General features: G+C 34.6%; 2 protein-coding genes and 4 pseudogenes across 2 annotated transcripts; all 6 read right to left on the reverse strand.

Annotated features, from left to right (window-relative positions):
• Window positions 1–1,050: 1,050 nt before the first annotated feature.
• LOC124959113 (olfactory receptor 8K5-like) lies at window positions 1,051–1,995 on the reverse strand (annotated as a pseudogene).
• Window positions 1,996–10,667: 8,672 nt separating this feature from the next.
• Window positions 10,668–11,654, reverse strand: LOC124959114 (olfactory receptor 8K3-like). The gene has a single exon (XM_047517753.1). The coding sequence runs from the start codon at window positions 11,652–11,654 to the stop codon at window positions 10,668–10,670; it is 987 nt and encodes a 328-aa protein (XP_047373709.1).
• A 9,200-nt stretch (window positions 11,655–20,854) lies between these two features.
• Window positions 20,855–21,797, reverse strand: LOC124959115 (olfactory receptor 8K3-like; annotated as a pseudogene).
• Window positions 21,798–42,286: 20,489 nt separating this feature from the next.
• Window positions 42,287–43,218, reverse strand: LOC124960298 (olfactory receptor 8J3-like; annotated as a pseudogene).
• A 9,456-nt stretch (window positions 43,219–52,674) lies between these two features.
• LOC124959116 (olfactory receptor 8K3-like) lies at window positions 52,675–53,615 on the reverse strand (annotated as a pseudogene).
• A 5,758-nt stretch (window positions 53,616–59,373) lies between these two features.
• Window positions 59,374–60,303, reverse strand: LOC124960173 (olfactory receptor 1086-like). The gene has a single exon (XM_047518745.1). The coding sequence runs from the start codon at window positions 60,298–60,300 to the stop codon at window positions 59,374–59,376; it is 927 nt and encodes a 308-aa protein (XP_047374701.1). The 5' UTR covers window positions 60,301–60,303.
• Between the last annotated feature and the right edge of the window lie 6,225 nt (window positions 60,304–66,528).

Raw genomic sequence — 66,528 nt, forward strand, 5'->3', positions numbered from 1 at the left:
AATAATTTCTTTGTGTGTGTATATAAAAATATTTGTAGATTTTTAGTTATAAGATCATGGAATCTGCAAAGAGAGAAACTTTTACTCCTTCCTTCTCTTCAATTCCCTTTTTTCCTTCCTTTTTAGGTACTATACATTCCTTTTTATCACATAATTCCTTTGCCTAAGGTTTCTTATTTCTGACCTGAGAGGAAAAGCTTTCAAATCTTTTCCAAGAGTATGATGTTAGCTATGGGTTTTCCCTAATTAATAAAGGGCAGCATTACCAGAAAAGGTATTTTTTTTTGACTATTCCTTTCCCTTCAACACTTCAAATATATTATTCCACTGTCTCCTTGACAGGCATATTTTTAATGAGAAATGGGACCATAGACTTATTGACCTCCCTGGATTTTTTTTTTTTTTTTTTTTTTTTTTTGCGGTACTGGGGATCGAACTCAGGGCCTTGTGCTTGCAAGGTAAGCACTCTACCAACTGAGCTATCTCCCCAGCCCTCCCTGGATATTTTTAACAATTATTTTTTCTGATACTTTCAGAATTCTTCATCTTCTATGTCTGATTGTTTGATTTTAATTGGTCTTTTTGAACTTCTTCTTGTATTGAATTTAGTTGGAGACTTCTGAGTTCCCTGAACCTGTACTTCAGACCAGACAGGTCTAACAGACATATATAGAATTTTCCATCTGTGAGAAGCACAATGCATATTCTTTCCTAGTGCAGAGAACAGATTCCAGATTAGATCATCTCTGATAGGACACAAAAATCTCTTAACGTGTTTAAATTAAATCAATAGAATTGGGAGTTGAATTTTTAAGGAAATAAACAAAATTGACAAACACTTAAGTAGGCTAAGAAAAAAATGATTCAAATTAGTTGAAGTGGAGATACTATAACTACATGAGATGATGATCATCTTAATGGCCATGAATATATTAATCACTTCATTATGTATAGTTACAAAAATCATGTTATGTATCTTTGATACATTAAAGGAATATTATAAATCGTATTTCCTCATCAGTTTATTTTGACATGAGTCCATAATGAACATTAAACATAATGCTTGTATTGATTTTTAAAGACCCTGTGGAAGGCATTTTTTACCTCTTTGTTCCTAATGCATCAAGGAGTTAAGCATGGGGATTGCTAAAGTGTAAAATACAGATGCCAGTTTATCAGTTTCATAGGAGTGAGCAAATTTAGGCTGCACATACATAAAAAGTAGAGACCCACAGAATAACACCACCCCTGTCAGATGAGACCCACATGTGGAGAAAGCCTTTTCCCTGCTTTCTGCAGAATGCATTTCACATATGGCAAGCAGAATCAGAATATAGGATACCAGAATTACCAGGAGGGAGGAGATCAAATTAAATGCCAAAAATAGTATGATCAACAACTGTATTTCCTGTGCATCTGAGCAAAGCATAAGTAACAAGGGAACAACGTCACAGTAGAAATGACTGATGACCTTAGAGCCACAGAAGTTTGATGTGAAATACTTAATAGGGAACAAGAGAGCCTGAAAGGTACTGTAGAGGTATGGAATACCCACCAGCACATGGCAGAGTCTCTGAGACATGATGACATTGTAGAGCAGAGGGTTGCAGATGGCCACATAGCAGTCATAGGCCATGATAGACAAAATGGAAAGTTCACTGTTGATGAACATAATAAAACAAGTCATCTGGGTGGCACGTGCATAAAAGGAAATGATATTTTGTTCCACAACAAAATTTACCATCATCTTGGGACAAATGACAGTGAAATCTCCAAGGTCAATGAAAGCCAGATGACTGATTAAAAAAATAATAATAATACATAGGTGTGTGCAGGCAGAGCCCAGCTTGGTCAGAATGATCATGCCCAGTTGCCCACCACTATAACTGTGTAGATGATGAGGAAGACCCCAAAGAGGGGAAGCTGCAGCTCAGGCCGCCTTGAGACTCCCATCAGAATGAATTCCGTTGGCACTGTAAGGTTCTGTTTTGCCATTAATTCCAGTTCTGTTTTCTGGAAAAAAAAAGGGGGATGTTGTCATAATGTTTTATATCATGTTGCTGGAAAACTTATATAATATTTGTGAATCAGTGGTAAATTTTCTTCATAATAGTTTATTGAAAAATTACTGTTGCATCTCTTTTTGAAACTAAACTAAAGGGTGGAAGATTCTACGGCTTCAATTTTAACCTATCAGGGATTTTTATGAAAGACATACACTGATATATTGTAAAGTCTAAATAACACCAGCATTATTTTGAACAATATGTATTGATAACAAATCCATGTAGATATTAGTATAGAAATAGTAGATTACTTCAATTACACAAAAAAGTCCAATTTTTCTTTTGTGTACTTCTATTTTTGTCCAAGATTTCTTGTGCAATATTTATTTATTTATTATTAGTATTGGGGATGGAACTCAGTTGTGCTCCCCTCTTTTTAAATTTTATTTTGAGGTAGGGTCTTACCAAGTTTCTGAAACTTTCTCAAATATTTTCAATCCTATTACTATGGCCAGCTTGAGTCACTGAGATTATAGTTGTCCACTGAGATTACAGTTGTGCCACCTGACTAGGATTTTGATACTGTCACAGAGACAGGCAAAGATACAAGAAAATGAATCTGCACTTGTAGTTCATGAGTGAATGCTTAAAAATGCACTCACTAAATCTGATATCTTTGTAAAAGAGGCAAATATAATGTATGTTGGGCATGATTGGTTACGTTCACCTTCTTTTTGTTTGCCAATTTCCACTCCATCACCTTCAACTAATATAGAATTAAATGGGTGGGTCTACAAGCATTTGTGCGGTTCATGTAAGAGTACCTAATTGATAATATATTTTGATGCTTATTACATTTTGATGCTTATTACAATATATAATGTATAATAATAATTATATATTATATGTAATAAATATTAATATACACATATTAGATATAGTTCAAAATCAATGGAATTTATCATTGAATTTCTCTTCTGGCATAACTATGTACCCTGAGAACACTCCTACACTGTAGGCTGAACTTTGTCTGAAATATCATAAATAAAATGTATTTTGCATTAAAAGTTTATAACATTTATAAAATAACTTGAAATTTTAAAAATTCTCTTTTTCATCTCTTATATTCATTCTTGTCTCAATTTACGTATATAATTTTGTTTATTCTTTGTCAAAATACCCCTCCATTGTATAAGGTCTAGACATAAAGATCTGGAACAAATTCAGCCAAAACAAGCCAATATTTCAAATAATCAGACATTTTGATTATTTAAATTTATGTACTTTTTATATAATGTCCACTAAAATACAACAAGGTAGAGATGATTGGATATGTATGAATTTACACAAGATTTATTTGAGCATTCATTTTATTACATCTTACTGTCACTTTATTTCTGTGATACCTACTCCCTTGTCATTTATAAAACTATGCAGGCAGTCAGAACAACAAAGTGGACCTGCACTGATCGAGGGTGGGGAGGTTGCTTTGTCTAAGACACCTTCACACTCACCTTCTCCTCAGTGAACACCTGTATTGCATAAGCATGATTTTTAATTAGAATACTGTTCAGAATCTAAAATACTCAGTCAAAAAACATTTGAGATAGAATTATCATCATATGATAGCCTGAATTATTATCAGTGTTAGTGTGAAGGACTACCAGGTAGAAACTTCTGGAAGACCACCACAAGAGACAGTCCCACAATTTGGAGCCTATGGATCCTGGAAGTACTTCGTGCCAGTGAGTGACAGTTCTAGGAATCTAAGTTCTCTGTGTGCCAGTTCTGCCTTTCTGATACAGGGCAGGGGGCAAAGGAAAGAGCAAAATTGATGATTGACGAGCCAATTCCATCCTTTTTAACTATATGAAGCCACCCAATGCTTCTACATTCATTTAAATTCTCCCTTTCTATTCTATTTCTCTCCCACAAAGTATACACTTTGCAGATTCCTGTGCCTAAATCATCTGAGAGATTCAGAACATTGCCTTGATTTTCTCACTGAAGGTCTGGGACACTCTACCCATTCCCCAATGAGAAATGCAGAGACAACTCAAGGAAAGGAAAAAAACAACATAAATGATCTGTACATTCTCATGGAGATCAAAAACATTTTAAAGATATTTATAACAATGGAAAATATTTTGAAATTGGCTTTCTAACAGTAAAATGAACATGTCCAAAGTCATGATGAAATTTTAGATGACATTCATGCTACAATGTAGGTTTTTTAGTTTAAATCGTTACTCAAAGTATACAGCAGACATGAGGCTAAAAATATATCCCTTAGCTCATACTTGTGCATTGAATGTAACTATTCTCATATTCAAAAGACATCAAGCTCTTTCCTTGCCTGAAGTCATATATTTGATGACTAGACTATTTGGAATTAGAGCCTCATACTACATGAATAACATATATGACTTTTCTCTCAGAAGGCAAACCTGTAATGATCATGATACCATAATGGCATATTGCCAGAGAAAAGGTTTCACTTCTTTTGGATAATGTCCAGTACCAATTTATCAAACATAAAATCTGCTATGACTTTGATTTGTAGAAGAATTGAGAGGAATTTTCATGCAATTGGAAATGAATCTAAATTGCACAAGTTGAAGTCTTTAAAAATGCACTTCATTTGTGCCTGCTGCCTGACACCTAAATCAAGATAAAGAAAATTTTTAATACCAAGGAAAAAGTTCCCTCATATTTTATGCCCTCCATGCCCAACACTGCCTCCAACCCAAGGAAAGTTTCCTAATATCTTAAATCCCTCCAAACATTTTGATCCTTCCCCCAAAATATTTTTTAACTCTTCTCAAATTCATACATGTAAAATCTCACAAAACTTACTACTGATTTGGCATCTTTAATTCAGTATATTGCTTTTGAAATTCATCCACAAGTTTGTTTTGCTACGTGATTTTTTCCATTGCACTAATGTACCATATTTCTGTAACTGTTCTCTTATTGATGAGTGTTTGAGTTTTGGGTTATTAGGGAACTCTCCTACACAAGTATATTTGTTGATATGTGTAATAATGTTTATGTTTAAGAGTCTAAAAGTAGGATCACTGAATTTAGATTATGTTAAAGTCAATTTTAGAAGAAACCCTCAGTTTTGCAAACTGATTATAGAATTTTGCATTACCAACAAATGTGATGAATCAAGTTTTGATTTTCTCAGTGTTCTTGCAAATATTTGATAGATGAAGTGTATTCTTGGTTTTGAAACTTGAAATGGGAGATAATGCAAGGGAATATCTCATTGTGATTTGAATTTTTATTTATCTTATAACTAACAACAAACAATGGTGATAGCCTTCCAGATACTTGTTCATTAATTTGTGGTCTTTTATGAAATTACTAAACTTTTGCCCATTTAACATTGTTTTCTGTTTGTTTTTTTTTTTTTTTTTTTTTTTTTTTTTTTTTGCTCTTTTACATGCACTGTAATTAAAACTAGTTATTTTCTTTTCAGATTTTCTTCTAGAAGTCACATTGTATTGACTTTCATTTTTGTTTCAACTTTCATTTTTGTTTCTTTGACACAGATCTCGCAGGGATGTAAAAGAGAAGCGTGTTTCCACTAAAGGTGGCAGAAAGTTCTCCACCATCCCAAACTTTCACATGTGCAAAATAGATTTTGATGTAGGGCATGAATGGACTACAGGGCCCAGAAAGCTCACATAGCCTCAGCTAAGGGTCTAGGGTCACTGAACACTGCTAGAAGGGAGGAAGAGAATGTAGAGCCAGCTTTTGTTTGCATAGAAAACCTTGTTCTAATTTTCCTGTATGTTTATATCAAAAAATTTTGAATGTTATACTGGACATTATGATATGCTATGGAGATGTGGGTTGCAGTTTGTCTACTGTGCCAGGCTAGCTCAGATGCTGGTAAGGACACGGAGTCAAGACCCAGACTCCGGGAGTTTGGTGGAAGCAGGCTTATGGCGAGCAGCCTACAAACTCGTTTATTGCAGGAACAGCTATATATTTTGTAGGTTTCTTACCCAATAATGGTGTGCCTCGGGGAATCAGACCACCAGGTTCCTATACAGGTTCCCTTGGTAACACTGAGTCAACTTGGGGCAGTTGTTTACTTTCCTAGGTGGAGAAGCAAAAAGTTCCTCCTTGCAAGTTTACATGCTTGAGATGTTCACTGCTGCCAGTCAAGAACTAGGACTTCTCCCAACATTGGGTATTTTTAATCATCCTCTTTAAGAGTGTCAATTTTATTTGATCATTTTATAATTTTTATTTGAGAAGGAAATTAACATGGTGTGCCTGAGATTGCAAACTCTCCTTAAGTAGCTCAGTGGCAGAGAAGTTGCCTTACATGCAAAGACCTGTGTTCAGTCCCCAGTACTGCAAGAGATAAATAAATAACTAACTATGATTGTTAATGCAAATATCACTTGATATTTTCTTCTATTCTAGGCTTCTAGTACCTTCCTCCTATGTGACATATGGTTCAGGGGCATGGAATTGGACAGAACTTATATAATAATATATATTACTTTTTTCTTTCTGTATCCTGTCTGGGATTCATTCTTAATTTCCCTGTGGATGTGATTGTCACACACTTTGTCTTTTGGTTCTTTACAAGATATGAGTGCCATGTGAAATTTCTATCTAATGGTCTTGAGCAATAAGTTCCCTCAAAATAAAAGTTGTAAAACAGAAGTCATTCATTACCTTAGTGTCAAATCTTACTTTATAAGATGTAGAGTTTTGTTTTGGCAGGCAGTTTACTTATTAGCATGTCAGTTTATACATACTTTGAGGATTAATGCTAAGCTCTGTTAACATAGGGTTTAGTGACTGCTTTCCTCTGGGTGAATTCTTCAGTCTGCAGCAGTCTTGGGAATGTCCTAAGTTACTATTAAACTGCATCACTACCAGTTGCCAGAATGTGAATACATTCTAATTCTATGTGACCTGGTAATTTTCATCACAAAGATTCTGGAAATTTCTCTCTTCCTCATAATTCTTCCAAAATTTACTTTATGAAATTACACTATAATGTGTATTTTAGTGATCATCCAAAGTCTCAAAGAGACTCAGTACAGATTTCCTACTTCCTTCTCTGATCCCACTCCATTCTCAGCTCCAGGCACTTCAGTCTGGCTGGTTCTGACTTTGTGTCCTCATCCAAATACAATCGTTGATGTCTCTTTATGTCCTGTCACTAACCCATGTCAGGAACCAGTTAAGTACCCTTTCTCTCACAGATCATTGTCCCATGCACAAAGTGTCAGGTATCTGTGAACAAATGTTATATCTTTTTTCCAGTTTCCTGTTATTTTCCAAAATAATTGTTAAAACCCAAGAATCTAGACACTGACAAAATTTCTTAGGGAAAACATACCACCAATTTCAAAATTTCAGTATAATTTTGAGTATCCTTCTCATTTTTTCCTGTGTGATAATCCGTTTTTCCAGTGATTTATAATGTACATTTTAAAACGTATTTCTTATTTTTATAATTAATGTCTGGATATTTTGATATGTGTTTATTCATTCTCCAGTATTGTTAAAATGAATCTTCATTTACATGTGTTTTAATGAAATTTTTGTTACTATTGTTTTATTGAAAAATTATAATTGCATATTTATGGGGTACAGAAAGGTGAAACAAAGTGATAAAAATGATGACCATTCTTCTACTCTGTATTTCTGTGAGTTCAAGTTCAACTTCTTTAGATAACAAGTTTAAGTAAAATCATGTGTTATTTGTCTTCTTGTGCCTGGCTTATTTCAGTTAGTATATTATCCTTCAGATGTATTCATATTGCCCCAAATGACAGAAATTCCTGCTTTTAAAGCTGTATAGCATTACCTCATGTTTATATACCACATTTTCTTTATTTATTCATGTACTGATAAAGACAGTGGTTTCCATTGTTTGACTATTGTGAATACAGCAGCAGTCACCACAGGAGTAGAATGTACCTTCCACATATTGATTCCAGCTCTTTGGATATATATGAAGTGGGTTACTAGGTCATATGATATTTCAATCACTGATTTTTGGAGGAACCTCCTCACCATTTTTGATAATGGTTGTAATAATTTACATTTCTATCAACAATATATGAATTTCATATTGTCCAAGTCCTTATAACATTTGTTACCTTTCATTTTTTGGGAATAGCCATTCTGATAGGTATGAGGTATTCTCTCATTGCATTTCATAGTAATTACTGATGCTGAGTATTTTTCATATATTATTGGCCATTTATGCCTTATTTGATTTATGCTTGTTCAGTTCCTTTGTCCAACTTTCTAAAATTTATTTTTATTTATTTATATTTATAAATATAATATGTAGTAGTGGGCTCCACTTTCTTACATCAAACTCAAGGAATATCAAATTAACTACACCAATGGTCAATCAATACCCAGAGTAACTAATGGTCTACTGTTTTGTCCTATATTGCTTACACAGATAATAAATCTTTTATTGAAAGTTTTTGAATATCATTTTCTGTATAGAATAGAATGAGTGACTTCTAATGATTGTGACTATGTGTACTATTTTAATTTTTTTGAGTATGTGTGCATATGGTAAGGACACAAACTCTTTTAATTCAAGTAAACAAAAAGTATTGACAACTTATCACCAACCTTGTATAAACTTTGCATATACTCTTGTATATTTAAATCATCCTGGATTACTTGCAATGCCTATTACAATGTACACGTCACACCAATAATTGTATGTATGTTGTACTGTATCATTTTCTATTGGTGTTGTTTTTATTATTGTGCTGTTATTTTTATTATGTTTGTTTCATATTTGGCTGAATCGTAGACTTTGAACTAAATGGGAATGATTATATGATATACTGTAGTCACCAGTGGTACTCATTACTCATTCTTTTGCCTTTTCTTCACCGCAAAAGTCAGATCTTAGTTTCTGTCATCTCCAAGTGACAACAGTGAAGCAAATTAAGAGACAGTGCTGAGTGATGGTTAAGAGAATATAAGGTGGAGAGAGATAAAATGACCTTGAAAGCTGGTTTTAATCCCTAATAGCTTGGTGAACTCTGGCAATTTTCTCACCCTACTCTCAGTCTCTATTTTAACCTCATGAAAAATGGAACTTTTAGTAGGACATACCTACTAATGTGAAGCTAATGTGAAGGCTAAATTAATTAAGACATGATTCATTTCTATTACATGATTGTATTGACCTCCACTTCAGAAATTAATTTTAACTGCATCAACCATTTCAAAATATTATGCTCACATAACCAGGTACTACACACCTGTAAATGTTATTCCAAAGGAATATTTTATCGAATTTTATTGGCTACACAGAAAACTTTTATTTCATTATGGTGATGTAAACAAATATTCAAACTGATAAATTCAATAAAGTCCTAGAACTATTACACAAAATGAAATCAGGAAAAACGTCTCTGGGGAAACATGGGCAATGGTATGGACCAACTCTGGATGGAAAAAACTTTATCATCTCTTATGTACATAACCTTACTTTTATTGGAAGTATCCTCGAGTGCCTTCTATGTATGGGATTATTTTCTTGAGCTTCTTACAAGTGAAATGATAAAATGATGCAGAAAAATTGTGAATGTGCATGAAAATGTAGTGCATGAAGGATACTGATCCCCATAGAGAAATAGCAACCCAATGAAAGGGAAACAATACAATATCATGTAATCATTTTTTCAATTCAAAATCTGATAAAAACTGGAACTTTACATTAAACAATGATAATTACTTTTGCTTTACAAAAATAAGAAAATATTACAATCCATGAAAACAAACAGTCATAAATCAATGAGAAACAATCACTTTAGAAAAAAGTGCCAACACAAGGGCTTCTATGAATGGCTGAAAAATATTTCCTTAATTGGTACATCCACTGATGCCAACCAAGTGGACTGATTGAAACAAATTCAGGTACCTATGAGGACACACAGATTACTGGTAAACAAAATGTATCCAGTTAATAGGTTTATATGTGGAAATGAGAACTTCGATTACAGAATGAAATTGCAACATCCAGAATAGTTGCATTTGAGCAAATTCCTATGAATACTTGAACTCTTCACAACAGGTAAACATCCCGCATCAAGTGCAATTCCAAAATACCCCAGTAAAACTGGCAAAGACTGAAACAAAGAGAAAGGAGTTATATGTATACCAACACACACACACACACAAGTGGAATTGCAACCCTGGATTTTATTAAGATGGGTAAGAAATGCACAGAAACTCTTGCCACTTCTCTCTGCACCTCCTACTGTCCAGTATGCCCACTCAGCCTTCACTTCCCTTGCATGCTTTCTTCACAAGGAACATTCCATTGTGCTATAATGTTGACTTACATACTGACATATTATATATATTATGTATTCATTGACCTCTCTCAGGGAAGGTAAATATATGTTACCATTTTATTTATTTATTCATTCATTCATTCATTTTTGAAGTACTGGGGATTGAATCAGGACTTCATGCATGATAGGAGAGTGCTCTACCACTGAGGTATATCCTCAGTCCTTTTACTGCTGTTTTTTAAAAGCATTCATTTTAGAGTAGGTAAAAGAATCTAGAATATATGACCACACATGGATACATGGTTGAATGCATTTGTTCTTGCCACTGACTCTGGATGCACACAGACTAAAATTTTATGTCCATAATCAAATTGATAAGAATCATATTGAGAATATTAGAAACAATATTACATAAATTTTTCCACATCCTTTCTAGGGCACACTTTACATCTTTGTTCCTCAAGCTGTAGATCAAGGGATTCAACATGGGGATGATCAGAGTGTAAAATATGGAAGCCACTTTATCACTGTCAAAGGAGTGACTGGACTTGGGCTGTACATACATAAATATCAAAGTCCCGTAGAACACTATGACCACTGTCAGGTGGGATCCACAGGTGGATAAAGCTTTGTGCTTTCCTTCAGCAGAGTTCATCCTGAAAATAGCTACAATGATGAGTAGGTAAGAAAACAGGAGTATCACAAGAGATGAAACCAGATTAAACCCTGCTGAAATCAAAATGATTAACTCAATTTCATGTGTATTTGAGCACAGCAAAGATAACAAGGGGAGACTGTCACAGAAATGACTTATAATCTTGTTGCCACAAAAAGGTAAATTAAAAATTTTTATGGTGATTAGAAGAGAAACAAATATACTGTAGAGGTAAGGAATTGCAACCAACACTTGACATAGTCTTTGAGACATGATGACTGTGTAGAGCAGAGGGTTGCAGATGGTCACGTAGCGATCATAGGCCATTGCAGACAAAATAAAAAGTTCACAAATGATGAACACAAGAAAGAATGTTAGCTGCATGGCACACAAAAAATAGGATGTTGTATTCTTATCCACAACAAAATTTACTAACATTTTGGGGCCCACAACTGTAGAATAACCAAGATCTGTAACAGACAAGTGTCTCAGAAAAAAGTACATGGGTGTTTGCAGGCTCTGTTCTACCTTGGTGAGGATGATCATGCCCAAGTTGCCCAGCACAGTGACCACAAAGATGATGAGGAAGAGCCCAAACAGTGGAGCCTGCAGCTCAGGGCACGATGTGATACCCATCAGAATGAATTCACTCACCACCGTGAGATTTTGCTTTTCCATCAAAGATTATCACAGAACCTATTTGGATACAGACATCAGCACAGTCAATAGCTCCTCTGAATTATGACTTGGGAGATTTTTGGTATGTAAGCTTGTGTAAATAAGACATACCCTAACTCCCCAATTTATGATATTTGAAAATAAGCACATTTATAAATTGAAAATGTATCTAAATGGTACTATAGATACACTCAGACAAATTGGTGGTTCAGTTTGACCTGCTTTTATTTCCAATATCTAGGAATATATTCTAGGAATATTTCTTGTTCCACCTTTGTAGTGGTCTGCAATTGGTACCCAAAGGTTAGAGGGCATTTGAACTGTTAAACATTTTACTATATCCAATATTTAGCCCAAAACCTCATTAGGACTACTGTTGAGAAACCCCAATAATACAGATAGGTAGAAGAATGTAAAAGGAGACATATGTATATATTTTAAAAGGTGACATAAAATTAAATTTTGAGTTTATTATATTATCCTCTCACTACTTTATTGGTGTAATGATTCCTTTTACTCCATGCTTAATACATCAAATACACATATTTCAATAAATATTTGGAAAAAAATCTTTGTGGCAATTTAGTTATTGACTATAAATTGGATTAAATTCCTTCAAATAATTTAAAGTGCAATTAGTAATTCTTTTGGATTGTTAATTGCTTTTCAAATTAGTGCATTATGGATATGCATAAAGGTATACTATTTATTGTGCTGTATTTGTCAATTATATAATTTCTATCTCAGTGACATTTATGCATTATCTATGATAATATGAGATATTCAATTTGATGATATAAAATATTATCAAGCATGTATTGCAAAAATGCATAGAAACCTCTCCTCCAAGAGAGGCCTGTGAAAGCCTTTAGGCCCACAAGTTTTTCAGCTTCAATCTGCTTGATAGATATCACATAGGTGTCTTAATAAGAAGACATCACAGTGTGGATTATTTGACTTTACATGGAAAAACATGTCAGAATATATACAAGTATGCAGATAGCATTGATGCTATATTTTATTTATATACCAATTAATAATTGGGCAAGTAACATAAGTTACCTAGAACTTATTATTCATTCACACATATATATTGGCACATATAAATATATCTATACAAATACATGTGTAAATACTTGTGCATATACATATGTATGTGCTTATATGTATATATGTATGTATATAGGTATACACACACACACACACACACACATATAATTTTTGAGAGGAAGGAATGTAAATTAAATGAGTCAATGTATAAATAATTCCAAGAAGACAAAAGAAGGTAGAGAAAGAAATAGAAATTATACTGATTATAATGAAAGTTGCAGTTAACAGAAATCTTGTAGTTTACTATAAGCAAAAATAATTCACAACTTTATCACCTTAAATATAGAACTCATTAAATGTTAATTGAACTAAATCAATTAAAATATTGCCCAAGACCTCTTGCTATCCTATCCATCCTTAATGAATACACCTTTCCTATATCAGAAATCTGGGGGGCTGGGGACAAGGCCCAGAGAGAGAGTGCCTAGCATGCATGTGGCCCTGGGTTTGATTGCCAGCACCACCACCTCCCCCTGCCAAAATAAATAAATAAATAAATAAATAAATAAATAAATAAATAAATCTGGGAATGTGTGTCAGATTATATTATTAGAGAAATCTGCAGTATGTACAACAAAATAACATATAAATCTAAGTTTTGTTTGCTTTGTTTTTGTTTTGCAAGCAAGAAAAGTAAAAGAATAGTAGATTGCACAAAGTGCTATTTCTTACTGATTATGGAGTTCAATGAAATGAAAGAAACTACTTTTCCATATATTATTATCTCCCATGATTACTGATCACTGCTATTTTTAAAATTATACTCTAAAATATTCTATTTCCTTTTTGTCACATCGCTGTGCAAATTTCAGAGCATTCTGAGTATTGTCCCATTAAACTATAATTGAATACTTAAAAGACTCCTCCCAGTTGTGTTTCACAGCTGAATGAGAGATAGACACTCCCTCTGTACTATTCAAGATGTGAAGATAGAAGCAGATCCACATATCTACTTAAATAATCATTAAATGTGACAATATTCTAAAAGTCTCACAAAAAAATCATAGAGTAATTGATAACTATTGGAAAGGATATCCAAATGAATCCCTTCAGATTTATAAGCCTGACCTTAAAAAAATAAAGTAAAATAAAACACCCTAGCTGTGTTTCATTTGGTCTCAGTTTTGGTCTCTGTTAGAGATAAAATTATTCAAATAAAACTTAAAGAGTTTTAAGTAATACCATGATGATTTTTCAAGGATGCTTATGAGCATTTAGCTCATCACCTTCATGAAAACATGAACATATTAATATAATAGAAAAGGAAAGGACTTATTTCTACTAAAGTACTACTCAATTGTGGAAATCACAGAGTTAAAAGTGAACAATAATATTTTGCTACGGTTTTGACATCAAATTAAAGTTAAAATTTGCAAATGTTATTGAAAACTTGTGAATATCTCCAAAACATGGCATCAGGTGAAACATTTTGTGTTTTACCTGTAATGAAATCTCTATCTTGGCTCTGTCAAATGTTTCTCACATGGTCCAGTGAGAAAATTTTATAGATATTTTTTAAACTCTTGAGACTTGAGAAGCCCTAAATAAATGACAAGCAATTTTCTGATTATCCCTAAATGAACTTACCGGAATTTCTAGAACTTGTTCCCTAATTGTCATAGACAATTTTATCCACAGGTGTATCAATGAGGATGTTTTGGAGAAACAGAACCCATGTGCATTGAGAGAGAAGTCTTAATGAGGAAATGGCTCACACAATTATAGAGGATAAGAATTCCCATGAGTCACTGCCTGCAAGTTAGAGATACAGAAAAGCCTGTCTTGTTCCAGTGAAACCTGAAGTTTGGAAATAAGGAAGCCAATGCTAGTAGGTTCAGTCTCAGACTAAAGTCATGAAAAACTCTTGAGGTGGGAGGAAGGATAGCTGAGGGTAAGAGAAAATGGATGACCCAGCTCAAGCAGAGAGCAAGACGTTCCTTCCTCTGCCTGTTTGCTATACTCAGGGTCTCAGTGAGTTGAATTGATATCATTCCCTTTAGAGAGGGCTATCTACTTCAACAGTCTAACAATTCAAATGTTTATATCTTCTAGAAACAATCCCTCGCAGACACGTCCAAACACAATTTTGTTCGCAACCTGGGCATTCATTAGCCAAGTTAACTCAATACATAAAATTAGCCCTCACATCAACTTGATTCCCATATGCAACTTCTTAAAACATACTCTATCTCCAATTAAAGGCAATACCAATATCCTAATTCTGCCTAAGATGGTTTAACAATCTCACTTACAACTCAAAACACATGAATTCCTTTCCCAGAAGATGAGGTAACATCCTTCCATTATGCTTGCTTTTCCACCTATAACCCACACCTAATGTACTATGATGCAAAGCTAACATCACTTAAATATGGATGGATATAAGGTAATTCACCTTTTATTGAATGATAATGGGATACAAAATTAATGAAAACAGATACTTTCCTCAAAATATGTGTATGTGTGTTTGTAAACACACATATTCACAAGAAAAGTGGGAAATACTCCTGGAAATCACAACCCTTATTACTATAACTGATAAATTATAGTATATGGTATTTTTAATTACCTCCTGTTAACCATTCAATATTCCCTTTGTCTTTCACTAGTGCCTCAACTGGTGGTGATTCCCTCCCTATTGGGGTTATACGAACCTTCACTTATGAAAGGTCTGGAACATTAGGAGTTCTTCATATTAAAGTGTTGGAATTTTCTTTTGACTTTAATATGTGCCCATATTACCACAGGCATTATAATATGAACAGAAGCCTTTGGGTATGTCTTCCATTTTGCAATTTTTTTACCCCCATTATGGATTAGGAATCCATTTCCTCCTTAGAAGTCAGGAATAATCACCATGGCATCATTGTAACTTATTCCTTTGCCTGTGCATTCAAAGGTATGAGCAGCCCAAAGTGGTCAAATGAGTCTTAAGATCCAGTTCATTGGAATAATTGCCTTATCTCCTAGGGGAAGAATTCCTTCCTCCCTATCTAAGACCTCTTGATCACTAAAGCATAAAAGCATAGGAATATGATCCAAACATTTTGCTACTGTTCACAAGGGATAATAATGAATGTTACTATCTCTTGAATCCTGGACCACTGCTTTCTGTCTATTCAAAAGAAGCACCATATGTTGGGGCTGATTCAGATCATATTTATTCTCCTGGAGAACATTGCCTCAGCCCTTCAAGGTGTTCCCACCTACTTACTACTATGGCTGAGTCTTTACGATATTGAGATTTAAAATACTACTGTGTTCATGAACCCTCTTTCCTGAGGATAGAGGTTAACTGACATCCATAGAGAAGATCATGCCAAAGACTTATCAAAATCCTCTCTGCTTAGTTCACCTTTTGTTGTGTATTTACAGGAGACACCAATATCTTCCTATTTTTACTATTTTGGAGAGTTAAATCCCTGTATTTCTTGTCCACATTATGTTGTCTATAATTTACAAGTGAAATTATTTCTGTCTTTTATCTATCATCCAGGCTATCATCTGTGCTACCATACTTGATTTGATATACACTTATATATCTGTCAATTTCCCCTTCCAAGAAAAAGTGCACTATCCAATGTTCCTCATGCTGAGAAGATTCTACTTTATGACTGTCCTTTAGAGATGTTCCAGTAAGTTGATGCAACACTGTAGCTGCCCACTATCAGGTGGGTAGAAGAATCACTAACCCACACCTGATTCATCTCTTCTACTAACCTTTCAGAGGGGCTTCCCTATGAGGTCAAAGGTGCAGCTTAGGAAGCAAGATAATGCACCAGGAGTGGAATCAAAGTGTTTGGAACACTACAGCTTTTTTCCTTTATTTTAACTGGTACATAAACCATAAAATGTTGCACATTATTAATGGGTTACCATATAATATGTACATTGAATAATGTTTTAAATCATTTATCAGTTCTATGTGGTTAAAACTTTCAAAATGCTTTTGTCAAACTTTGAAATGTACAGTACATAATTGTTATTTACAGTGACTTAAGAATGTGAGCACAAATGAATTCTTATGTGATAAAGGAACAAAAAGAGTATCCATCTTGGTACAAAAGGAAGCAGTGCTTTCAAAAGTCTCTGAGTGAGCTATAAGAATGCCAGTATTTCCACTTTGAGTTGACTTTTGTTCAGGGTAAAAGACAGGAATCTATTTACATAAGACTTCCAATTTTCCCAAAACCACCTGTTAAGTATGTTATCTTTTCTCCAAAGTATAGTTTGTGCACCTGTATAGAGTATAAGATGATTGCATCTGTGTGGATTTCTTTCTGTGTCTTCTTTCTATGTCATTGTTCATGTTTGCTTTGGTGCCAATATCATGCTGCTGTTGTTACTATGGTTCTGTATCCTAACTTGAGATCAGGAATTGTAAAACCTTTGCCTCACTTCTTGCTCAGAATTGTCTTGGTTATTCTGGGTCTTTTATGCTTCTAAATTAGTTTTGAATTCCATTTTGCAGTTCTGTGAAGGATGTCTTCAGTATTTTCATGAAGACTGCATTGAATCTGTATAGTGCTTTTGGTAGTAAGGCTCTTTTGAGCAGCATTATTTCTGTCTATCCAAGAACATCGGAGATCTCTCCATCTTCTAAGTTCTACCTCAATTTCTTTAGTGTTCTATAGTTTTCATTGTAGAAGTCATTCATTCCTTGATCGGATTTATTACAAAGATTTTTTGTTTTCTCCTTTGAGGTTATTATGAATGGGATAGTTTTCCTGTCTCCTTTCTTGGCATGTTGATTATTGCACCATAGGAAAGCAGTTCAACTATTGATGTTGGTCTTGCATCTTTTTACTTTTCTGAATTTGTGTACCAGCTCTAGAAGGCTTCTGATGGAGTTTTTGGGTCTTCTTTGCATAGGATCATGTCATCAGTATACAGAGAACTTTGACTTTGACTTTTCTGGCTTTCAGCCTTTCTCCATTCAGTGTGCTATAGGCATTGAATTTGTCCTATAGCTTTTATAATGCTGAGGTAAGCTCCCTGTATCCCTAGTTTCTCCAGCTTTTTCAATATTTTTAATATGATGGATTTTGTCAAATTCATTTGATGAAATCCTAATTCTGAGATGATAGTATTGAGAAGTGTGAAAATTTCAAGCCAAAATTAATCAGAAGAGAAAATGTTCACTTTATATTAAGAAAGCCATCCAAATATATATATATATAATGACTGCAGATGTGTATGGCCCAAATATTGGTGTACCAATATACATATAAATATAAAGAGTCAAATAGATCCTGAAATAATAATACTGGGTTCCCTTTAACATATTCATATATGTATAGAATGTAATATATGCCATTTAAGTCAGCAGTACTTCCCCCTTGCCTCCTCTTTGCCCTCTCCCAATTACCTTCCTCAACTCTATTGGTCTTCTTTCTGTTTACTTATTTTTTTTTAATTGGTATATTATATATTTTTATACATATGTATATAAGTGAAATACACACATATATATGTATGTGTGTGCATATAAATATATACATATATACACATATATATGTATGTGTATGCATATATATATATATAAATGAGTGGAATTCATTGTGATATGATCATACATTCACATTTTTAACATTTATGAAACTGTCACCTATAATTATGTTAAATCATTTTAGTCTTCTCAGGAAAGTAAATTAAAAGTGTGCTCAGCTGCTTGAAGTTGTCAACCAGCATATATAGTTTCTCCCCTCTCTCTTTCTTCACATACCTTTAGCTCCCTGGGCTTCATTTTGACATTTTCATTTTTGTATTGACAGGCTAGGCTTGCTTATGTTTCTTCTACAGCATTTAATCTGCTGCAAATACACCAATATACACTTTTCTTCTTGTGCATTCTACATTTATTCCTCACAGTTCAATTTCTATTGTTAATATCCTTTGTGTCTCTACCTAGCAATATTGGAAGTATAAATGTCATACAAATTAAATACTTTTGTTTGGTAGTAGTAATATGTGTCAGTTCTTGGTCATGTGTGTGTTTATGTGTGTGTGTGTGTATGTGTGTGTGTGTGTGTGTGTGTGTGTGTGTGTGTGTGTTAGGTGAGGTCTTCATATAAGCTAGGCAAGTGCTGTACATTGAGCTGCATCACAAACTCCCTTGGTCAGTTCTGTTTCATTATTTGGCTCAGCATGCTTTATATTTTCCAGATTCTTTATATGCTTGAAAATAATAAAATATGTCCAACACTTTGTGGTTATTAATTGTGTATGTTGAATAATTCTATATTTTATAAATATAATTGAGCTTTGTTCAGGGATACAGTCAGTTGGAAACAAGTTAATCCTTTTGGATATTGCTTTCATGATTTCTTAAATGAGTCTAGAGCAGTGATTATTCTAGGGCAAATTATACTGCTCTAATGGAGTAAATCTTTTTCAGTGCTATATGTAATTCCCCGTTTCATATTGCCTATGAGTGTTGGACACTGCTTTCTTCAATGTTTAGATTAGTTCTCTTCAATCTTGGGTGGTTGCCGTGTGCATGTGATAATCAGTCACCTCATGAATAATTGAAGATGATTATCCCAAAATGGGATGCCCTTTTCCTCTCTCTCTGATGCATTATGTATTATTATTATTAATAATAATAATATTATTATTATTATTACGATTTTGTGAACTCTGACTGGCTTGTTCTTATCAGGCTCTCCACTTTGTATCTTCAGCTCAGTATTTTTCTAGTCATCCCTCAGACATTCTTAAGCCAAGAAATAACAATACTCATTTCATTTGTTTTTTATCATTTGAAGAAACTGCCTTTAATTGCCTGGTGTCAGTTTTTAAAAATAAATGTACCATATATGTTGTTCATTTGTTTTGTTCTGCTTTGTTTTTGTTTTTCTTGTTTTGTTGGGAGGCTAAACTAAGTTTCCATTTCTCCATATTGATTGGTAGCAGAAAGAAATACTCAACATATATCAAGGTGCACCATGAAAATATTCTTTTAAAAATAGCCTTCTTTGCATCATGAAAATATTCTTTTAAAAATAGTCTTCTTTGCCAATACTCTCACACCCACATCAAGGTGTGCGAATGTTACTGAGTTTTTTTTTTTTTTTTTTTATAATGTCAAGATTCTCATCCCTTTTCATTCCTGTTCCAAACTTGGCCTAAGACTGTATCTACTTCTGAAACTGTTATAAATAAATTCCAACAGGATTTTCTATTTTCAGTCCTCAGTATTCCCTGGTCTGTTATTTAACAGTAGTCCAGCTATCCGTTATCCAAAGGTAGATTGCATCTCAAAGCTAAAATTTATACATAGTGTATTTTATCCACCAGAAAAAAGGACAAATTTTACAATAGCCTAGATGGTATCACTTGGTCAGTTCTACATCATATATCTATCATTGCTTCCCATTTCTTAATCATATTTTATACTCCAGCCACCTTTTTGCTGATGTTCCTGAATGAAACAATCATCTCAGTGTTAAGGAATTCTGCCTTAATGGAGCTCTCACCCTGCAGCAGTCTGCCCTTGGCTATGAATACATCCCACTCACTCAACTCTGCCTTTGAAAGTCAACTGATCAACCGGCTTCCCTAACAAACTTAAGTAAAAATGTAAGTGTCATCCTGCTACTTCTCAATTCTATTTCCATTTTGTTCAGTACCATCTAAAACACTGTATCAGTCACTTCCCATTAAATTTCCTTTAAACTTTATAAAATGAGTTAGTAATGCATGCTTCCTGAACACATCAATCTTTGTGTATAAGGTATTTGGTTTGTAGTAGATCAAACTACAAATAGTGAACAAAGAAAGTCTTTGACTTTAAAATAAAATTTACCCAAAGAGAGGAGGAGAATTTAGGCTATCTTGAGAATTTCTGGGAACGGCATCTAAGTTAGATTTTAAAATAAATACAAATTAATATCTGAAGTATAAGTGGCAATTAGTCATTTACTACAGAAAACTTTTGGTTTGAAAATTATTATTAATGCTTCTTTGTTCTGTGACAACTGCACATTGATTCTTGCTGTCCCATAGAGGCAGCAGTACAAGGTTAAAGCAATTCAAGTTACAGTGTATATTGGCAATTACATAATTTATTGTCATCATATCCTATAATATTAAGTTTTAAAGAGAATATGTGTACACATTTTCCAGGTTCTATGTAGGGCATTTTTCACTTCTTTATTCCTGAAGCTGTAGATCATGGGATTCAGCATGGGTATCACCAGAGTGTAAAATACAGAAGCCATTTTATCAGTGTCAAAGGAATGGCTAGACTTAGGCTGCACATACATAAAGAAGAGAGTCCCATAAAACTATCACTGTCAGGTGAGACCCACACGTGGAGAAGGCCTTGTACCTGCCTTCTGCAGAGTTCGTCCTGAGGATGGTGGCAAGGATCAGAATGTAGGAGACAAGGACTATCAGAAGAGATGAGACCAAATTGAAAGTTGAAAATATTAGAATTATCAGTCTAATTTCATGTGTGTCTGAGCACAGCAACGATATCAAAGGCAGACTATCACAGTAAAAATGCCTGATGACTTTATGTCCACAAAATGAAGAAACAAAAATTTTTATGACGGTCAGTAAAGATAAAAAGACACCGTAGAGATAAGGTATTGCCACCAGCACATGACACAATGCCTGTGACATGATGACTGTGTAGAGCAAGGGATCACAGATGGCCACGTAGCGGTCACAGGCCATTGCTGACAGGATAAAAACTTCACTACTGATGAACACGCTGAAGAAGGTGAGTTGGGTAGCACACCAAGAGTAGGAGATGGTGGGTCGCTTGGCAACAAGATTTACTAACATTTTGGGTCCCACAGCCGTTGAATAACCAAAATCTGTGAAAGACAAGTGTCTGAGGAAGAAGTACATGGGTGTGTGCAGCTGGGCATCTATTTTGGTGAGGAAAATCAAGCCCAAGTTACCAACCACTGAGATCATGTATATAATGAGGAAAATCACAAATAATGGCACCTGCAGTTCAGGGAGGTCTGTGATTCCCATTAGGATGAATTCATTCAGCAATGTTAGGTTGTGTTTGTCCATTGAGGCCACTCAGGGCACCTATACTGGGGATAAACATAAAATAATTGATTCCCATGAGATATGATGATGTTTACATGCACTTTATGTATTTACATATGACAGCTGTATTATATACATGTTTATGCCTTACGCATAAGTACTCTGCATATGTGTATACAAACATACACACACACATATACACACAAAAAAAACGTAAGACCATTCCATATTGCTTACTTATGGACTTTTACACAATCTTGAATGTTGAGAAAATGGAAAAAAATAGTTAATTGAGAACATGGCCATCCAGAGAAAACAATTGCACACCATTCCCTAAAATACCACAGCATTGTTCATCGTTAGTACAATATAAACTAAGGTCAAAACAACTGGGAAAATAGCATAAAATTCACTGAATTAATTTTATTATCAAGAGGGATATTATATTTAGAAAATGATATTCATACTCTGCCCACCTCCTATTTCTTGTATTATTTATTTTTGGTGTTTTGATTGGTGCATATTTTAAATGTATTTTTAGATGTTGATAGACTTTTATTCATTTATTTATATATGGTGCTGAAAATCAAACCCAGTACCTCACACATGTTAGGCAAGTGCTCTACCATGGCACAACCCCGACCTCAAGTTGATACATACTTTGACATATTTATGTGGCACAATATGATATTTTGAGAAATGTACAAAATGTGTAGTGATCAATTCATAGTAATCAGCATTTTCCTCTGTTCAAACATTTTTCCTTTCTCATGTGTGGGAATCTTCAGACTCTTCTAGTTATTTTGAAACACATATTAAGTTGTTGTCTACTACAGTTACCCTACTATGCTACAGAACGCCAGAACCAGTTCTTCCTATCTTCCTAGCTTCTAGTGACAACTGTTCTCTGCTTATATGAGATCCACAAATGAAAAGTTATATTTGTCTTTCTGTGCCTGGTGTAACTTAATTGTGTGAGTGTGTGTGTGTGTGTGTGTGTGTGTGTATCTGTGACCTATTAATTAGAAAACAGTCACCATATCTGTAAGGAGATCTATTCCTAGCATGTCATCTGAGAATTAATTTAGCATCACTAATAATGAACAACCGGATGGGGTGAGGTGTGAGTTGCACTGAACCTTGTGAAGTAGTCTTAGTAAATGTGTTTATCCTGAATATAATCAGCACTTTAGATATGACTTCCAGCTTATGGGCAACACAAGTTATATAGAAACATGAAAAATGTAACTGGAATGAATTCAGTAAAACATTTAGAAAATAACTGAAACCCATTTTTCTACAATGCTTCCAGATCATAAAAAAGAATTGCACACAGCTTTCCTCATCTCTGAAGACTTCACCACCTTGATATTGAACAATGACTGACAGAGCCATCATAAAGCAGGAGAGTTACAAATGCTTATCCCTTATTAATATCATTGAAAAGTCCTCAGTTGAGTAACAGAATATCAAACCCAACAGCGCAATGCTTTGAAAATGAACCGTAAACTTCAACATGGTTAAAATATTAACCTATAGCTAATGCATATTTTATTAAAATTTAAAATATCCATTCAAATTGAGACTACTGCTTACATTTACTTTCATGCTATCAAACTTGGTAGCACACTTTATGACCAGTTAATCATAAATATAATTTGTGTATATTGGATTTCAGCATTTAAAAATTACTGGTTATCATTACTATTCAAATATGTCTTTGACTAATTTAAACTAAAAAAATTTACTTTGCCTCATTAATTTATTCATCCCATCTAATAAAATGTGACTTAATGCTGTTGCATTACAAAAGCCAGGGCATCCTTGGATTGATTACACTGAAATATTTATATATATATATATATATATTTTATAGACAATTTTATGAGTTCTTTATAGTTATACATAACAGAAGAAGAATGCATTTTGACACAATTATGCAAGTATGGAATACATCTTGTTCTAATTCAGTGAGAAATTTATGAAAGTAAACAACCAGCTCTCATTATGTCACATCAATTAAGGCTTATAAAACAGGGGCTTTCTGATGTCCTTTCCTGTTCACTATGGTCACATCTTGGCCTATAGAGGAACTCTGAATTAATATTCCAGTGACAATGCCTTCAGACACACACTTTAGTGACTATGAAAATCAGTATCAACCATTTCCAACTGAAAAACTGAGCTTTTAAAGAAAGGGTTGCAAATAAAGCAATGAAACAGACATAATCCTTGCTCACTGTCATGAGTTGAATTGTGTGACTCCCCCACAACTCCAGCAAAAAATTTGCTTTAGTCTTAACTCCCAGTATCTAAGAACGTGAACTTGTTTGTAAATGTGGGTGCTTGTACTGGAGTAGGGTGGGCAGTGTGACTGGGATCTTCCTAAAAAGAGAAGTACACAGGGAGAAGATGACCATGTGGCAATGGAGGCAGAGGGTGGCGTGATCCACATACAAGCCAAGGAATGCGAAGATAGCTGACACTGGAAGTAGAAAGGCAAGAAAGATGTCCCCCTGCGGGTTTCAGTGGGTGTCCTGTTGACATCCCCATTTCACACTTCCAGCCTCCAGAACTGAGGTAATAACTCTCTGTTGTGTTAAGCCACCAGTTTGTGTTATTTTGTTACAACAGCCCAAAGAAGTTAATACACCCACAAACCATTGTACAAGGCAAACAGCGTGATAAATGCTCTTCCAAGTGAAATATGGAGATTGGGAAATATGAGGAAAAGGCCCATTTTTCTAGAACCTCTCAGAGGAAGTATTTCTGGAGGAGCTGACTTCCATTCCAAAACCAACCAAACAAATAAAAAGATGTTGAAGAAATGCCTGAGTAAACACTTGTGAAGCAGTCACGCCATTTATAAGTGCAAAATGGCACCTAACCCTCCCACTTCCCTACAGCCATTCTTTGTCCAGTTCAAACCATCAGAATATTATTAGAGATGAATCCCAACTCAGATGTTAAGAGACTGATTGTACCAGATTTAACTTGCAAATATTTTTATTAACCTGTATCATGTTCCTAAGAGAAAAATAAATGTCTTTCCTACATTTAAAAAAAAAAAAAAAAAAAAAAAGAAAGGGTTGCTTTTTTAAATCCATGCTAATAAATAAATACTAGTGTCCCTATTTTTAAAGAAAAAATATATTAGTTGTTTCTCTAAAAATGTTGAGACTTTTCACAGGATTACTTTTTATTTGATTTTATTTACATCTAAATTATTTTATTTAATTGCTGAAGATGGTTTGTTCTGACATTTTAAAGTGTTTTTTTTCCCCCAAGCACCTGCTTTATAAAATTGGGCAGTGTAGAGAGTTAAAGAGGTCCAATCATTTGTGAGCCATGTTGGCCTCCTGCATGCTAGCAATTATAGGTTTCAACTCAAAAATAATTGGCAATTATTGTAAAATGAGAGATGAAATGTGCATTTATACACATTCACGTGTTTCTCAAAAAGAGTGGGGAAATGTTGTTATAAGAAGCCCCCCAAAAAATAAGTGGAAAAGATACCTTGATAGTAAGCAAAATATATTTTCCTGCTTTGCATTTTTGAAAGGACTGATTCATTAGGCATTTCTTCATTCCATGATTGATTTGATGTTATTTCAAAAAATCAGATGTTATGGTGTGATGGAGATTGTCTGTAGAAACAGGTGCTTCACTATTTTACTTTGGCTTCACCCACAACTAAAAGTGGCACCTTATGAATGACATTGATAGTTTCAGTGACATCAGTGAGTCTGTGATATGCATGGCCTGTTTGAAACAGATAATGCAAGTCTAACAAAAATATTGACATAGTTCTTTTAATTAAGAGGCAACTGGAAAACTTTATGGAAAAATATGATTAATTACAAATGATAAAATCATATTTGACAACTTGGTTGAGCATCTGAGTGAAAGAAAATTAAAATCTCAGAAAGTTGAGGTTGGAATTTCTTAAATACTATCTGCCTATTTCTTAAATACTATCTGCCTAATTTGTTACATACTATCAGAAGTTCATTTTTTGTTTCTCTTTTTACTATTTACAAAATATCAAATAACCACTTGCATATAAACACTCAACATTTAGCAAAGAGTATAACGCAGGTGTCTGAAATACTGGACTAGCGCAGAAACTGTGGTTATCAAAGGAGACTGCGAAAACTGTGGCTACGTCAATGAAGAGTCACTGGGACTCGGGAAGTCACAGAAACAGGTCAGCTACTCACCTCCAAGGAGGATTGTTTCCAGGTCTCCATGTAATCCTAACATAGCCCGCTAATTTATGGAGCATCTTTGCTCCTTTGAGAGTCTCCCTGAGGAGAGGCTATGCAATTAGTTAATGATTCCTGAGCACTGGAAAGTTCACACAAAACCAGTGGGATATCAGCTGATTGCAGAGTGCATGTGAGGTTCCCATGTCATTGAGGTCATGTTAGAGCCCTCTCTACACCTCCTCTAGGTTAACTCTCTACTGCAACCTGGAGTTTCAAAGTGAAAACGTTGTGCCTGTAGGACATCTTGATAGTTCTTTTTAAATATTTTGTTTTTGTAATTTAGTGACTAAGGACACAATGGAGAAATGTTTAAACACAGATAATCATAGTGTCTTAAATAATCATAAGGAACATGCATGATTAGCTGTTTTTATTTGTTTTCTGGTATTCTAAATGTATTACTCAATAGAATGCACATGTAAACAAATGAAAATTTCAGAAATAAATTTTTACAAGCTTATCACATTTAGTTAAAAAGAATCCACATAAGACAGCAGCAACAAAAATAATAATAATAAAACATTTTCAGATCCAGAAGAATATTTATTTTCCTTTCTAAAATGAACTACTACCACACCCTCATACACAAAAACGTACAACTGTTTTTCTGATTTTAACATCAATATGTTCATTTATTTAAACAATACTTTTAAATTTTTTTGTATTATTCAGCATGAAAATTTGATGCATGTTTACAATTAATAATGGTCAAAAAAGGGTAGTCAGCATTGATATTTCCTTATACCTTTAAAAATGTTTTATGAACATGTAGTGCTGGTGCAGTAGAATCAACTAACAAATTAAATCATATACTTAGATATTTTCTTAAGAAGCTGCTCTTGGGAGAACTCACACTGTGACCAATACAGTTTTACATGATGTCACTGAAAGTAGACCACATTTAGCTGTGGCACATATTCAACTCTATCGATGCATAACAGAAAGAGAAAATAATAATATTAGTTTACTGAATAGCTGGAAGTCCTATCAGAAAGCTGTTTGTAATTGAGGCACTTACACTCAGCATCCACACCCTACATTGTTCCTTACAATGTTCTTTGATTAGAACAGTATAGTGTAGACATAATAACAAATAGAAACAGATTCCCTTATCACTTTCAAAAAACACATCAATAGTGTTAAAACCACCTCACCTAAAATAAGAAACAGGTTCTAATTCTCCTGTTTGTTTGCTAACTTAACTGCAGTAAGGAAAACTGATAAGTAAATCTGCTTTTGTAACTCTCTGGGGGCTTGAAAGAAAGTTCTTGGTTATTCCCAAAGTCTGTGGGAATGACACCAATGTCACTTGGGTGCATGTTAATTATCCCGAGTTCCACTGAACTCCCTATTGAGGAATTCTGTTGCCATGATTCAGCTTCTTTCCTTCATTATTAATTTTGTTGGCCACTACTCACATATCTGATTTAAGTATACTATTTATTGGAGGCATGATTTAGTCACCCATAATGTCACCATTTGACATTTCCCAAAGTGGTTTACACCAGGTTTTATGTCTGTGGACTGATAACTCTTTGATCAGCTCCTAAAGTAATTCTTAAAAACTCAGAAAGTCTTCATACTATGTGTATCACTCAACTTTTTAAACTTTAGTAAATAAAAATAATGTGACCTTAATTTGGTATCAGTCCTCACTTCCCATTCCCACTTCAGTTCTCCTGTGCAAGTGTTGCTATGTGTCCCTAAGAATTAGGATATTCTTATAAAGTAAATATAGTGTACATTCATTGTGCACACATGTTGCTTTGTATTTCTTGTTAATACCTAAGGTTTTTACTCTATGTTTTAGAACTATATCCATTTTAATATGCATGGCATTAGAACTTTGATGAATTCCATTGAGTAAAATTACTAAAATCTGTCTACCTCTTTTTTATATACACGTGTTTTTGTAGTAAAGGAATTTAGTTTGTTAATAATTCTTGATGTCTCTATATGTTAACATATTTAAAGATTTTGTATGTCTTCGCACTGGCCCATGAACAGACATCTCTGTGACGTACCTCCTTGAATGGGTCCTTCATTCAGGAAATATGAATTCAATTAACTTAGATAAGGATGGATTTGTTTTAAGATTACATTAATTAATATACATTCTACCTTCAGTGCAGGAGAAATTTATACCCCCAAATTCCAAATTTTGAATATGTATTGCAGGCACATATGATTAGTCATTGGAATACATGATCAGATCAGATAACACTTGATAGAACTAAATTGCTTTAGTTGCTTTGATATATTATTTTATTAAATAATTACAATATTGGACTGAATTTGATATAGAATAATGTACTAAGCACAATCCAAGTCCACAAAAAATCCAGATATTAAACAGAGACATGAAAACTTTTGTTAATTTATATATAAATAGAATTTTAAAGTGTGTATAAAGTGATAAGAAGGAACACTTTTTAAAGTTTTATTATATCCCCTGTTTATTTTGAGATCATAGCAATCTTTATGCCCACAACAACAAAAATCTATATTTGAACATAAACACTTTAAATAGGCTTAATTCTAGCCTGCTTTGGTGCCAACATAACATGGAAAAGGACAAGAACCAGAGCTTTGACTCTCTTGACCAATTTTCAAGTGTTTTCTTTCTGAAGCTGATCTTTGCCTGTTCTTTTCAAAGGACTTACAATCAGCATACTACAGAGATAAAGTCACATCAATGTTCATTGCTGCTCATTTCACCATAGCCAGATTGGGGAACCAACCTAGATGCCCTTCAGTTGATGAATGGATAAAGAAACTGTGGCATATATATACAATGGAATATTACTCAGCCATAAAGAATGATAAAATTATGGCATTTGCAGGCAAATGGATGAAATTGGAGAATATCATGCTAAGTGAGATAAGCCAATCTCAAAAAACCAAAAGAAGAATGATCTGGCTGATAAGTGGATGATGACACGTAATGGGGTGTGGGAGGAGTTAGTTTTAGGGTTAGAGTTAGGGTTAGGGAGGTGGGCAAGAATGGGGGAAGGAAGGACCGTATAGAGGGAAAAGAGGGGTGGGAGGGGTGGGGGGAAGGGAAAAATAACAGAATGAATCAACCAATATTACCCTATGTAAATTTATGATTACACAAATGGTATGCCTTGACTCCATGTACAGAGAAACAACATGTATCCCATTTGTTTACAATAAAAAAGAAATAAAAAAAAAAATAAAGTGTGACTAGGTTTGGAAATCACAAAATAAAAAGTGGAAAGAAAAATTTAAAAAAATTTCAAAAATAAAAAAAAGTATCATTTTACAAAATTCTCTTATATTGTTTCCTGAGTCTTTCTGAATATCAGTTAACATAATATAATATTAAATCTGAATAATATTCCATTGTGTATATTTACCACTGTTCCTTTATCCATTCATCTGTTGAAGGACATGTAGGTTGGTTCCATAATCTAGCTATTGTGAACTGAGCTGCTATAATCATTGATGTGACTGTGTTACTGTAGTATGCTAATTTTAAGTCCTTTGGGTATAAACCTAGGAGTGGGATAACTGGGTCAAAAGGTGGGTCCATTCCAAGTTTTCTGAGGAATCTCCACACTGCTTTTCAGAGTGGCTGCACCAATTTACAACTCCACCAGCAATGTAAAAATGTGCCTTTTCCCCACATCCTCGCCAACATCTATTATTTGTGTTCTTGATAATAGCCATTCTAATTGGAGTAAGATGAAATCTTAGAGTTGTTTTAATGTGCATTTCTCTAATTACTAGAGTTGTTGAACACTTTTTCCTATATTTATTTATTTGAAATATGAATCAAACAGAAAGTCTAAGAGAGTTTTTAACTTCCTTTTTCTGGGAAAAGTGGCAGAATGATTTCATGTTCCACAATGTCAACCTTTGCACAAATCAGGTTCTCTTATTACATTCCAAAAATACATTTAATTCCCATCCCAGTGTAAAGAGTACTACAAAATTTTTCTATAATTTCTTGATAACAGGTTGCCATTATCCATTTAGAAAACATTGAATAACATAAATATCAACCAAATTTCTTATTTCTGCATAAATCTGAAGGAGACTATTGCTATAGAAAATTTTAGTTCAGAGAACACCAACTTGGTAAAGTGTTCTCTTAAACTTTACATCTTAAAAGACTTGTATACTTGAAGAACATGAATACACCTAGTATACAAAGAAGTCAGTAAGGATTAGCATCACAGCTAAACAGATGTCCTTATATTGTCTAACTTGAACTTTTAAAGTAAAATTTAGAACCCATAGTGAATGGTAATAAAAATTTCATGTTTGCCTGAGTTAGCAGTACTAGAAAAAAATCAAAGGATAGTCTTAAGTCTCTTCTACATTTAGGAAACAGTGTTAATGATCAGAAATAGACTTAGTAAAGCAAACAGATACAAGCCTACCCTTCAAGTGGCAGTGTAACCCTTCTCTGTCAGATCCAGTGTATAAGAGAGAGCACTTATTTGGTTACCTTGCTGGTAAATCTACATAACCTTTCATTTTACAAACTTTTACATGGCACTTAGATAAGAAGGAATGCTTTTGTTAATGTTGATAAAGTAGTTGTTGAAATGACACAAAAAATTGACAGACATCCAATAAAGGAGGTGGGATGAGTGATCACCAAACCTCATTTTCCTTTCCTTATGGGTACATTTCTAGATTATTTTGGATTCTCCTCTGGTTAGTCTTGGCACAATGACTGGGTTCCAGCCTATGTCAGACATCTCCCAACATCTTCTATGCAGTAGGCAGTTCTTTTCATTACTCAGTCTTGTGCCCAGTGCCTTTCCTCAATGCCTTGCTGTTACAGAGCTTGTGCTTCCCTACTGCTAAAAGAAGTCTCTATAAAAAAAAAAAAGGAAAATTGTTGAAAAGGCCAGGCACAGTGGCATATGCCTGTAATCTCACCAAGGGAGGCTGAGACAGGAGGATCACAAGTTCCAAGCCAACCTCCACAAATGAACAAGGCTCTAAGCAACTTAGCAAGACCTTGTCTCAAAATAAAATAAGTGAATACAAATAAAAAGAGCTGGGGATATGACTCAGTGGTAGAGCACCCATGTGTTTAATCCCTGGTACCATAAACAAAACAGCAAACAAAAACAACAATAAAAATATTGAACAACCATCTAACAGGCAGGAAATCATTAAAAAAGTGATCACAATAGAAAAGATGTCACTCGATCCAGGAACTGCTTCTTAGCTGCTATACTGATTGCCTGGTCAATATTTTTAGCATTTTGTTTAAGGAAGGGTTTACCAGGGATTGAACCCAGGGGTGATTAACCACTGAGCCACAACACAGACCTTTTTTCATTTCTTTCTTTCTTTCTTTCTTTCTTTCTTTCTTTCTTTCTTTCTTTCTTTCTTTCTTTCTTTCTCTTCTTTCTTTCTTTCTTCTTTCTTTCTTTCTTTTCTTTCTTTCTTTCTTTCTTTCTTTCTTTCTTTCTCTTTGAGACAGCATCTTGACAAGTTGCTTAGGGCTTTGCTCATTTTCTGGGACTGGCTTGCTGGCTTTGAACTTGCAATCCTCCTCCCTCAGCCTCACAAGATGCTAGGATTCCAGGTGTGCACCACCAAACCCAACTTTAACCTCTTAAAATGAAAGATTCTTACTTCTATTACCTGAACAACATTTTACTTAACACTATACAAACTTGTGAGTCCATACCTTGAACCAATTGTTCTTATGGTTGTGCAAACATCAATGACCTTATAATTTAGTATTATAATCTATTATATCTTTAAGCAATATGGTATAAATTATTTTTAATCATCAGTAACCTATTCAGATTACTATAGATCAAAATGCTTTTGTGTCTAGAATTTCTTTTAAAGAAGTAGATTTTTGAAATTTCCATAGTTAACCCAAGTCCATCTACATTTTTGAGAGGAAGTAAAGAATTTTCTAACACAACTACCACACCAGTAAAACTAATCCAATTCAGACAATTGGTTGTTGTTTTAAAAAGTATCTTAAGAATTACAGTCAGCAGTAGGGTGTGGAGGTGCACTCCTGTAACCTCAGGGGCTTGGGAAGATGAGGCAGGAGGATATCAAGTTCAAAGTCAGTCTCAGCAACATGGTGAAGCCTTAAGCAACTCAGCAAGAACCTGTCTATAAAAAAAAATTAAAAATAGGGCTGGGGAAGTGGTTCAGTAGTTGATCCCCTCTGAGTTTAGTCCATGGTACAAAAATAAATAAATAAATATGAGTGTGTCACCACCAATGCTGAATGGTAACATGGAGCGAAAGGTGATACCTGGAGGAATAACTTGGGAAAGGACCTTGAGCTTCATAATGGATTCTCTTTGTGCAATAAAAGATTGGAAAATTTCAGATGCAGAAGGAAAAGAAAGGAAGTGGAGAAGAAGAGCAAGAAAGGAGTCTGTATAATGACTTAAACTGGAAGAAGGTGTAAGAAGGGTAGTGGGAATTTTGCTCAGTCACTCCAGGATTATGAAGGCTTGAGGTTACAATACAAACCTTACTTTTCTCTTACCATCAATAGCTATGATTTTCTCCAAAGGACATTCCTATACTAAATGATTCAGTTGAAAGAATGTTTTCTTGTCTTTGAAGGTGTGTTGTGTAAATAGGCCTTTGGAAAGTACAGATTATAGGTACAACATTAAATAGTGTTTACTCGTTCAGATGATCATGTAATACACGTGAATCAAGTATGATGTGGTGTTTCAATTCAGGTACACATCAGGTCGTGACCAACTCATGGTAATTAGCTTATACATCACCTATATTTCATCACTTGTTTTTGGTACTGACATTCAAATTTCTCTCTCATAACAATTTTGAGATATTTAATACATGATATTAAAATAGTATAAATTATATTAATTATATTCACCTTTCTGTGCCATAGAATACCAGAATCAATTCCTCCTATGAAGCAATGTCATTTATGCATTGAGGGACTTCTGCACCTCCTTCCTTTTCATAATCTCTCCAGACTGGTAATCACTATTATACTCCCATCTGCTGCAGCCTGCATGGCTGTTAATTCAGATAACCAGATGAGGGGTGAGGAAGGGATAAAGAAAAGATTAACAAACATATAAGGAGAGAAAAAGTTGGAACCTGGTGGATCACTAAACCCTGGTAGGAGATAGTGACCAAGAGCCAGCTCAGCAAGTTTATTATGTAGATTTTATTATTAAAAAGATTATTGCAAAGATTTGGGCCTACTTTTTCTTCTATTAGGTGCAGGGTGTCTGGTATAACTCTTAGGTCCTTGATGCATTTTGAGTTGAGTTTTGTACAGGGTGAGAGATGGGGGTTTAATTTCATTTTGCTGCATATGGATTTTCAGTTTTCCCAGCACCATTTGTTGAAAAGGCTATCATTTCTTCATTGTATGTTTTTAGTACCTTTGTGTAGTATGAGATAACTGTATTTATGTGGGTTTGTCTCTGTGTGTTCTATTCTGTACCCTAGGTCTACCTGTCTATTTTGGTGCCAATAACATACCATTTTTTTACTGTTGCTCTGAAGTATAGTTGAAGGTCTGGTGTTGTGATGCCTCCTGCTTCACTCTTCTTGCTAAGGATTGTTTTCGCTACTCTTTGTCCCTTATTCTTCCGAATGAATTTCATGATTGCTTTCTCTGTTTCTATGAGGTTACATCATTGGGATTTTAGTTGGAATTGCATTTAATCTGTAAATAGCACTTTTGGTAGTATGGCCATTTTGACAGTATTAATTCTGCCAACACAAGAACATGGGAGATCTTTCCATCTTCTAAGGTTTTTTTTTAATTTCTTTCTTTAGTGTTCTGTAGTTTTCATTGTAGAGGTTTCTCACCTCTTTTGTTAGATTTACTCACAAATATTTGTTGATTCACAAATATTATATTTTCTTGGGGCTATTGTGAATGGGGTAGTTTTTCTAATTTCTTTTTCAGAGGATTCATCATGTGTGAATACAAATGCATTAGATTTATGGGTGTTTATTTTACATCCTGCTACTTTGCTGTATTCATTTACTAGTTATAGAGGTTTTCTGGTGGAATTTTTTGGATCTTCTAAATTTAGAGTCATGTTCTCAGCAAGTAATGACAGTTTGTGTTCTTCTTTTCCTATGTGTAACCCTTCAATTTCTTTCATCTGTCTAATTGCTCTGGCTAGAGTTTCAAGGACAATGTAGAATAGAAGTGGTGAAAGAGGGCATCTCTATCTTCTTCCAGTTTTTAGAGAGAATGTTTTCAGTTTTTGTCCATTTAGAATTACATTGAGATATGTTCCTACTATCCTTATTTTTTCTAGTGTTTTCAGTATGAAGAGGTGCTGTATTTTATCAAATACTTTTTCTGCATCTATTGAAATGATCTATTCTTAACTTTAAGTGTGTTGATGTGGTGTATTAGATTTATTGATTTCCAGATGTTGAACTAACCTTGCATCCCTGAGATGAAACCCACTTGATCATGGTGCACTATCTTTTTAATATGTTTTTGTATACAATTTGCCAGAATTCTGTTAAGAATTTTTGCATCTAGGACCGAACTTCCTTAACAAGATTCCCAAAGCACAAGAAATCAAAGCAGAAATCAAAAAATGATATAGATGAAAACTAAAAAGCTTTTTCTCAGCAAAGGAACAAAACAATTAGTAATGTGAAGAGAAAGCCTACAAAGTGGGGGAAAATCTTTACCACATCCACTTCAGATAGAGCACTAATCTCCAGAATTTATGAAGAACTCAAAAACTTTACAGCAAGATTACAGATAACTCAATCAATAAATGGGCTAAGGAAATGAGCAGACACTTCACAGAAGATTTACAAGCAATCAAAGATATATGAAAAAAATGTTCAATATCTCTAGTAATAAGAGAAATGCAAATCAAAACTATCCTAAGATTTCACCTCACCCCAATTAGAATGACTATTATCAAGAATACCAGGAACAATAAGTGTTGGTGAGGATGTTGGGAAAAAGGTACACTCATACATTGCTGGTGGGGTTAAATTGGTGCAACCACTCTGGAAAACAGTATGGAGATTCATTAGAAAATTTGGAATGGAACCACCATTTGACTCAGCTCTCCCACTCCGTGGCCTGTACACAAAGAACTTAAAATCAGCATACTACAGGGATATAGTCACAACAATGTGTATAGTAGCTCTATTCACAATAGCTAGATAGTGGAACCTAGATGCCCTTCAACAGATGAATGGATAAAGAAACTGTGGTATATATTAACAATTAAATATTATTCAGCCATAAAGAAGAATAAAATTATGGCTTTTGCAGGTAAGTGGATGGAACTGTAGAATATCATGCTAAGGGAAAGAAGCCAATCCCCAAAAACCAGAGGCTGAATGCTTTCCCTGATGAGTGGATGATGATACATAAGTGGGGTCGGGTGGTTGGTAAGTGAAGAATGCAGGGACTTTGGATTACACAGAGGGAAATGAAAGATGGTGGAAAGAGACAGACATCATTATCCTCTGTACATGTATGATTACATGAATGGTGTGAATCTAGTCGTGTACAATCATAGAAACAAAAAGTCGTACCTCATTCATGTAAAATGAATCAAAATGCAATCTGTAAAAAAAAAAAAAGATGATAAAAAATAAATAGGTGTACACACATACACAAAACAGACAAGAAACAAAATTTTGTGACTTTTTGTAAGTGGTGCTCCACAGTTAGGAAGCAATGTTACAGATGTTTATTGAAGCCTCTATTAGATTTACCTGTTAGAAATTAAAATAGAAAAACCTGTCAGATTTTTACATTATGATTTAAATATAAAGCAGGCCTACAGTTGAAAATGCCAGGTGTAAAACCTAACATCCAGGAAAAACATTGAAAGCAACTGTTTCGGGTGGCCACCTGTGCTGAGGACTAACAGATTTGTCCCCAACACCATCGTACCTTGTACATTTGGGATCTATGCAATTTCCTTCCAGTACTGTAGCATTAGAGAGGAGCCTGTTAATAAAATGGAGTGGAAAAGATAGCCAGCCAGGCCAGAAGTGACTTGGATTTAAATGTGACACTTTTTTCCTTTTGACTTGACCAATTCTCTGAAGACTTTGTAAATCTTGTATGTTTTGTAGGCCTTCACAATTTACATTTTAAATGCAAACCTAGGAAAGACAGAGATCTAACAGAAACTAAAAAGCAAAGAGGTCTGTTGTTTTATAACAATTTTTTCTTCTGTAAAATTATTTTCTTAAGATGTGTTGTGATAGTGCATGTTTATTCTGGAAACCCTGTTTTAGCAGTGATAACATTACTGGAGGCCTCAGATGGGGGCGGAAGAGGTGGTGTTGGTGGAGAACTTGTTGTTAACTGTTTACAACTTTAACAGTGTTTTTAAGGTCAGAAATCTTATCAGAAGTCCACCATTTGACACCTTCATGAGATGGGTGTAGACAATCACATACTAATGACAACAAAGTGAAATTCCTCACAGGGATTTTGTCAAGACCCTCAGATGCCTACTTAGCATGGTGTTGTTTACCAAGTTCTCCCAGAAACTTGGGTACCAGGGGCAAGTTTTGGTGACAAATTCTAAAAATCGTGACAACTGTGTCCTCTTTGATTGAAATATAGTCTTAAGCAAAACAACGTGCAGATCCCTTTCTTCAGATCCTAGCCGTCCCATGTTTTACACCAAGCTATAAAGTCACTCCTCATCTTCTTTTATCTGACACTCATCCTCAGGAGCATCCCAATTATCTGACAATTTGGAGAAGTTCCCCTGGGTCTAGTCTCTGTTCAGGAGCCAACTGCCATGACCTGCAAGGCCATTAATCCAGTTAACCAGAGGAGAGGCAGTAAGGGGATGAAGTAAAGACAAACAGACACACCAAGAGTGAAAACGCTGAGTCTTGGTGGATCACTAAACCCTGGTAGGAGATAGGGACCAAGAGCAGCTCAGCACTTTATTATACAGGTTTTATTACTAAAAGGAATTGTGAGGAAATTTCTTCAAAGAACTCAGAGTGAATGACAAATTTCTGTGCAGCCCAAATATAATTATCTGCTTGCACCCATAATTCTCTACACCTTCAGCATCTGGTGTCTGAACTTGAATTCAAGAACTGATAATTCCATGGCATGAATGGAACCTCCTTTTGAACAGGGCTCCACCATAGCAACTGGGCATTCTTATCAGCAGCTTGGTACTGAACGTTTCCAGAAGAGGTATCGCTTCTGTAGCTGGAAAGTTCAAGGATCATAATTCAGTCACTACTCCTGACACAAAACCCCTGTGAAATCAGATTTTTAGATTCCTCTTATGAGTGTTTGCATAAACTGCTTATTATTGGTGCCTGACTTCTTTCACCTAACATAATGTCCCAGGACTGATCACATTGTCACAAATGATAGGATTTCAAGCTTTGTTATGGCTAAACAGTATTTCCTCATGTAACTACATTTTCTCTATCCATTCAATTATTGATGAGCATTTCAGTAGATTCCATATCTTGGTAATTATGACTTGAACTTCAGTAAACAAAGGAGCACAGGTGTCTTTTCAACAGTTTGGTTTACTTTCCCCTCTATATGCAATGGGTAGTAGGATTTTTGGATTGCATGATAGTTTGTTTTTAATTTCATAAGCAGTTTCAATACTGTTTTCCACAAGGACGGAACTAATTTATATTACCATCAACACTGTATGGCAATAGTCTTTCTCAACAGGTTCACCAGCAGTTGATAATTGTTTGTCCTTTTGATAATAACTATTCCCACTAACATGTGGTGGTATCTCATTGTGATTTGGATTTGGATTTTCCTAATAATTAATGGCATTGAGCATCTTTTCATGTATCTTTTGGACACTTGTATTTCTTCTGAGAAATGTCTATGCAGATCTTTAGCCAACTTTTTCACTGGATTATTTTTATATTTCTGCTCTTAATTGGTTGAGTTCCTATATATTCAGGATATTAACCCTTGCAGAAGAATATCTTGCAAATATTTTCCCCATTCTATAGGTTGTTTTCTTCCTCGATGTATTGTTTCCTTTGTTCTACAGAGCTTTTTGGTTCAACGTAGTCTCATTTGTCAGGTGTAGTTTTATTGCCTCTTCCTTTGGGGACATGTCCAAAACACCTTTACCCATTACAATGTCCTGAAGTATCTGCCCTATGCATTTTTCTGATAATGGTGTGGCTTACCAAATGTGGACAACCTGAGGGAAAGCCTGAGGATTTCCAGGGAAAGAGGAATCAAACATAAAAGGCAAGAAAATCTTATTGGAAACGTTAAAATCCCTCAACATTTTTGAATTGTAAAAATTCTGATGTATGTCATTTAAAATCATATTTTCAGGATTATTAGTATAGTGGAGAAGCTATTAAACCTAGAGAGTCTTGGTATTTAAGCAAAGTATTGAGATATATGTTCATAGTCCTTCAAAACAATGAATTCCTTAAAAAAGTATTGTGTCCCTCTAGCCAATGTTTAGGTTTAAATTTGTAAAATGGAATTTACTAGTCTTCTGAATTTGGAGACATTTGATGGCTTGTGTTATACTTAAGTTTTTGAGAGGTTTTGATGTTTGCTCCACCTGAGATTTTTATACTTGTGATGCTTTATGTACAGAGCATCCTTCAATAATGGTATTAAGTCAGAGCTACTACTCTGCTACAGATATACTGTGAAGAACTTCTATGAATTCCTTTTCAAGTCTTCCTGAACTATCACAAGTATGCTCAGAAAGTACCTCACTTCATGAAAGTATGTTATATCTCCTATCTCCTCTAGTTCTCCAAAACACTAGGACTCACACAGGATATGCCATAGAACCTTCTGGGCACCAGGCACAACCTCAAAGATCAGGGGAGTTAATGGTATAATCTCCCCTTGACCAATAGGGAAATCAGAGCTGACCAACTACTTTCTTATCTTGTTTCATTAAATATTTGTGATTGGCAAGTGTACCTGCTTGGGTTGATGGAGTTGAATTCATCACATCTGAATGAAAAGTTTGACAAATATGTGAGTGTGTACCTATGCTTGTGCATGCATGCAGGACATTTGAATTAAATGAATTTTTGTTTATTCTTTATTTAAGCAAGGCTCTGTGTATGGTGCTTTTTGGCAAAAGTTTTATAGCTAAACAATATAGAAAGTGTAGCTGTAGGTAAACATTTGTGAGCTAAAATATTGAACACTAGTTGATAAGATAGCTACCAAATTTTAGGATGTCTAGTTTCATAAAACACATCAAAAGAAATGTTCTGGGGAGAATAAAACTCCCATCCAAAAAGTCCATGTTCTGATTTCCAGAACCTTTGAACATGTAACCTTGAATGGAAAAAGAAATTTGATGATGTGATAACACTAAGGATCTTGAGATTGGGGGTGGTCTCATGGATCACCTGTAATGTATAAAGCTGCTTCCCCACCCTTTCTGTTGCAGCCATTTTCCCGCCTCCCAAACACTTGTCAATCTGTGAACATCCTAGCTAGCTATTGGTTCATCAGTCAGCTTGCAAGTATCCTTCTCTGATATTGGTCCCCTGTTAGCCAGGTGGGGCTTTACTGTAGCTACCCTGCTATCTCTCCTCATCTTTCTCTCTTTCCTACTCACTTTCTCTATCCTCCTGGCTTTCACACTTTCTTGCGTGCACCCTTTCTAGTTCCCTTTCTTTCCTCTCATTTTCTCTCTTACCTTGCAGGGAGACACTCTGTTTGCTTAATAAACTCCCTTATGTAATTTCCCATGTCCGGCGTGGTTTCTGTGGGATTCCTTACAACCTACCTGGGTCAATCATAAAAAAGACCTTGAGGGTCATAGGACATGTGACCACAGAAATGGCAATAAAATAGCTGGCTGGAAGTAGAGCAGAGGTCAAAGGGAAACTTCAAGAAGCCAAAAAACTATGGAAACAATCCCCTTGAATTTTCTGCAGGAAGAGACTTCTGTAAACTAGAAACACATATGCAAAATAAATAAATAAAAATGTCCACAGTTAAAATCATTAAACTATTTCTACTGTTGTCCCTTGAGACCAGAAATAGTCATTAGTTGTGTATGTTTTTTTCTTTCACTTCTTCTCCTTTAAGATTAGATTTAGATGATGACTCATTGATCTGAGTCTCAGAGCTCCTAGATTTTGTTTATTTCTAATTACCCCCAAATTCTCATAAATTGCGCGGGCATCTGGAATTCCATCCAGTGCTTGAGAAAGATCCTCTGGAGGATGATTGCAAAGGCTCATCCTAAAAGGAATTGCCGCATGTTTTGCTCTGGAGCATAGTGTTTTTTCTGCTGTGTTTTTCTGATAATATATTACTCATTTCAGTCTGAACAGATTACTTAAGGGGATGAGGGGAATACAACAAAAATTCCAGAATATATTACCTACAATCTGAAAAACAATGGGTCTTTACCCCTAACAAAGTCAAAAATAATTTTGCAACCATGCAATGAGTCCCTGAAAGCCTCTGGAGAAAATAGTTATAGATCTGCCTTTGTCTCCAACAGGCTGGTTAAATTCTAATGATGGTTTTGTTTATGTGTGGTGGTGAGGTAAGAGAATAAGGTTTCACAACATTCCTTCCTTCCTACAAAGAATAGGTCACCCCTATAATAAACGTTGGTGCACAATGCCCTGTTCTGGAAAAAAGAGCTACATAAGACAAGGTAATCTATTCAGTAAAAAACATGGCCAAGAGAACCACTGCAACCGCTGCCCTCCTGTAGCCCTTAACTCAGCAATTTAGATATTAACCAGATGGACCTAGTAGAAATGGTCACATGAGATTACTTGTCTATCGCTTTAACCGCGAGAATAATGAGAATAGTCTTAGGTCACATAGAGTTTAGATATTAAGTAAATAAACATTGTATTAGCTCATCGATATAGTTAGATATTCTTAAAACAATTGTGATTAGGTAAGGATAATCTGTAAGGTTGCTGTTTTCTGCCTATGCTTTGGAAACTTCTTTAATATTAACCACAAGACTGCCATTATAGCCTGAAGATAAATGTATATAAACCCAGCCTTCCCCAGAATAAAGTGGGATTGATTGCACCAGAACTAGAGTCTGTGTCTTTCATTCTCCATCCATCGCCGACACTGTCTCCCCATACCCCATTTACCTGTGTGGAACCCATGGACTCCTGCTAGGGCTGGACCCCAGCAATAAATGCAGTTTCTTTCCAGATACTACATTTACATCAGGTTTCTGGTTCTTTCTCCTTTACTCCATTGTATATTGGTAACATTTTACTCATACAGAGATTTGGCCCATGGCCATATTAACCTCTTTTGTTGTTGTTCAGGGGAGCTCTTGAGAATATGTGACACTTGCAGAACAATAGGACAATGTCTTCTATGAGGGAGGGTATAATTTTATTTCATTCCCAATTACATTAAATGAAAGTATTAAAAGAAGTGATATTGAGTGTTATGGCTTCAACAAAAAGAAAATCAACTTTAAACAATAACGTTAGCATGAGGTAGAAAAATTGGTCATACATTTTTTTGGGTGAATGACAGAATTTTGCTTTTTGTACATGCACCCAATGAGAGAGATGAAAGAAGAAAATGCTTATGTTGACTTGTTTTGGTTTATTTTTCTATGTGTTCTTTCCCATGTGTACTAAATACATTTTGTTTAGTATATATCTTTTGCTAAAAATTTACTTTTTCTTTGATACACATTTATTACTAAAAACAAGATAAAATGATACCTCAAAGTTGAGAACTCAATGAACTAACTGCTGCACAAATAAAATATATCATCTTTAGTAATTCAACAAAGATGTCAGTGGCAAAGAGAGTAATCTCATATTGGACCCTTTCCCAAGAAATTATTTTCACAGACCTTCTAGTCCCCTGTTATAAGCCATCTCTTACTTAGAAATCTTAAGAACTCCTTGGTATCTCCCATTTTAATTTATTATGTCCTTCTTTTATAATTATTATCTAGTTTTTTGTTGTTGTTGTTGTTGTTTTTGAGGAAAAGAAAAAAGAAGTTTTATTGCTTTGCTAGCAAAGGAGAAGCACAGTGGACTTCTGTTCCAGAGACTGTGATTCTCCTATAATTATTATCTATTACATGCATAGGATTTTCTCTAGTTTCAGAGTAATTAAAGTTGGAATGAGGACAATTTAAATTTGTCCTACTGAAATAAGTGGAGTTTCTAATCACTTACTGCTGTTTTGGAAAAGAGAAGAGATTTCAGGAGGAAACAAAAACCAGTAAGATAGTTGTAGTTTTAAATTTACATTGGTTTGAACTATTTGCATGGACTATGCAGGAATCCCTTCAAAACATCTTTTACATCTTTATTCCTTAGACTATAAATTACAGGGTTTAGCATGGGTATCACTAGGGTGTAGAAAACTGAAGCCATTTTGTCCGTGCTTAATGAGTGGTTGGTCCTTGGTTGCAAATACATGAAAAGGAGCGTCCCATAGAACACAGTGACGGCCACCATGTGGAAGCACAGGTGGAAAAGGCTTTTTGTCGTCCCTGGGAGGAACGTATTCTCAAAATGGCAAGGACAATGTTGAAGTAGGATATGAGAATGATAATCATGGAGAAAAACAAATTTGTCCCTGAAAAGATAAACACCACTGTTTCTGGTATGTATGTATCAGAGCAGGACAGGGCTAACAAAGGGACGTTGTCACAGTAAAAATGGTTGATTTTGTTGGACGAGCAGTAAGACACAGAGAACACACAAGGCGTAACCACAATAGCTGTACAAAAGCCATAGACGTAGGTGAGGGACACCAGCAGAAGGCAGATCCTGCGAGATACCACCACCATGTAGAGCAGGAGGTTGCAAATGGCCACATAGCGGTCATAGGCCATCACTGCCAGCATGAAGATCTCAGCCACAATGAAAACCAGGAATCCTCCCAGTTGGGTGGCACATTCATAGAAGGAGGTGGTTTTCTTACTTACTAAGAAGTTGACCAGCATTTTAGGGGCAATGACCGTAGAGTTGCCAAGATTGATGACAGTCAGATGTCGGAGGAAAAAGTACATGGGGGTCTGAAGCTGAGAGTCGACACTGGTGAGGGTGATGATGCCCAGGTTCCCTGTCACAGTCAACCCATAGATGAGCAGGAAGAGCAGGAATAGGGGGATCTGCAGCTCTGGGCGGTCCGAGACTCCCATGAGAACAAACTCAGTCACGTGGGTGAGATTCCCAGAAACCATTTATATTGTTGTGTTTGTCTTTTAATGAGGAAAATTGGAAAGATATCAAAGTCACTTTCTCTGTTACGTGCTAGGTTTTTAAGTGCATCATTTAAAATCGGTTTATTTTGATTGACAAACTTTTAAAATGTTTCAATACTTAATTGCTTTTCTCCCCTTCTTTTCACAAATCATGGAAACAGAAACCCACCAGAGATAATTGGGTTTCTTAGATATGTTTGGATAATAAATTTATTTGTTCATTGTGTGTGTATGTATGTATATATTTGTGTATATATATATATACACATAAATATATATATATATATATACAAAAAATATATATATATATACACACACCAGGGATTGAGCCCAGGGGTGCTTAAGCACCAAAATACATATATAAATATATAAGTGTGTGTGTATATATATATATATATATATATATATATATATTTTTTTTTTTTTTTTTTAATTTGCAGGCAGCATCTCTCTAAGATGCATAGGGCTTCACTGAGTTGATTAGGCTGGATTTGAAATTGCAATTCTCTTGCCTCAGTCTCCTGAGTCGCTGGGATTATTATAATGCAAATATCAGTCATATAGGCACCAAACTTGATGAATATACATATGTGTGTGTATATGTATGCCCACACCTATGTGTTTTCCCAGAGTGCTCTTTAAGAAATCAATGAACAGGCGTTACTTCCAGTTATCTTTCCTTGGCTTCTACAGGTGTCCTTTTTGGGCTATTTTTATCATCAGTCAACCTGGAGAATTTCAATATTTTCCTTTCTCCTTATAAATTGCAGCATCACTTTTTTTCAGCTGCCTGCAAACAGGCCTGAACCTCAATATTTCTTTTTTACAAAAAGTTTTATTCTATTACTTCTACTTTTAAAGTATCAAGCCCTTTTCAATATATTGGAGGAGAAGGTGTTCCACATGAGAACTGCTCCACTATGCACAGAGCACTGTTAACTGAAATTGCACACCTAACAAAGTCCATAATCTGAGTTGTCTCCTAACGTTCTTGAACCTTTCCCTCCTCCTCACTTCCTTCTCTCTATTTTCAGCCCTGTGGACAACTTCAGGCATTTGTAATGCTCAGAAATGTTTGAATAAATTCACATCCAGAAGTCACTTACAGAGCACAAACTTTCCTATGAATTTCAACACAAAATTTGCAAAACACGCTGATTTTACTACTATTTGGTCATACACTGACAATCTCTTTAACATCTAAAGACTAAATATTTAAAAATTATTACTCACTTTTCCGTTATATACACTATATACACAGCAAATCAAAATGCATAAAACATATAGAAACCTGATGTCTGAAAATGTCCAAGTACGGACACACTAACAAATTACCTTTTGCAACTCCCTCCCTCCCACCTGCTCCACATCACTGAACAAGTACAACAGTACTGTACTGCTCACAGAGGTGGTTCAATTATTCCATTCCCCAAAGACCATATCTCATATGAATTTTAGCAAAAAGATACTTACAAGTGATACTTTACTAACTCTAATGTCCTTACCTATTGCTAATTCCTTCCTCTACTGAAATATGACTGATAAATACATGGTTGCTTTACAGTAGCGGTGAGTACACCTGCTGAAATAGTTCCTATAGGACAGCACCAGTTTTCTCGTTTTTTTCCCCGTCCCTCCAGTCTTATTTGACTTAGCATTTGTGCTTGAGTTAGTTTAATTTTCTGTATTCTTTTCAAATTACTCATTAGTACAAATATTTCATACGTCTACTACTACAATAAAGTCATAGTAACAAAAAGTTTCAAAATATATAAGTAAAGTTAGTCATCTTAATGTCCTATTTTATTTCCAAATGTGACAAAATATGAACTAGGAATTATAATATGAATTATTAATTAACTTCTCAGATAATTTTTAAAATTATAGCCCATTGCTTTCTACCACAGAATGATTTCTTTTTTCACTGAGAATCAAACTCAGGACTTTATTCATGCTACATGAGTACTCTACCACTGAGCTATATCCCAAGTCCAAGGAATTTGTTACAAACTTATTTAGACATGTATTGTATTTGGGATAAATACTGAATGACCTCATGTCTCCCAGTGCCCACTGTGAACACAGAGATTGATTATTGGCACCAGGGAATATTTCCATTTTCTATCATGAGCAAAGCACAGATTCAAAAGAAGAAAGTTTATTTGTTCCTCTGCATACTCAAGCACTCTAATCTATCAATAGAGAAGTTAGACATAATTATTTAAGTTCTATCACCATATCTGCCACTGAGCAATCTGTAGGCAGACAGTTGAGTCACTTGGAAAGAAAATACACCGTTTCAGTCTAGAGTCTAATTTGAATGTCAACATTTCAAAGTAGTTGGACCTTATATTTAGACTAAGTGATAAGTAAAATATTTGATGTAACCTACCTGTGCAGAGAGCGCTGGTGAAGCCCCCAAATCAAGGTTGCTTTGGAGCATGATGAAGACTTACGAGGGTCCGGTGTCTCTGAAGACCTTCCCCCTCAATTATGTTTTCTGCTGGGTTCAAATCCCTGGACATGAGAAATACATCTCTCAAATAAAGGCTTGATTCCAGAGGGAAAGCAACAAATAGAATGCTCATTAGTCAGGTAGGAATGAAAGATGAAGATCATGGCTTCCCTTAAGCAATCAAACTGGGTAACAAAAGGTGCAGTAATGACATCAATTTCTTTCTCCTTCTCTTGAACTGTACCCCTGCACCCTGTGTTAACTGGGAAGTGCTGCTGCTGGTCCTGGAATGAATAAAATTCAACAGTTAGAAAGCACAGAACTGTGGCACTAATGATCATATGTGAATATAGGAAGTAGAACTGAATATAAGCCGCCATTTTTATTTCAAGAGTAACTCCCCCATGAAGGTAAACTTGAAAACTAGATGATATGCAAAATAAATTCAAAATGTTAATTATTTTAAATAGACCCAATACCAATTTTCTTGAAATTTTTAAGATACCCCTCATATACCTGGTCTCATTTCTAGTTTTTAATTAAATAATTAGGATGGAAAAATATTTTTTTCTTCCAAGTTAGCAATGTTCCCTCAAAGCATGTTATCTGTTGTAATTTAAATCCTTACAACATTTTTATATTTCTTATTGTGTGAAATTTTTTATACTATGAACAAAATAAGTGAAAAAGTCATGTCAGTTCACCTATTATCAGTCTCTAAAAAAATACTCAGTAAAGAGATATTCAAAATATTTTTGTTGACTAACTGATGCAATACATAATGGAGTAAAGGAATAAATAAAATATCTATTCTAAAATTCTGCTCCAATATGCATGTTTTATTCCCCATAGGATAACAAAAATGTAAATGTGTTTTTAACTTTGCATAAACAGTATTCATTTTCATGTCATTATCTATATTATTTTCTCCTTTTTGGTAGAACAAGAGTGGTCTCTCTTCTTCTTGGTATTTTTTAAAAATATATATATGTGTGTGTGTGAGTGTGTGTGTATACACATATACATATACATATATATGTATATATATATATATATTCACTCAGAATCTCAAAAAGAAATCACATACTATCATGTGCACTTCCTCACTATTCAAAATGTCCAAGATGTAGATAAAACCTAAAGTCCATAGATGGATGACTAGATGCAGAAAATGTGACATGTTCAGAAATGAAATATTACTTAGCTTTAAAAGATAAAGGTAACTTGCAATATTTCACAATGTGGATGGATAAACCATGAAGACATCTATCTTAGTGAAATAAGCTGGTCAGAAAAGGACCAAATTACACCATTCCACTTTTATAAGTATCTGAAACAGTCATTCTCATAAAATCAGTAACTAAAATGGTGGTGTCTAGGGACTAGGGAAAGGAGATACATATCAAAAGGTACAAAGATTTTTGTTTTTTGTGGGGGAGCGGACCAGTGGTTGAAACTCAGGGACCCTAGACCACTGAGCCACATCTCCAGTCCTATTTTGTATTTTATTTAGAAACAGGATCTCACTGAGTTCCTTAGTGTCTTGCTTTTGCTGAGACTGACTTTGAACTCGAGATCCTCCTGCCTCAGGCTCCCAAATCACTGGGATTGCAAGTGTGCACTGCCGTGTCTGGCTAGTTACAAAGTTTTAGTTGTGGAAAATTAATAAGTTGTGGAGACCTAGTGTCCAATATTGTGCATACAATTAATATTCTATTGTACACTTAAAAGTTTAAGGGTGTGTATTGCATGATAATTTTTTCACTACAATAAAATAAAAAATTTAGAAAAGTAGTGAAATAAGTAGTATTAGAAATAAGTATGTATGACTATTTAAACTAAAATATTCAAAGTAAAAGATGCCATGCAAAATAAGCTAAAATTTAGTATGACTTCATTTTTATAAACTACCTAAAAAATACAAATCCACACCAACGAAACAAATTTTGTAGTACCCAGGGCACAGAAAGGAGGAAAATTTGGAGAAAAATTAGTGGATATCTAGGAGTGATGATGATGTTGTAAAACTGTAGAGAAGTGTTGATTGAACAAACTATGGATATAATTGCTGCTAAATGGTTGTATTTAAGATAGTTAATAATATATTATGTGAATATTATCTCAATTTAAAAAGTGAATTTAGAAAAATTCAATAATCAGATTACAGATCAATTTGTTCTGCGCTTTTAAAATGAAGTTTATTATTGAACTGTAACACTTGTATACATGCCTAAATAAATTTTGTTATTCTATATAATAAAATAGATTTTCATTTAGTTTATGATGTCTTTTGGCTTGTGGAAGATTTGCATTTCTCTGTCAAATATTAACATTGCTAAATGTTTTCCTGAATTAAACCATACTTGATCTTCATAATGAATTTTAAATAGAAATAAAATTGAGTACATATTCACATTAGTGTTTGATTTACTATAATCATTAAAATTGCATTTTATGAAATTGAAACTTAACACACTATTTCCTCTTCCTTTTAATACTTGCCCTGACCCTTACAAGTTATTAGCATTACCTGAGGAAAGTTCCAACTGCAATGTGTCATTTATGTGGAGGTTGTCATTGGCAACTTCACATTTACGTACTCATTAAAATTACGTAGTATGGCCAGGCACACATGCCTGTAATCCCAGCAACTCCAGAGACTGAGGCAGGAGGATTAAGTTCTGGGTCTGTCTCAGCAAGAATCTTAGCTAAAATATCAGGAACTTAGTGAGACCCCTTATCCCAAAATAAAAAATAAGTTGAGTGTCCCTCTGTTCAAGCCCTAGCAAAAAAAAACAAAAAAACAAAAAAAAACAAAAATAGAATATGATTTTGCACATTTTAAGTTAATTTTTAAAACACTGAATGTCTGTCTAGTAGTGAAAATTTATTTCTTCTCTCAGATATGTATTTTGAACTTTTCCAAGTCATTCTATTTGGATATTAATTGTTCCTGGTTTTTCTGGATCTAGAAATACATTACATGTCTGCAAATTGTCTAACAATTTTGCACTCCCACTAGGAGAGTGGGAACGCTTTCCTTAATCCATCTCCCATCATTCTTTGGTTTTCCTTACTGTATACTTTTGTCAATTTTATGAGTTTGTAAAAGTATTTTATGTGCATTTATATTTACACATTATTACTAAACTATATGCATAAGTCATAAGATACTATCATTTTGTGATTTTTCTGTGCATATACATTGTTTCTATGGATCTTAGCTCTATTGTTTATTAATCCAACAAATGAGCAATAGTACCTATTTTCCCTAGTCCATAGCTTCCTCTATCATTATATTTGCTATTATTTTTGTGCAAACTTCAGAAACTTTAAATTGCAAAATGTATCAATCTTTGTGATTTTCATTTGTGTTTAAGGATCTTTTCCATGCTCTGAATGATACACACACACACACACACAAACACACAAGAGAGAGAGAGAAAAGGGAGAGAGAGAGAGAAGCACAATTTGTTTGTCCTTGTTTGCATGTCCTGCATAAGCATGGATAACATGTATCAGTAACCATGATTTAATTCTGACATTTGAAGAGGGAACTGTGTGAGATGTTCTGAATAGGAACCCGCCAAACAAAAGCAGAGACACTGTGGAAGGAATTGATGATAAGAAATATTCTGTTTATGTATTTTTTCATGTATTAGTTGAACATAATAACATTTTATGGATATCCTTGAAAAATTGTTTCATAAGGGGATTTTCCTGTTCAAATTAAAGAATAATGTTTCCCCTTCAGGAAGAAAGTAGAATTAAAAAAAAAATAAAAATGATAAATGAAAAAGAAGGAAATGAGAGAGAATACTAACAGTCTTAGAAACTTTCATTTCAACATTAGGTGGTCAAGGGCTAGGGAGATAGTTCAGCTGGTAGAGTGCTTGCCTCGCAAGCACAAGACCCTGAGTTCAATCCCCAGTACCGCAAAAAAAGAAAAAAAAAATTAGTTGGTCAGTTTATGTACACTGGAACTTATAAAAAATTTCCACATCTATTGAAATGTGATAGACATGCATTCTTTTTTAGTCTCTTATTAAGGTGAATGACATTATGATATTTGAATGTTAAAGTAATATAAATTTGCTTAAATATGATTTTTTACTGTTTTTACACATCACTAGATTTGTCAGCTAACATTTTATTTGAAATTTTTGCACGTATTATTTCTTCATTGACCTTTGATAGTCAAGGAATATGCCTCCAAAAGTTTGAAAATACAACATTTCTTCAGGATTCTGGAAGAATCTGTAGAAATAGTTATTCCTTTCTTCCTTAGCAATTAATAGAACTCACCATTCAGGCCAACTGGACCTAATCTTAAGGTGGTGGTAAAGTTATTTTCAGTATAAATTTCCATTTCAAGAGTCTTAATTAATTTTTTCTCATTTATATCTTGGTATCCATATAAATGAAAAACACAATATACTGCTTTTTATTATTTTAACTTCAAGTACAGATTGCTTTTATAAAGACATTCTAAATATCATGACAATTTTTGTATACTTCTTATTCTAAACTGCATTGAGCTTCCTGAATCATTATTGTACAAATGGTTGAACATTGTTGACACAAACTACCTTAGTAAAGGTTTTACCAGATTACAATTCCTGATTTTTAAAACTATATTTTATGGAAAAATATGTAACTGTCTGATATATCTTATACATCTACTTACCAATGAAAAACAGAGTAACTTTCAGAATGAATAAAATATTTTACCAAAATTTAAACCTCAATACATTTTGTTCTGTTTTTGATTTATCATTTGAGGGATTATGAAAAGTTACACTAAGGTCTGGGGATTCAACTCAGTGATAGAGTGCTTGCCAAGCATTCAAGAATACCTGGGTTTGACCCCCAGTACAGAAAAAAAAAAAAAACAAAAAACAAAAAACAAAGTCACACAAAAGTCACACAAAATTTGTAATAAAAGTGAAATAATGTTTTAAATTAATTTGGAGTGTTTTTTCAAGTATAGCTATTAGAAATATGTATCTCATACACTTTATTCACTGAATTAATTTTGGAAACATAACATAATTTAAAATAGTGAACACGAATATGAGGAAACAATCAGTCCATACGTAGCATAAAGTGCCATGAAAACAAATCAATGAAAATAATGAAAAAGTGTTCCAGATTTTAGAGAGGTTTACAATGAATTAGGTCCTGAAAATGACCAGTACTACTATCAATACAGAGCATAATCCAATCTTATTAGAAGTACTTAGGGGGGTAGGGAAAAATAGAGGTACTTTGGATTAGGCTGGGGGAGTGAAGGAAGGTGAGGGGGCATAGGATTAGAAAGGATAGTAGAATGAATCAGACATTATTACCCAGTGCACATATATGATTACATGACCTGTGTGATTCTACATCATGTACCACCAGAAGAATGAGAAGGTATACTCCATTTATTTTTGAACTGTCAAAATGCATTCTACTGTCATGTATAACTAATTAGAACAAAGGGAAAAAAAGAAAAAAAAAAAGCAATAAAGCATAGAGCAAATTGTAGGATTACCTGTTTGATTTTTCCCAGGCAGAAAATCAAATCAACTCAAAGAATGGATCCTAAGTGACATATGGATCAAATGTGAGGAATGTCAGTCACAAGAAACAGCAGCAGACTTACTTTGTCATAAGAGTAAGCATATAACGAAAGAAAAATACAAGTAAAGTGTGACTTCAACAAAAATTTTTCTTTTACTTTACAGAGGTAAGGAAGAGTAAATAGGCATTAGGAATTATTTGCCATCAGAAATCAGTATCAACTCAGTAAGAAAAGTCAAAGGGCAAAAGTCTGGAAACTTCTTTGTCAGAACTCAAGAAATCTCTCTCAATGTGAGTATTCACTCACATATACAACATGCACTGAAATAGAATCAGATGCTGTACTGAAGTCATGAGCTATTGATATTCAAATACAAATCATTAAAAAGACTGTGTTAGATTTAGACAAAAGTAAAGAAACTGTCAGGAAAAGAGTAAGACCCTAAGATGCCCCTGTGGATTATGGAATTTGAGCACATACATATGACTGATTTCAACAAATAACCATGTTATGCTGAACCTCCCAATTCTACAACCAACCCTGATTTTAACATAATCCATAGAAATGTATGAAGCACTGTATAGAGGGAAAAAAGGGGAGAGGGGTGGGGGGAAGGGAAAAATGGCAGAATGAATCAAACAACATTGCCCTGTGTAAATTTATGATTACACGAATGGTATGCCTTTACTCCATGTGCAGAGAATCAAAATGTATCCCATTTGTTTACAATAAAAAAAAAGAAAAAAAAAGAAATGTATGAAGCATAAAACACATGGAATGTGCTTACCCCCCCCCAAAAAAAAAAGAAAAGCCAAATACACATGGAGATGCTGCAAATTTTACTGTAATAGTTGAGAATGTTGCAGAAACCACTAAGCTGCCCAGCAGTGCCTACTCTTCTTCCTCACTCCCATTCAGCAAACAACTCTGTAAATGCCCTTTTTGTCTTTAAATCTGAAGACCATACTATGGTACATTTTTTCAAGCATCACATTCAACCCTATGTACATGTATGATTATGCAAATGGTATGAATCTACATCATGTACAACCATAGAAACGAAATGATGTACCCCATTTGTGTACAATGAATCAAAATGCCTGACTATAAAAAATAAATAAATAAATAAATAAAATAATTAAAAATATAAGTCATAAAATGTAACAGCATGTAATTCTATGATAAAACTAGAATAAAAATATGGGTACTACAAGAAAAAGAAAATTAAAAAACTTCCAACTGGTAAAAGAAAAAAAAAAAAAGATTCAGTTTTTGTCCCCAAAGAAAAATCTTTTAAATATTTTGTTTCACTGAATTTTATGGCATTCTGATGTCTGACTATTACTAAGACAGCCAGTGTTTTAATATGTTGAACTCATTTGTACTTGCTACAGGTTCTAGAGGAAACAACATGTTAACATTCAAATCTTATTTGATGGGTCATAAGGTTTATGAACTTTAGTAAAAAAATATGTATTTTTTTCCATGTCCTCTGAAGAACATACTTTACATCTTTGTTTCTCAGGCTATAAATCAAGGGATTTAACATGGGGATGACCATAGTATAAAATATGGAAGCCACTTTATCAGTGTCCAAGGAGTGGTTGGACTTGGGCTGCACATACATAAATATCAAAGTCCCATAGAACACAGTGACCGCTGTCAGGTGGGATCCGCAGGTGGAGAAAGCCTTGCGCCTGCCCTCAGCTGACTTCATCCTGAGAATGGCTTTAATCAAATTAAAAGCTGCTAAAAACAGTTTCATCACTTCAATCTCATGTGTGTTTGAGGAGAGCAAAGATAACAAGGGGAGACTGTCACAGTAGAAATGACTGATGACATTGTAGCCACAGAAGGGCAAAGTAAAAATCTTGGTGGTGATTAGAAGTGACACAATTGTGCAGTAGAGATAGGGGATTGCCACCAGAACCCAACATACCTTCTGTGACATGATGACAGTGTAGAGGAGAGGGTTACAGATGGCCACATAGCGATCAAAGGCCATTGCAGAGAGAATAAATAGCTCACAAGCAATGAACACAAGAAAGCAAGCAAGCTGTGCAGCACAAAAATAATAGGAGATTGTATTTTGATCCAGAACAAAATTTGCTAACATTTTGGGACCCACAGCTGTAGAATAACCCAGATCTGTAATAGCCAGGTGCCTCAAGAAAAAGTACATGGGTGTTTGCAGGCTGTGTCCACCTTGGTGAGGATGATCATGCCCAAGTTTCCCACCAGTGTGCTCATGTAGATGATGAGGAAGAGCCCAAACAGTGGAGCCTGCAGCTCAGGGCACGAAGTGATGCCCTTCAGAATGAACTCACGTACCACTGTGAGGTTGTATTTCTCCATCCAAGTTTATCACAAAACCTGTTCTGGACAGAGACATCCTCAGAGTCAATAGATTTCAAATATTATCACCTGGGGACTCTATTAAGCAAGGTTGATGTAAATAAGATAGATGGAATGTTTTCCATTTAAAATTTTTGAAAATAAATTCACCTTCCTTAAAAGAGAAAGATAAATAGTGTTAGAGACAGAGGTGCATCAGTGATGCTATTTAGGGTTCTTTACTCACAATACTATTCACTGCTGAAGATAATTTGCCCCAGTTTGTTGGTGACAGGCTTTTGGCATCTAATCAGAGGCTAGTTAGGCCGCTAAACATCCCACTGTATTCAATATCCACCCCCAAATTATCAATAGCTCCAAATGTAAAGATTTGAGAGAAAGAGAAAGAGAGAGAGAGAGAGAGAGAGAGAGACAATAACTGGAGATGATAGATAGCACATGTGAATATTATAAAAGAAGAAACACAATAGTAACTTTGGGTGATAGGTATATCAGAAATTATAGCACTTCTTTAAGTTTTATATTTACCATTCATGTAATTTTAATTAAATAGTAACATTTATTAATCAAGTTCAGTAACATGGTACAAAAAACATATACCAATTCTGTAATAAGAATTTTGAATGATAAATATACATATAACTCTCTAATTCAAATATTGTTCTTTCAATCCTTGTACCTACAGGTATTAGAGCAGAAGATGATAAAAACATTGGTAGATATTACATAGATGTAAGAATAGGAAAATCATAATAGATCACATTGCAAATTGTCTTATGCCAAGAAAAAAACCAAAATATATGTATGTACATACGGTCTCAGTTATACTTGAACTTAGTGTATATACCAAAGTAGTTTTTGGCAAATAATTTATCTAAAACTCTTCCTTCACATATACAAACCCACAGGTCCTTGCAGGCTTTGGGGAAGATTAAAGGAGGATTAATTACTTCAGTATAAAATTTTAAAATAAAGTACATTGGGTATGATAATTATAAATTTTCATAATTGTGGAAAGAAAAAAATGTTTCATCTGAATAGTGTATGAATTATTTTAAAGTAACAAATTGCTTTATCCTAGTTTATTATCTTTGCTGTATACTTGAATTTTCATTTTTGACACAATAGTTTTGAGAAAAATTTACTCAGATCCCACTGCAAAATGAATAACATTTTATCATCACTTTAACAGCAGATACATAAAGTATCCTGATACTTAAATAATGCTGTGCAAACCTCAGTGTGAGGAGGACACTTCATTTCCTCATCAGGACATCCGGAATGGATCACATTTATACATTTATCTGCACTATCACTAAATGTTCAACTACTTTCTGTGGTATCAACAAAAGTGTCTAGACTTACTATTTGCAAAGACACCATTGAGTCTCAAGTTTTGCAAATAAAGAGGTTATGCCCCTTTATTTAATCTGTATCTCCTCTGAGTTTTGATCTCCATTAAATATAAAATTATATTTATATGAAATCAATTCTTTTGTGAAAACGCACATTATGTGTGTTTCAAAAATGCTTATGAGAGTATAGATAAAATATTCATAAATTACTATGAAGGAAAAAAAAAACAGGTTCTATTTCTGCAGCTGTTAAGCAGTTGTAGAAAGCACAGAATCAAAAATGGCCACTTAGTTACATGGCAAATCCATAGCAAAATATGACAATTCCTGTAAGTTCTGGTAACACATGGCACCACCTAAACCTCTGTCTTTATTACCTGCAATGAAACCTCTCTCTTGATTTTCAAATGTGTTCCTGAACATGGGATTTTGAGAGCAATTTGTGCTTTTTTATTTTATTTTTTTTAGTTTCTAATAATCTCCCTGAGGAGATGCCAAAGTAATTTGTTCATTATATTTAAAGCATTTGAGAGCTTAATGAAATGCCTGGAGGTTATTCACTAATAATCAGAAACAATTTATAATTGACTATGACTTTACTTCTGTATTCATTTAATTATTTACTTACATATTTATTTTACACTTAAATCTCACTTACAGGTTTTATCAAAAGTGTAGGTAATAAGATCTCAACGAGACTTTAGATTCTTATTTTCATTGCAGCATTTTTCTAAATAACCAATATATGCAAGCAACTTAATTATCCATTCATTGTTAAATGAATAAATTGAAAATAGTATATAGAAAAGAGGTAATATTATTTCAACCTTAAGAATTACACCCTGTAATCTATGACAACAGGGATGAACCTGTAGAACATTATGTAAATTAAATAAGCCACTCACTGAAACACTGCATAATCTGCCTTACATGAGATATTTAAAATATTCAACCTTATTAAATCAGAAAATCTGTAATTAGTTGCAAAGAACTGAGGACTGGGAAAAATGAATGGTTGCTAATAGGTAGACTTCAAAGTCTCAATTATGTAAAATAGAAGAGTTCTAGAGATTTGATGAAAAACATCATTGCTATAATTAACAGTATTGTATTGACAGAGTTGAAAATATTGAGAGGGTGTCACTCATGTTAAGCACACCAAACTTTTTTTATATGTCATTAAGTGTCAATACATTCTACTAAAGATAAGAATCTTGATGATCATGTACTAATTCAAAGTACGTGGGCAACAATGATCATCTTTACTGTGAATCCTTTACATGAAATGTACGATTCAAAGAGATGGAAAAAATATTACTGGGGTGGAAAGAAGTGAGGATGGGGAAATTGCTTAGTGGGAATGTTGTAATGATGGAATCCTTGGTGCACTAGATAGAGGTGGTGGTTGTGTGGCACTCTTAATGTAAGAATTGCCACTAAACTGGTCCTTTAAAATAGCTAGTTTTGTGGCCTGTGAAATTTATCATGATGAGGTCTTTTTTAATTGCATATAATTTTATACTTTTGTTATTTGTATCTTATTTAGTAACAAGCCTAATTTTGCTTTTTGCCCATATAATTTGTATGCATTCTTAATAATAAATTGTGTATATTTTATCGATACAATGAATGTCTTCTCAGTTTGCCATAGATTTTGCTTTACTGAAGATTTGAATTTGGGGTACTGAAAAGTGTTTGTATCTGCAAATTATATAACTTAAAAATATATGTAATTAACTACCAGGATCATGGTAACCTTAAATTTCTGACAAATATTAACAATATTACTATACATATTTCTTAAGTCAAAACTTGCTTTCTTTTCTTAATGAATATTAGGTCAGAGCAAAACCTACTTTATATGTTCATCTTTGTCCTTTTTCTTTCTTCCTTCCTCCCCCTCCTTCCCTCTTCCTCCTCTCTACTCCCCTTCCTCCTTCCCTCTTCTTCGTCTGTCTTCCTCCTTCCCTCCCTCCCTCTTCCTTCCTTCCTTCCTTCCTTCCTTCCTTCCTTCTTCCTTCCTTTTCTTTCTTTTTTTTTCTTTGATCAGTGTATATGATTGAATCTAACTGTGCTTTACCATTGAGCTATATCTATAACTCATTTTTATTTTATTTTGTTTATTTGGAGGCAGAATCTCCCTAAGTTGCCTAGGCTGACCTTAAGCTCAATCTTGCCTCAGCCTCCTACATTGCTGGGATAACACACAAGCCACCATACCTGGCTTACCTTAATCAGTCTTCATTTTTACCATAAAAATCACATTTTTCAAAATTGAAACTATTGGACATATTTCCTCTTCCTATTAATCATGATTTTTAACCTGTCAGTTTCTTTCTGTGGTCTGAGGTGAGCACTGTCTACCATTTGTCATTCTCTTGCATTTATCATTGGTGAGCCATACATTGGTGTATTTATAAAACATACTTTAACATTATAGATATTTTAAGTGAAATTGTATAATATGCTACTGAAATTCTTATTCTACATATTTATTTTTTTAAACTTGGTCGTTTGATTTTGGAATCATCCATCTTAATTCTTCTAGCAGGATCATATTCTCTGCCATTCCTGAATATATAAATACTAGAAATTAATAGACTGTGTTCAAAACAACTTACTTTTACATTCCATAAGCAGAGAGGAAATGTTCCTTTAGTCCAACTTCTCATAATTACTTTGAAGTTTCCATCTTTCTAATTACTGTCAATTTTAAATACATATAAAAGTATCTAATTTCGTTTTACATTAACAGTTTACAAATCATTATTAAAATGCATACACTGTAGACAAAAAGTTTCTTTTTCCATGAATTGTCTATATGGATGCTTGTTCATTATTTCCTTAGTCAATTATGTATTTAATCAACAGATGTATCTATTTTCTCAAATAGTGGTTTGTACTTTTAGTATATTTGTAATTGATTACTATAATCCTGATGAAATCTTTAAAGCATAAAATTCATCTTTTGAATTTTGAATTGTGTATAAGGAACTCTCCCATACTTAATTTTAAAACATGTATTTGCAGGTTCAATAAAAAATTATATGATTTAGATATGTGGAGATAATAGAAATCAATATCCATGATTTGGATTTGACATTTGAAGGAATGAGTCATGTGGTATAACAAGGGAGAACCCTCTAAGAGATGAAAACAAATTGAAATGCATTAAGTAGGAATACATTGTACATGAGATGCTCTGTAGTTTTACCATTGTGTTATCATTTAAATTTATTAGTTACATATTTAAAAAGTATCCTTCATATAATACATAATAAAGATTTTGTTCTGCTATAATTAATAAATAAATGTGGTCTTGAGGGAGAAATTAATTCACAAAATAATTAGAAGTAGTGATAATGAAAGGAAAAACAGTATCATATAAACTAAAATTTGAGGCTCATATTTTCAAATAAAATGAGGTATATTCGAAGGAGGGTTAAATATGAGTTTACCAGAGTTCTTTTCTGTTCTTTTCTTCCAGGAACATGACAATAAGGAAGAGGTGCATTTGCAACAGACTCACAGAGTATTAGCAGTTAAAAGAAAAATAAGTCAAAACTGTGGGGAGTCTCCTAATGGTGGATGTGGGCTTAGTCCTAGGTAAAGCAAAATCTGTTAACCAGTAGCACATGACTCTGACATGTGTTTTCCTTCAGTTATTCTTGTGTGAAAGTGTAATTTTGAAAAATGCAGATGTATACTTAACTGCAATTGGTGAGGAATTAGAGAATAGTCTTAAAACAGTGTTGTCGAAGATACCAAAAAAGAGAAAAAAAAATTCACACTCAAAACAGGGGCCAGTGATGAAACCCTGGAATTTGATCCAGTTGCTTGTGGTGTCTGAACCACAAGCTGAGTAGTGTGCTGCATAGACATAAGGATGTAGCAGATTGCTTTGAACTAGAATCAGGTACAAATGACTATGCAAAACACCCTAGGATTATGAACACAAAATTATTTTCCTTGTATTAAATGGTGTTGGGTCAAGCCAGACAGATATTACTAAATAATAATTTGTAATTCCAAATATAAAAACCTAAAATATGATCTAGATGGAGGTTAAAGTAACATACCCAGAATTTTAAAACAAATATTATGTAAGTATTCACCAGCATGTGTGGATCTTTTAGCATTTCACTTAGTATCAGCATAGATGCTCATAGGTATGTATGCATATTCATATATCAGTATGAACATTGTAAAAAGCAAAAGGATGTTAAAAATTTTTCTGCATGCAAAACAACATAATGGAGATCATCAATGAACTTTATTTTCAAATGTCTTCAAACAAGAAATACACTAACACATTAAAATACACACTTTCATTACATCCTCTTGACACTGACATACCTATCACACAAATTTTTTCAATATAATTTTAGAGGGAAAGATATACCTTAATGATAAATTAATTTTGCCCAAAAACTCTGCATTGCTTCTTTTACATCCTTGTTCCTCAAACTGTAGATGAGGGGATTCAGCATGGGAATAACAATGGTGTAAAATATAGACACTATCATGTCATGCTCCAAAGCATAGTTGGATGTTGGTCTCACATACATGAATACAGCAGTACCATGAGAAATGGACACTGCAGTTAGGTGGGAGCCACAGGTGGAAAAGACTTTCCTCTTCCCTTCAGCAGAGCGGATTCTCAGAATTGCCAACAGAATGAAACCATAGGAGATCAGGACGATTAGGATAGTGCATATCTCAATGGAGCCAGCAAAGTAGAAGAGCAGAAGCTGGTTGGGGCGGGTGTCAGAACAAGAAATGGCAAGGAGAGGAGGGATGTCACAGAAGATGTGTTTGATTACTTTGGATCCACAGAACAGGCTGAAAGTGGCAGTCGTGTGTGTTATAGCATGCAGAATCCCACCAACACAGGAAGCCACCATGAGCGACACATAGACCCTGGGTGACATGCTCACTGAATAGAGAAGTGGGTTGTAGATGGCCACATAGCGATCATAAGCCATGGCTGCCAAGAGAAAGCACTCTGTGGTTCCACAGGTTACAGCAAGGAACATCTGGGCTGCACATGCACCAAATGAAATGGCTTTCTCCCTTGACAGAAAGTCCACCAACATATTTGGAGTGATAACAGAGGAATAGCAGGTGTCTATTAAAGACAATACACCCAGAAAACAGTACATTGGGTTGTGCATCTGGGAATCCACAATGACTAAGGCAATCAGTCCTAAATTTCCCATGAGAGTAAACAGGTAAAGTGCTAGAAACAGGAGGAAGAAGAAGATCTGCAGTTCAGGACTGTCAGTGAAGCCCTTCAGCACAAACACAGTTACTTCAGTGACATTCTTCATGCTGAAATCCCATGGAGCACTTGAAGATGATCATAACATCACACCGACATAACTAGGAAAGAATGAACAGCACAGTGAACCTAAGGAGCATGGACATGCATGTGTATGTGTGTGTATGTGTGCTTATTTGTCTGCATAATTTCCAAGCAGTAGATCAGAAGACAGCCATGATGGTGAATGGACAGCTCCCAGTATTCCCTGGAGAGTCATGTAGAACACAAGGCTGTTTACACAGTGACTATACCCATGTCATTTCTTATGTCATCAGGTAAACTGATTAATATACCATTAGATTCTATTAGCTTATTACAAAATTATTCACATTGAAACACAAGGTAAGTTGGAGAAAAAAATTCCTTCTGTCGTCTAAAAACATGAGTTTTTGGCTGGGGTTTGCCTCAGTGGTAGAGCACTTGCCTAGCAGGTGTGAGGCAGCGGGTTGGATCCTCAACACCACATAGAAACAGAAATAACTAAAATAAATTTATTCATTGTATCCATCTTCAAATAAAAATATTTTTAAAATTAGCTATTATGTCAGGGACATAGCATTGGAATAGAATCAGAATTTTATATTGGTTATCAACCATGAAGAATGATTTGCTATAATCTACTCACCTATACAATGTTAAATTTAATATTTAATTTCAACATTACAGTTAATATTCAGTGACATTATGTTAAATTTAAATCTTCTGAATAGCTTTAATTATAGAATGTGCTAAATAACTTATTAGGATTAAATTCAATGAAACACATTTTGATATATGAATATTTCCAATGAATACATTTTATATTTCTCAATTTCTCTTTAGAGAAAAATAAATTGTATGAACTGAGAGATTTGGCAAAAATAACATATGTGAAAATTATTATAGTTCCCTTTTTTACATTATAGGGGCTTACTTTTGCTTTGAATATATAAGATATTTCAGATAAATTCTTCTTGGGACAGGCATTCCTATTAGATATTAAAAGAAAGTTATTCTGCACAGTAAGTCAATAATGACACATATTCAAAGACTTCAGAGAGCTAAAGAGAAGATAACTATGATCAAGTTATAAAATAGTGTTCATTAATCCAATTTAAATTGAAGGTAAAGCCCACATATCTTGAGCTCCATGAGGAAGCACTATATTGGAATAAAGGGGAGAAATCATAACATCCATTTGCTGCATGAACTTTCGTGAACATTACATTGTTTTACCTAATAGCAAATTTTCTAGGTACTGTTTTCCAGAGTTAAAAGGCAGTCCCAGTTCTCCTTCAGGAATGCATGCTCTTTCCAGTATATTCAACTGGATCCCATTACACTGTGGCTCCCTTATGCAGCTGCATCCCTGCTTCTCAGGGAATTAAAGCAGAGACTGGGTCAAGATGGGTTTGGCTATTTTAGATCATTAAAAATAGAGGCATGTTAAGAGAAAGTCACAGATCTCATATCTAGGTTCTGCTTCTTAACTATTATATCAAAATACAAGAGCTCCAATGGTTCAACATATCAAACATTTTTTATAATCCAGTATCACGTTCCCTGCCCGCAGAGAAACACGACACCTGGTTGAAGTTTCAATGCTTTATTGCGTGCTGTCCTTCTGCTTCTATTGTTTCTTTTTCTTATCCTATTTCTCTCCCCCAGCAGGGAAGTTACAGACCTTATATAGGTAAAACCACCAATCAAAGGAGAGCACACGAGGGAAAAGCGTGGACAGATACAGAGAGCCAAGCAGGGCATACCGAGATCATGCGTTGTGCATGAGACCAGAGAACCAGTCATAAAGACTTCCTTAAAATGATGTCAGATGTTTGTGCAAAAGTTAACTGCTCTGGCTCACTGCCAGGCGCCATCTTAGCCACACCTAGGGCCAGGGGTCCCGGGTACCCCGACAGTTCCCCCTTTTTTATTATAAAATTAAAGCTCGGGACCGTGCCTGTCTTAGGTTGAGTGGTCAGCATATGTCCTTACCCGTCATCAGAGTCTGCAGAGCATGCTGCAGCTCCTGTCTTAGGTTGGTACATAGCCACCTCCTTCATTACCCGTCTTTGACTACCGGTCCAGCATCAAGAGCCACACTTGTGGGGAGCTGCCGGCCTCTAGGGCGGTCATGGCCTGATGAAAGATAATCCGATCCCTGTTTTGGCTGGTTCGTAGACGCACAAACAGACGAGTGAGGAAAAGGATACCAATGAGGAGAAGCAGTCCCAAAGTGCCCAGACCTGCCCACTGTTTTACAAAATCGAAAGCAGAAGAAAACCATTTAGCCATCTCAGATACAGAAGCAATATGTACCCCAGTAGAATTAGCTTTGACAATTTCGGCTCTAAGTTGTGAGGTAAGATTATCAAATTGAGATGACCAAGTAGAAGTAAGGTAAAGTGACAAATTACTAGATAACTTAGCTGCAGTGCTGAAATTATCATATACAATAGGGGTAACACAAACAGCTCTTAAAGAGTAAACACAACCCAGTCCCAAAAGTTCTTGTAATATGTCCACTTGTTCTTGTAATAGGTCCACTCTTTGATTCACCAGGAGTAAGCCTGCCCTTAAATGTTGGTTTAAAGTCTCTTGAGTTTGTAAGGCAGTAGCTGTGTTTTCAGCTAAACGGTTGACTGCAGTCGCTGTCTGTATAGTAGTTGTCAATTCACAGCTGCTGCGATGCCAAATTGTCTTTTATTTCTTGATAGTAGCACTGGTAATTCTGCATCTGTAACAGAGACTGGGATAGGTAGGAAGGTAGGGATGCGCATTAAGACCGCACGGGAGAAATTGGTAGCATTTCAACATTGAGAAAGGTAGCAACTAGATTGAGAGCAATCAAGAGTTGTGTTATTGGAAATATTGGTTAGTAGAAACATAAAAGGAGGGAACACACAGGCTGGAGTGGATGAGAATGTAATGTCTCTAGTACAGTTAGTAGTAGTCTCAGCTCCAGCATTTTTTCCGCTCCACGCCGAAGAGTTCCATTCGCATTGTCTAAAAGATCCTCCTTTAAGAGCAAAAAAAAGGTTGTAAGTTAGTATATCCTGAAGTCGAGGTGAATAGCAACCAGCTATTAAAAGGATTAACGCGCTCCATGCCCAAGTTGGTGTCATGATCAGCAAAATTATCAGTGGTACGCTGGGAAGTAAAATTTGGTGTGAAGAAAAATCCATGTTGAACCGGGGTCGCTCGCTTGGCATTTTGACAACCTGTCCAAATGGGAGGTGTGGAAAATTTTGGATTACATGGAGGAAAAATTCTGGGAGTTTTAAATCCATTAGTGGGAAGAGGTAATTTGTGAGGTAGCATTATCCTCAGGTATATCAAAGCATAAGGCTCCAGGGAGGGAGATAGCGGAAGAATTATATGGTTGAGTCTCTGGATCATAAAGTGTAGTGGGTAATATTAGTTAACGGTAAAGGATATGGCCAAGCTTTAACTATTGCCTACAGGTCAGTCTTTCAGGAACCCAGATCGGAGTTTGTTGATCCTGTGGAAAAATACAAACAGACCCTCGGACCCAACGTAATACTGGATCTGGTCCAGCAACCTGTCAATATGTCTTTCCACTTGGCCCATGTTTGAGGGATAGGGGAAGGGTTGCTATGGCGATCAGCTGCAGAGTGTCCATAATTGTCTATAGTCAAAAAATTTAAAATAAAAAGAACCAGATTAATTTTGTCCTTGGGAGATTTAAAAGAGGCTCCTATTCCCCCTTTTTGTTTATTAAGACAATTTTTTAAGGTGAGATGTGTCCTCTCGACTATACCTTGTCCTTGTGGATTATAGGGAATACCAGTAATCAATTGAATATTAAATGTTTGTAGAAATAGCCGGAAGCTTTTGGAGGTATAAGCAGGACCATTATCTGTTTTTATAACTTTAGGTATGCCCCAGCAAGCAAACGCTTGTAGGCAGTGTTGAATGACATCTTTTACCTTTTCTCCAGAGTGAGCAGAAGCCATGATGACCCCTGAAGCAGTGTCTACTGACACATGTACATACTTTACAGTACCGAATTCAGGAATATGAGTTACATCCATTTGCCAAACATGATTAGGTAACAATCCCCTGGGATTGACTCCAAAAGATTGTACTGGGATCAAAGGAGCACAGTGTTGACAATTTTTTACTATTTGCCGAGCCACACATTTAGAGATAGGAAATTTTCTACTCAAGGTAGTGGAATTTACATGGAATTTCTCATGAAAGAGTTTTGCTTGTTCCTCTATGGAAAAAACAAAAACGGATTTGGTAGCCATATCCACCAAATCATTTGCTCTAGCCAAAGGTCCCGGTAAATTAGAATGAGCCCTAATATGTCCTATATAGAATGGATGTTTATGCTGCAGAATAAGGTTTTGCAGTGTAGTGAAATAGGAAGCCACGGTGGATAATGAAGAAATACATGGCACAGTTTCAAGAACACTTAAAGCATTAACAACATATGAACTATCAGATAGGAGATTAAACGGCTGATTATCTGTTACTTTAAAAGCCAACACCACAGCTGTGAGCTCAGTAACTTGTGCCGAGTTGGATTGAACTATTATAGTATGAAGTTGATCATGAACAAGTGCAGATCAAACTGAACTGAGGTGGAACAATATAATACTGACCAATCATCATCATTATTGCTTAGCCATTTAATTTGCTGAGTGGAATAAGGGGTTATAATGATAGAAGGATGGATTCCAAAGACAGTAATGCAAGATTCTATTCCCTTAAATATTACTTGAGCAACAGCTTTGGGATATGATTGTAATATTTTAGCTGGTAGGAATAGGCATTAAGACTGCTCATGAGAACCTAGAAGCATTCCAACATTGAGAGAGAAGTTTGGAGAATAGCAGCTTGATAAATACCCTGTTTTAAAACTTGTATACTTGGAAAATATGAATACATTTAATATACAAGGAGTGACCATTTCACAATTACCTTGACACTTTAATCTTACTAAATTTAGTTTTTAAAGAAAAATTTAGACTCTGTAACATACAATACTCTTAACAGTTGTTTAACCATAATTGTATAAACCCCAATTTTTAAGACTAATTGTTTTAAAGAATAAAACTTAATAGACACAAAGTTAAGAGTAAATTAGTGTTTCTAAGAAATCCTTGTTATTTTACCATATAGATTAAACTTTGGCTTATATCAGAACATTAGTATTTCACCTTAGGAAAAACCTTAAATAGCTTTAGCTGTTTTACATACATACAACCAACTTAGTTACACACAGACTTGTTGAAACTTGTCCTTTACTTACACAGAGACTTTTTTAGCACTTATTTAGACCCTCATGTATTTTATTATATAACACTTTTTTATCCAGAAAGATTTTCTTCTTCACTAAATATAGTTGTATTTTTAGAACCTTTTATTTTTTCTTTTTTATGTGTTGACCCCCTTTTGTTCACATTCTGAAACAACTCTTATGAAATTTCTGAATTTAGATAAATTACACCATTTTAACAAGATAAAATACTTTGTTGTTTATAGTACTCTAACTGAAACACAGTTGAAACCTTTAGAACCCTTTGCATATAGAATTGTACTTGTTAAGACATAACTCTTAGTAACCTTGTTTTTAGTCAAGATATTAGACAAGTGTCCTGAACAGTATTTGCTGTCTCTTTTCTGTTGAAGAAAGGTCCTAGAAACAATTGATATTAGACATTGTTTAACATCAACATTCCATTAGTTTGACCACCTAGAGACTTGTAAGTTATTTTTAAAGACATTTTACTTTTATTAATTTACTCAATTTAAATTGAACCTTTTTAAATCACGTGAATAAAAGTATTTGGATCCATTTTTAAATTTTAATTTTAGGAGCGCTCAGTTTTGATACAGACAAAACATGACATTAGACAGCACAACATCCACATAACACAAAATCAAAGGCCTTGTAACTTTATAGGTGAATCTCCATTGCAATGTAACAGATGTTTAAAAACTTTAGTTGAATAAAAAATAGAACTGATCAAAAAGAAAAAAAAATCATTAACCTAGGTATGTAGGATCAAAATTATGAGCTCAAAAATACAGCATTAAAGAAAAACAAAACAAAACAAGAATCCTGGAAAATAAGTTAGTTTTGTGTAGCAGCCCAGAAGTTTAAAACGGACACCTTTTTTTTTTTTTTTTTTTTTTATCTTTAGGTTACTCCCCTTTCCCGCTGAGACTGCTGCAGTTCACATTCCAATGTAGGCTTCAGCAAGGCCAGTCAGGGGGGAAGGAG

Source organism: Sciurus carolinensis, chromosome 11, assembly GCF_902686445.1.
Source record: "Sciurus carolinensis chromosome 11, mSciCar1.2, whole genome shotgun sequence".
NCBI classification, from domain to species: Eukaryota; Metazoa; Chordata; class Mammalia; order Rodentia; family Sciuridae; genus Sciurus; species Sciurus carolinensis.

Excerpts from the sequence above, each read along its gene's own strand:
- LOC124959114 (XM_047517753.1), bottom strand. The coding sequence starts at position 11,654 with ATGGAAAAGCAAAATCTCACGGTGGTGAGTGAATTCATTCTGATGGGT.
- LOC124960173 (XM_047518745.1), bottom strand. The coding sequence starts at position 60,300 with ATGAAGAATGTCACTGAAGTAACTGTGTTTGTGCTGAAGGGCTTCACT.